At 39.9% G+C, this 60,948-nt stretch overlaps 1 protein-coding gene across 1 annotated transcript; it reads left to right on the top strand.

The window, feature by feature from the left end:
• The first annotated feature begins 22,979 nt into the window (after positions 1-22,979).
• Positions 22,980-56,640, top strand: LOC119696958. Its single transcript, XM_038126917.1, has 7 exons — positions 22,980-23,037; positions 34,442-34,522; positions 36,235-37,409; positions 42,504-42,640; positions 45,644-45,801; positions 50,462-50,574; positions 55,149-56,640. The coding sequence occupies exons 2-7, from the start codon at positions 34,465-34,467 to the stop codon at positions 55,716-55,718; spliced, it is 2,211 nt and encodes a 736-aa protein (XP_037982845.1). The 5' UTR covers positions 22,980-23,037; positions 34,442-34,464; the 3' UTR covers positions 55,719-56,640.
• The last annotated feature ends 4,308 nt before the right edge of the window (positions 56,641-60,948 follow it).

Genomic DNA, 60,948 nt, shown 5'->3' with positions numbered 1-60,948 from the left:
CCTCTGACCTTACACATTCCCTAGAGCTCGGAGTGTCTGCAAACAGGCAATTTGCTCACGGTGTGGAAGCTTATCATCAGGCAACTAATTCAGCTTTCCTCCACTGGGATAATAAATTCTATTTACTTACCTGTTATCAGCAACAATAGTTGTTTAGAAAGAATGAAACAGAACATGATTGATTAGTTCTTTCTCCAGCTCCTTGTGGATCCAAGGTTATTTTTTTCATCCATCATGCCACATTAACACAAGCACGATTTGTTTCAAGGTAGCAGTGTGGCTATCATGGTAACGGAGTGGATTACTCAGTGACGTGTTCAGCAAGAGTAGCTGTTTTTCTTCCATCTTCACTGCAACACGCATATTACATTTCTAAGGCTACCGTATGCTTACAGCTTTTTCTCCCCTGCTTTATTTAGACAGGAAAACCTGTTGGTTTCTGTATAAATTTCAGTGTCTAGAAATAAACTGCAATCCTCTGAACTAAAACAGGAGTTCAGATATATCTCCTTGCTAGAAGCAAATAATTAAAGGAGAGCTATTATATTTATTTATTTACTTCCTTATCCTTTATCTGTATGGGCAAACAGTGAATCTTCTCTTCTGCTTTTACTGAAAAGTCTCTTACCAGGACTAAGGTCCTCTCTTCTCCCCTGGGCATTCTCTTCATGGAGCTGCAGCTGGTCAAAATAGAGCCAGCAGAGCTGCAGCCATGCCCTTGCTTATTTGCTTGCAATTAAAGTCTGTCGTTCTACAATAGACAATATGATTTCCCACTTGCAACAGGTGGCGGAGCAAATGCAACCCAGACAGGCACTCACCCGGCACAGCAGCTGTGGCTCTATCTCCCCTGGGACATGCCATGAAAATGTCAATACACATACAAGGCATGTTGTTTTTTTTTTCCTAAAAGCTGTGTGCTTGGATAAGGACAACTTACACCTCCCTTGCTCTGACCTCTCCCAGTGTCATCCACCCATAATGTTCACACTCTACCATGAATCTCTAAGCCAAGGCTCCCTCTGCCACTCAGCATGGATCAGCACATCAGTGCTGAAGATGAAGGCAAACCCTCCTTCATAAAGGTGGAAAGATTGGGGTTTTTTCCTGAACAAGTCTTAAGGGATGGGACTATGCTCTGTGGGCTGTTACTTTTGGCAGTCAGATTCTGAAGGAGTAGCCCCAGTCCCATCACCCTACAAGTCTTCTGTCATTCTTTCCTGCCCTAAAAGCTTGTTGTTCATTCACCTGTCTCATGGACTAGGAAAACTGGGGAGATATGGGAGGGAGGCAGGGAGGGTAGGAAGGCATGCAGAAGATCACAGGACAGATAGCCTAAGTGGTGCAGCTATATGCTCCCTTTTTAGAAACACCAAATGTATACTGTCTCTTTCTGTCTGGCAGTCATGAAGGTCTCATCTTGCCATTCCTGATCATCAACAGGCATTGCGGAAAAACACTGACATTTAAACTTTCATAACATGTCCATATTTTGTCAGATTTCACTTGGAGAAAGAAGACCTATGGGGGTAGTTCTTGCCTTGAGTGATGGAGGATTATTGCTCTGTGTGGAGGAAAGGTGAGTGTATTATGCAAGAGCCTCATTAAAAAACACACAAAAGATAAATGACTGTGAATGAACTGTGAATGAACTAGACTAAAGCACTCTGAGAGCTCAGCTCAGTTTTCAGCTGAACTAACAGGAAAAACATTTTTAACAGATTTAATTTTAATAGAGTGAAAGGAGTGACAGGAGTCTGAGGGGAAAATTAAAGAAATGCAGCTGAAGAGGAAACCTGCTGCTGCACTGGCTTCATCACTCCTTGCACTAATCCATTCCCCCCTGCACTGGTGAGGAGGGAGAGGAAGAACCTGGCTTAGCAGCCAAAGCTGACCCATCACACAGAGACCAGGGGATCAGCACTTGTGCACACCAAGACCAGCACTACCCAAAGCCATATAATGAATGTCGGATAACAAGCATGGAACTGTCCAGGATGTCCCTTCACACAAGGTGCCAGAGCAAGCAGGCAGTCGCATGGACGTGGGCTGTCAACTTCAACCCCTTCTGGCTGAATCCAGAGCACCAAGCTGGAGTGTGGAGGAAGCTATGCACTCTCTGGCAGGAAACCAACTGCTCCTGCTTTAGCATCTGGCCCCCCTGGGGTTTTCCTTGGGGATTGCCATGGCAAGCATCAGCAAGACTGCATTGGGTTTTCAGGACTGAAACCTTTAGTCCATCCTACTTAATGAAATCAGCTCCTTGCAGCAAGAGCAGTCCCCAAACCCAGGGAGATGTCCATGTCAAAGGGATTCCAGGGTATTGCTCTGACACACTAAAATAATTGGCTAGATTATTGGCTAATGGGAATGCTGAAGGAGATGATGCCAAAGTGACTGTCACAAATGCTGAATAAATATTGTAGGAAAAAATGGCTTCACATAATCAGAATTACAGGCATTTCTGTTTGAAGGTGTAAACATACATTTTCCTAATGAAGGTTTTATCATGGTCTTGAAAAAAATCTTTTCCTTTATACCTATAAAAATATCAGAAGGTACTTGACTTGGCACAAAATACTTTTAAATGCTGTCCCAGCATCATAATTTTTGAGCAGTTTGCACTGAAGATGTAATATCTTGGTACTCTGAGAAACAGAAGACCAGAAATACTGGAATGATAGCGATCCTACTCTAAAGAAAAATTAGTCCTTAGATTTTAGCAAAAAATCTACATTTTTCCTTGTTATTTATAGTAACATTTCTATTTCCAAGGTCTCATGCTGAGAAATGTGAATGAAATCAACTCTGGTTTTGTTGCTTTTTCTGTAAAGAGATGTGACCTGGGACCTCTGTTACAAATGGTGTTTCACATGTTTCTGAATCTGTGAGATTCAGAAATGTCCAGACATATCCTGATAATTAAAAGTAGATACAAAAATAAGGCTATGTCTACAAATAACGAGTTTTCCCAAATTACCCTCACAGATTTTAAACATTCATTTTGGAAAAAAATGCCTTAGCAGTACCTTTGTTAAATCAGTTGACAGTATAAGCCAGGCTAAAGCCAGACAGAAACAGATATTAAATACAAGTATTTCTATTATTATTAAGTAGCAGAGACCCTCCACCTATATCTGCATTTGGCCCCCAGCTACTAAAGTAATTGTGCACATTAAAAGATTAAGCCTTTTGGAAGCTGCAATCATGTTCTGCCAATTTTTTCTATACTGTTATATTTTTAATGAGGTCATTTACTGGAGGGTTTTGGGACAAAATCCAGAGTATTTACAGATGGGCATGGATTGCCAAGAACAATTGTAGATAAAAATAAAGTCTGTGACTTTTTCATACAGGGAAAACTGAAATGTGTAAACTCATTTTTAATTAAAAGATCCTTGGTCTGGGAGATGTGTGATATATTCCAAATATAATTAATGATTACCTATTTTTAACTATATTTATCCATTCTTGAACAGTTTTCAAGTATTATTCTGTGCTGTTAAATACAGTGGTCTTGAATCTCATGAACAGTAAGCTTCTGTCCCCTTCTGACAGCTCAAGAATCCCTGAAAGTGAGCAAAACTGGCAAGAGAATTTTGCCATTCTTTTTCATGCTCCCATAATTTCAGAAAAAATCCATTTTAAGTTATAAAGGTAGCTTTGCTTCTTAGAAGAGAACAAGTATATTCTTTGCAGTGGAGCCTTATATGTCTTCAGCAAAGCTTTGGCTTTTTACTGGTTTAGTTGGGCAGATAAACACTGTCTGCAAAGAGGAGGACTTGATGGTTATGTTTACTATTCTAGCTTAGTTAGCATCTGTCAGCAGACAAAGTATCCCAAAACATTGCTAAGTCCTCCAAGAGATGAGCTGTATCTTTGTTCCATTATTTTATTTCTGTGCTAGTAATAATGGTCTGAAATACGAAGGTCACTAACTCTCCAAAAATTCACACTTTAGTGTGACTATTCATGTTATGCCAGTTCAAGTCTATATCCACAACCTCATAAATGAGGGTCACTCTTGAGACAAAAGTAGACCCTTTTGACTACTTCTATCTGACTCTCCAGATTTTCATTTAATTTATATAAAGTGTAATTAAGCTCGGGCTTTAAGGTTAATGGTGGAATCTTGAGTGGAATAATTTTAGTCCAGACACTCTCTGTGTCATCCCTATTATAACAACAGAATTCAAGGCTTTTTATTTTTTGAGTATCTGTCTGTACATCCCAAGATTTCTTTGAAGGGGAGCTTGAGTTCAGCTAGCACGTTAAATTGACATCTAATTTGATGCTGATAATATGTGTCTCCGCCTATGCACAAGTTTGAATGTTAATCAGATATTTCAGTACCTAAAAATTCTTCTCAAATTGATTAACATGTTTCCAAACTTATTTTATGCCTTGCCTATTAACCAGATACGCTCCATTGTGGCTTGCTAAAATCTTCAGTAAGAAAAACAAAACTGAAGGATAAAGAAAACAGTGAAGAAAAGTAATGATGAGAGCTGTGTGCTGTTCTCTGTTAGCACAGGGGGGGTTGATGAACCATCCATAGCTGTTTAAGCAGCCAGTGTCGATAGAAGGATTGGCTCTGGTGCCTGTGCAGCATTGACTGGTAGAAAGTAAATCTTTGCTACTGCTTGCAGTGCAATGCCTAAGGCACATGCTGTATCATAATGGGGAATTAGAGCCAGACTATGAAAAGCCTTGTTGCCTGCAACTAATCTGCAGGATGACAGCATTTTAAAAAATGGATAAATGCTACCTGAGCAAAGGGGTGGGGGGAGAATTGCAGTATCAGAGAAGACACAGCATATTTCCCCATCAGCCACGGAAGATATATCTCACAGTGCTCAATACATTGGCTGTTGTAATCATACTCAGTACAGCATGGGATTGTTTTATGTGGTTGATTTGCTGTTATCTTTAATTAGCCACAATTCTGTCTTTTTGAACATTAAATGAGTTTGGTTTAAGAATTCTAATTGTGAAAGTCTCTCAAATTAACAGAATGGAAAAAAAAACCCCATTCATAATGAACTGAATTTTAGATTACAATAAGCTATTACAGGGAACAGAACAAACGTGTGCAAGAAAATGATTAAACTGCACAGAGTTCTCCATGCTGTACCACATTCCCCTGCCTTCCCCATTTTGGTTACTCTTCTAGGCTCTTTCAAGCTCAGAGCTTTCCTCATCTACATCCACAGTCAGTTTGTTTCAGTGGAGACAATTCCTGAGCTTCAACCACCCAGTCAAGGGAAGGATGTAAGCAGACTCAGAATTTAGATCATATTTTTCAAAGGCTGGAGTAACCGGAAGATTTTTTGCCACTTAATATAGAAATGGGTGCAATCTTCTAGAAGAAATTACACTCTCCCACAGCCTTGTCTTGAATCTTCTGTCAAAGGAAATGGGCTTATATATTGCTGAAGTATCTTGAGCAGCTTTTGGCACTTCAAAGCATCAATGTGCTCAGCACAACGTGGACTAGCTAACACTTCCAAAGTGACTGTACACTGAGGTTCACACTGCTTTAGAGACAGACAAAATTCTTCCAAAACAGATGTCAAAACTGACACAGCAACCATTCTGCTGTGTACTCTGCCTGTCGCATTTCTTAAACCTGCCACAGGACAACTATCAGCATACTTTCTATTCAATACATGTCTTTGCAGCTCTTTCATGATGCATTAGAAAACTACCTCTGCCAAGCCAAGAGGACATGTGAATGTAATTTCTTTTTCCACAAAGCATTTGCTATGTTCTTTGAAAGGTTAACCCACCTTACTAAACTCTACAAACATTATTTCACTTTTATTGACACTCTTTTCAGACCATGAAATGACTTGAGTTTTAATCTACTTTTTTTTTAATACTGAACGCAACAGACTAATTTAATAAGCTTCACACACAGAGGTATTTCAAAAACATGTTTTCCAAAGCTTATGAAGTTGCAAGGGGGAAAGGAAAATGGTGTGTCACAAAGTGGGTGCTATTGCTGAGGTAAATACAGTTCTTTTTACTGAGCTGCTATTAGTTTGCTGGGTTTTTTTAATTCCAAGATATGCCTAGAGACCATGGCTCAGCTTTCACGCAGGAAAGGCTCCACACTACTTGCATTGCGACTAGTAAGGTTATATGGTCTGATTATCTTTTCCTGGGGCGGGGTGGGGGGGGGGGGGGAAATTGCTATTTAAATAAAACTCTGAAAGGATGCTTTCATTCTCAGAACAATATCTTTTACCCAAATATGATGCATTGCCCATTTCACTTCTCATGGTGTGTGAAAGCAGAGGGCGGAGCGCCTAACATGGCTGGCTGCTCGCTGGGGCACTAAAGAATGTAGTGTGCAGTGTGGTATCACATAAAAGGAAAGTGTAGGCAGCAATTTGGTCAGGTTATTTTGCCATATAATTTATAGAATCAACTTTCCATACTGTGCCTTGGGGGAAATAAAAGGTCCCAACACTCCTGAACATGTCTGTGGGCCTAACTGCAGAAGCTGATGAAACACCATTATCATTGTGAACAGCGTGCCCAGCTGAATGAGCTGGCTGGTGGAGCAGGGCTGGGGACCAGGTGCCTTTGCTTTCAGCAGCTACAGGTCCCATGAGATGGCTCCCCAAGGCTATGTCCTCTCAGGGGAACAGGATGTCCATCCAATACAACCCAACCTCACAGTGACCACTGTTGAGCAAAACCAGAGTTGTGGGAGAGGTCCTCCTTTCACAGGAGACCATGAAAGAGTAGTGGGGCACCCCTCTTGATCAGGATGCTCCTATTAAATGCTCCAAACTCAGGAAAAAAAATTCCTAAGTGTGGGACATAGTGATCCTGCTGAAAGAAACGTGTCTTAATTCCACTCTGCATTTTTCTGGTGAGGGGTTAACTCAGGGACAACATGCCACAATTACTCCTTCCAAATTCAGTAACATATTTGAACATGTATTTGAGTGACACAGCTTTGCTCTGAGGAAGTGGATTTGACTATCTGCAGACTCTTGGGTTTCATGGTTTATTAAATTGGTTCACCTAGCAAAATATTAAGGATCTCATACAAATTCTACAGTCTATATAGATTAGAAAAGTGGCACACAGCATTAGGTTTCAGTCAGTGACTACTGAAGTACCAGTTGTAAGAATCAAGACCTCAGACCAACATTCAGTTTGGGTATAAAAACAGGTAAATTTTTGTCTTTCAGTCATCATAACTTTAATTGACTCATATTGTACAGAAAATCTAAAAAAGAAAGAAAGAAAAAAAGCAAAAGCCAATTCTTTAACTTTTGTGTACTCTGTTGATTTGTGATGTTTCATTAACAGCCATAGCTTCATGTGTCATGACAGAAGATTAAATAAAATGTATATTTAACAATGTTATATTTGTATTTTACTTGAAAAAAATTCCTTGCCAGTGTCTAGCCAAGGCAGTACATACCATCCACAAGACCTGCCTTGATGGATAGTAGAAAACACCACATATTCTAGCAAAGAAATTGAGTTCTATGAGTAGTGCAGGCATCAAACTGAATCCTGTGTTAAATATGAAGATAATAATATTTTCTAAAAACTACTTTACTGACTTTACATTTTTAGGGTCAGACTCTCTTAAAAAGAATTGCTATAACAAAAACTATCCTATAAATTTGAGATATTTCTGGAATGGTAAACAAAGCTAAAACTTTCCCACTTTGTCATAAAAAGGAAGGGTTCTTTTGTGTTTGGGGTTTTTTTGTTTGTTTGTTTGGGGTTTTTTGGTTGTTGCTTGTTTGTTTTGGTTAAGTTTTGTTGTTTTTTAATGTAATGGCTTAAAGTTTCTTCTGCAGCCTGGAACAGGTATTTTAAATACTGCTTCTTCCTACAATGAATTAAGAATTCAATTTTAAATCTGCTGCATATATTTTCTTTTATCACATTGTCATCCTTTGTTTTCCTTGTTTGACATCTCTCATTCTCCCAGGTACAGACATAAGGCCACACAGTCATCTTTTCTTCCTTCATTGGTTTATATTTCTTTTGGATAGCTCAGGGTCCATTTTTGCCCAGGAGTATGTTCTCAGCAGCTTTTAAAAGCCAGACCTGTGTGTGAAATGTGAGAACCCCAACACGCTTGGACAGCTTGGGCTCTCTCACCAAACATAAATGTTCATAGAAGTAGGAAAAGTTCTATTTCTTAACAAGTGGGACATCACTAAAAATACACAGAAAAATGCAGACAAATATAAGAACATAATGTACTCAAACTTAAAAGCACAATGCAAATATTCGGTTACAAGCACATAACTTGGGAGATATGTATCGTATTGTTGCAGTGATTCCTGTTCTCTTCACAATTAGTTTGAGTATTTGCAGTAGTTTGACCAACCAAGAGATGGAGGAGAAGTGATGAGCTAGCAGGCCCTACCAGGTAAAGAGGAGAAAGGGGTAGAAAAGAGAAGGTATCATATAAACTGATCTACAGAATTTCTTAAAAGTTTTGGATAACTGAATATTTCAAAATGTTTTTTTTATTGAATTCTGTGATAAAAATCAAGGTAGACCTGTATGACACTAAAATGGAAACCCTTTTTATATTCTGTAATTCAGTAACAAAAAATAATGGAATTTGTCTAAGTCACCGCATATATTTAACATAGAAATTGATTTTAATAGTAGTGACTAGAACAATTTGTTAAATCTGAATTTCGAAACTATCATTTTTAAAGTTAAGGGAGAAATAAACATCTGTAATCTCTGTAAAGAGTATCTTTTGTGATACACTATCTCATTTTCTACAAAGACAAAAGTTATAGTATTGTACAAGCTCTGCACATTGTATTAGTCCAACTTTTACAAAATCTGCTGATTTTCTTCTAAGCCTTCTTTCATTAGTTCCTGGGACTCAAAGACTAAGCAAAGACTTTTTTTTAGTAGCAAATAAAACAATTTAGAGGTTTAATGGACTGTCACTTGGAAGAAAAATTATCTAAATACAGGCAGCAGGTTTCACTGTAACCATTCCACTTTCAGCTCTTCCCATTACCCTAACCTTCTGTGCTGCACTTAAAATAAATTAACAAGAATGTGAACACGGCTAAAGTGAGAATTTAACCTGGCAAGATTCGTGGCTGTGTAAAGTAGATTTTATTAAAAAGTCCTGTTAAGACAGACAGAAGTAATTTAGTTCCATCCTCCCCTTTTGTATTCATCTGGGTCTGAACAGCAGCCATTCCATTTGCATAGGAGCTTACATTACCAATAAATAGAACAAAACATGGCATTAACTGCAGTTGGAAACTTGACTTCCGTGCCTGTAAAGGGAATGGGTATTTCTTCTCCACTTAAAATACATGGGAGTAATACAGGAAATATTCCTCTTTTATTGTTGCAAGCAGTGCATGAGAACTAGTGAAGAAAATTTCTGTGTTTACCTTTTCTTTTCAGAAATCAAATCAGATGTGTGAAATTTAGCAAGAGAATGTTAAAGCTTCATTGTAAATTCAGTATATTTTTAGAGATGTGCTATCTGCTTTAAATACTTTCTAATTTGGATCTAAGCAAACAAAATCTGCTGGCTGAGATAAATACCTATGTAGGATGGAGAAGATTTTGGCTGGGATATATGCAATCAAGCATATTAAAAACCTTTAATAAGGCCTTGAAAATCTTTGCAGTGCTTTATCAACACATAAAACACAGTTTTAGAATTCAATTTTCACTTAGGTTTCACAGATCAGAATAAAAAAATATTCCTCTCTTGAAAAATGGTGAATTTGGACATGAATACTACCCACTGTAATGGTCTTCCCCCACAAAATGTAGTGGGGTGTAGAACACCCCAGCAAGGTCTGAGCAGATAGAGCCCACATGGGCATCTCTGAGCCTGCAGCAAACACTGCCCAAAAACTGAGAAAGTGGTTCAAGTGCCTTGTCCTGGATGTGGAGAGTTCACTGGATTTCCCCTAGTACATCCTCCTGAGGCCTTTACAGTTGAGTATGGGATTCCTGCATGTCAGGACCATGTCATGTCAGCCTGCCTGATACAGATTATTTGGGCACAATCAGGCACCTGAAAGGACTCTGTCCATCTGAGATTAGGCAGCTGACTCTCTTCCCAAGCTCCCTCTACATTCATAGGACTGAGTACCTAAATTTCTTCAAATATCCTTATATCTAAAATTTCCTGGCGGCAAATTCATTATCATCAAACCACAAAGTGTAAGGACATTCTGACAGCTGTTTCTAACAGCTGCAAAAAACTGACCAAATTTGCATATTTAAGACTGGTTTTGTTAAACTCCAAAGCTCTCTCCTTGGCTTTACTGCAATCATTGTAACTTATGTTAAAATCTGTATGTTAGGCTGCAGGAAAAAGAATAAATTAAAGAATGACCAGAACACATTAAACACTGTGCTCGAAGTATGTCCTTTCTCTTGGGCTAAGTGTTTTTGGGAATCTTATCAGGTCACTGCAGGAGCATGGCTTCTCTAAGGCTTAAATGATAGTGTTACAGGTAGAGGAGAGAAAGAGTGGCAGCATTATGTACTCCTATCCATTCAACCAAATCAATCTGATGTGTCAAGGGGTAATAAGTGACCCTCCTTTTTCCTTCTTCTCCCAACAGAGCCCACTCTCCTGGGCAGTACCTCGTTTTCTAAATCACAGCCCTGTTGGGTGGGGATCCCCACTTATCTGGTATCAGGGTCATTCCAACTCTTCTGTCATTGCCTAGGGCAAAACAGCCTGTTTTGCTCGGGGCAAAACTTGCCTGTTCTCAGCTACATACCACAGAGCTAAGAAAAGTGGAGTCAGCTTCCTTAAGACCTCCCTTCTGGTTCAATGAATCTTGCCCTGCTGTGAATCACCTCGAATGCTTCCCTCAGGCACCTAGCCTCGAAAGAGGTCAGAGTCCAGCCTTCACTCCTGTATTAATCCTTTCCTTGGGCTGGCTGGAAGCAGCTCTTTTCTCAGTGAGTGGCTTTAAATCATCTCCGTCGGTCCTTGGATTTCATTGTGGTCAGCATGTGTCTGGAATGAAGAATTGCAGCATCCCAGTTATAAGCACCCCAGGCTTTTATTAGCTATAGTCCTAACAGCCTAATTCCATGGTTTAATCATTAGATAGGTCTTCCTGTTAGAGATCAAACTTCAGTCTTAGGTCAAGTTAACGTTGTTTGTGTAATAACTGTTCCCCCATACCAAACCATGTACTGTCAGAACATTGGAAATCACCCACCACACACCACTTGCCTTCTGCACCTCTTGAGTAAATTGGCTTCAGAAAATATCACAGTCAAGAAATGTTTTTCCAATTAGCTAAGATAAAAACTCACATACTAGAAGTGACAAGCCATCAGCAGGATGCAACAAATACCTGAATGAAATTTGTCTCTCTTGTGAATGAAACTCATTTCATTCATGTCAGAAGCAGTGTTGTGGTAGTAACACTATGAGCCTTGTAAAAAGTTTTACATAATTATGATAGTCTTCCACTATGTTTTTGGGAGGAATACCAGAGCTCAGTGGTGGCAACATTTAATGTACTCCTCTTCTTCTATGTGAGTTTGGGGCATATGGAGATTCTTTTTGGGTACAAAAGCCACATAGAAATCAAGCATTCTTCTAATTTTCTGAAATGTCAAAATGACAAAAATAAATGTCAACATTTATCCCAATGTTAGGGGTAAAGGAATGTTACTGTAGAAAAATACAGATAGCAACACTTCAGCCACCTGATATACAAAGATCAGATTTTCAAAAGATATTTGAAGTGACCCAGGAGTGTTGGGAAAGCTCTGTCCTGACAGAGTTCAGTCTTGGACTCTTGGCCTCCAATATTCCTCACAATTGGAGGGAGAATTGCCAAGGAATTTTGGATCAGGTCTCTTCACTTATTTGAGACTTTGAAATGTGTTTTGCAACCCATGGAGGAAAAAATAGGGAGAAATTAAAACTGTGACTCAGAACCATCCCTAAAAGGTGTAAATTAAAGGGTTAGAAGACATCTCACTTTTAAATGGTGTTCACATTCAATAGAGAAAAGCACCCCTTGATGTTGCACTGACTTTTTGATTTAGAGCTCAGTAATTAAAAGCAGCTATTTTAAAAATGGCTGTTTGTTAATCCAGGATGCTGTTACTTCACATTTCATTTCAGGCAGCACTTTTATAAGTTTGCTCATAAAAAACAGCCCAAAAGGACTAGTTATAAACCAAAAATCCTGTGAATATTTATCTTCTGGATTTAAGACGTGATGAATTTAAGAAGCTTAGGAAAATGCCAGCAAAAGTCCACCAGCGCTTTCTAGCATTGCAACTGATGCAATATAAATTGGAAATTAATTTCTTTCAGAAGAGAGGGCTTGCATTAGAAACAGTACCCTCTCATTGCAGGTGCAAAGGAAGAGGGGAAAAAAGGGATTCTGCTGTGTTGGATCCCTCCTGGCTGATCATCCCAGGGGAGGGAACTGGGTACTCTGCATCACATGGAGGAAGAAAATCCCTAGGCCTTAATTTTTTTATCCAATTGGATCGATATGAATGGTCATTAAGGTTAGATTTTAGACTCAATGGTGTCTTTTTCTTACCCAAAGAATACAGTTACAGCTTGGTATTTCAGATCATCTGTGGAAAAGTGTCATGAGGAGAACTAATATGGATTAGCTGCCTTTAACTTTTATCACTAGGGTCTATTCTGTGCAGCTAAAGTTGGGTATGTGAGATTATGAGTGTCTGATTATGGGATTTTAAAAGATGACTTGATCTTTGTCTTCTGAGAATACTTTGTTTAGTCTTAATGCCATCTTTTTTTTCTTACTTTACTCCACTTAATTGTAAGTTCAATTTTCCTCTATTCTCATTCCTGTTGAATTGAGCTCTAACATTTTGAAGCCTTCCTATTCTAGAAAGAAGCTTGAAAATGAGAGTACGTCTTTATTTCTAGTAAAATCCAAGTTACCAGGCACCTAGCTAATGCATTTTGCTCAAAAGTTCATGGTTACACCTACCTCTAGATCTGGAGTCTGAAGAAAATTTCCACGTTCTCTGAACCCACCACCAAAAGAGTGTTAGAGATCTGTTTTTATGGAATGTGGAGAACAGAATAATTTCTGACCAAATATCTTCAGATAGTAAGAAGTTTCCTTTCGTGGAAAAGGTCTGGAGACACACATGACCCTAGATTTCCTTAGTCTCATAGCAGGTTTTTTTTGCTGAGCTTGGTGTAGACTGCTGAGAAGTTACAGAATGCGAGACGTCAAGGGCTGCACTGTCCTCTCTGCCTGAACCTAAAGACTGTACTAAAGATGGCACAGGACAGTGCCCCAGGGCAAGTCCCTCAGCCCTTTTTGATTTGCCAGTGAAGAATACAAACTTGCTGGTCCTGCAAATTCAAAGTTTACCAGGGAGACACCTCTGTGACCTGGGGATGTAAGGCTGGAACTTAAGTGATATTACTCCGTGAGTATGTTTGCCAAAGGCAACATGAATGTAGAGGCATCATTGCATTTGGTCTGAGAATTTCAGTAAGCAAGTATGACTTCATCCAGAAAAATTCTTATAGTTTGAATATATCCTGTCTTTTGAGTCTATATTTTGTCAATCTTTGATTTCTCATTTTTCAATAAAAATGAGAAAAATGTAAGTTCAGAAGCATGTCAACACCACCTGCTTTGTCATCAACTGTGATAAGGTTAACCTTGAATATTTTTGAATTTATTTGGTAAAGAAGAAAAATGACATCTGTTTTGTAACCTCACATCTTCCTACACTTTCTGACAACATGCAGAATTTTCACTGAACTGTGAGGTTTGCTCATGAAAGCTGAGCTAATCAGAGGTGACTATCCAAAGTTCAGTCAATAAATAGCTTGACTTTCTTGCTTGTAATAATAAAAAGGGATCAATAAGAACTATGAACATTATTTCTCCATTTCCTTCTGCTTCATGTTAAGCTAGCCACGAATGACAGACTACTTCCCTTCTACCAGTTTTTTGTCTTTAGCTGTTATGCACTACCTGTTCAGGGGATAGAAAGAAGTGTAACATAAATCCTAGCATCTGAACATTTGCATGTAAATAATACATTCCTAAACAACACCTTTTTATAGCCATTGCATATTTATTATCAAATCAGAATGTTTGATTTTAAAAAGTGTAATTGCAGTCTTTAGGATGCATGTGATTTTTTTTATCGCTCTTCTTGCAGAACTGGCTCAGTTATGAATATTTAGACCAAATCTCTGTCCTGAAAAATTAAGATCACTACTAACAGCAAGCTTTTGTTTTGAAAACAAGTACATAATTTCTACCATAACAGCATATAGCACAGCTTCAGTAATGTCAGCCCACATGAATTTTGTGAAACATCCATTATGTCAGATTACTTTGTGGAAAAGACTTTAGCAAATGACAATACTGGAACAGTGGGGAAGTGTCCAATTTGAAATGAGTATCAATGTGGAGATTAAACAGTGACCTATGTGAAGAGTATTTCTGAGGCAAAATAGAAAAAGTAAAGATCAGTAAAAAGAAATAGAGTTACACTCTTAATGTAGATTGAATGGAGAAAAAAAGGTAAGAAGAAGGATCCAGGAGAACCAAGTCAGTTGTAAATGTTTCCATAAAAAACAGTTATCTGCAAAACCAGTGGCTTTTATGTTGGGATTTTTTAAGGGTTAGTGAAAGTGAGTGTGTATTTTGGATCTGTATATCACCTGCAATTAGGGTTATTTGTGGCCAGACATTTAATGCAATTTTAAGCAGAAGACTAAGACACAGGCCATAATCTGGAATAACATATTTAATACTCATAAAGAGTTAAAAGTATTTTAATTGCCAGGATAGCTGAAATTCCAGGAAGGAGTCTAGGGAAATAAGCCAAAGTAATCTTGGAACAATTCTCTTTGAATATTCATTGAGGACAAAGAAGGTCTGAGAACAGGAAAAGTTCAGAATGCATCTCTGAAAAAGAAATTTGTGGAACAAACCAGAAAGCTTAACTTTAAGGAAGAACAAGTTAAAAGTGTCAAGAAATGCTGGGGCTTTTTGGTGTTGGTTATTTACCCTCAGTGCTGAAGAGGTCTGTTACTGCAACTGAACATGATGTTAGCTACAAATTTGGCGTGGTGGGTAATACAGTGCCACAATCCAATATTTTTGTTAATAAATTCCATCTCAGAGAAGGAAAAAAAGCCAATTTGAGGCACTATGAAAAGGGTACCTCAAACTCCATACCTTTGAAAACAAGAGATAACTGTCTGAAATTTGTAAAATTAATTTCAACGCATCAAATTGCAGGAGAGTGAGAAAGGAAATGAAAAAAACAGTGTGAACCATGCAGCCAAATACCACCCCTACAGAAGCTGACCTAACTCATACAGTTGATCCCTAACTACATACATGCTGATGTTGTGATGTTACATTAACAAAAAACAAACTAACTTTTTGTATCCTGTAACTTAAGAGTCATACCTAAGTTGTAAGAAGCTGTTGTTTTTTTTCCCTCATGCGGTGCCTAAGAGCAGTAGTTAGGGCCCAGTGTCCAGTTCTGGAAGCCACCAAATGCAGACAGAATTCCAAGGAGAGAAAAGATACCCAGAGAAAACCAGTTTAAAACACCTGGTGTTGAAAGGATGGAGGGATTAGACATAGCTGAGTAAGATAAGAGAGAAGAGACCATCATAATACGTAAAGGTTTTGCTATATAGATGTTCAGCAGCAATTTTTCTGCATGCTTTTTGGACTATGACAGGAAAGAATATGCCCTGATGTTCAGCATTTTCCAAGGATGGAGTCTGCTCAGACCTCCTGGGCAGCTTGCTCCAGAGTTTAACCACTGGGGTTTACAATGGCTGCAGCACATCCTGTTGCTCTGTCACTGCTGAATCTATCCCCATCTCCACTGTAAACACTCTCATGGGTGGTTGTAGACAGCAATTTAATCTCTTTGCCCTTTCCTTTTTAGGGTTGAAAAATCCAGTTCCTTCTCCTCCAGACATCTTTGTGACATTCTCCAGTGCATCCATGTATTTCTTTGTGCTAGGGAGACTGAAACTGGTTACAGCTCTCTAGATGTGGTCTCACAAGTACCAAGAGGAAAGGAAGAAGCACATGCTCTCCCAATGCATGTGTGTAGATGGTTCCCACTGCCATAACAGTGTATGGCTGACTCATGTTAAGCTTGTCTGTCAGGATTTCAAGGTCCCATTCAGCAGAGCTGCTCCCCAACCAGTCAGCTCCAATGCATGTGATGGATTATTCCAGATACATCCCAGATAGAAGCCTTCATACTTGTTGTTTTTATTGAGCATCATGAGCTTGCTGTCAGTCCACTGCTACAGTTTGCAGAAGGTCCTCAGCTTAAGAGTCCTGCCTTTCAGTCCTTCAGCTACTTCAGCCCAAATTTTGTATCACCCACCAATTTGCAAAAAACATACTTCATCCTCTCATACAAGATAACTATTGTCTTTTTCTCAACCTGGAAATGAAACTTGAGATAATTTTAGTATGGAGGTAATATAAATGGGGATCCTTATTTGAAGGGCTCCAGAGGCTGTTATGGAAAGATGTCCACAGAAGCCCACCCCACCAGGGTGTGTACATTTTTATAGGTTTTAGAACATTAGCAAAATTGATAAAAGCACCAGTTAGGAGGAAAAGTTGTGATGCAATTCCCCCCCCAGGTCTAGCCCCTTCTCTGGAGTCCCCCCTTCAGCACTAGTTTTACTTTGTCCATGAGAATGTATCTCCAAGAGTTGTTCTTGGCCTTGGCTCTCAGGAAGAACCAAGACAGCGCTGGGGACTTGTACATCCTGGGGCTTGGAGCTCTGGAATTTGTTTTCTCTTTCTGTTCAGGGAAAGGCCATGGAAAAGTACTGGGAAAACTAGCTACTAATGCAATAGGTGACAGAGTTACAAATACGCCTGTGAATAATACAGAGAACATATAAAAGAAAAAGAAGCAAAACCCAAACGTCATCATAACCAATGGAGATACAGTGTGATACCTGAGAAATACTACTTGTACATGGCTGCCCAGCCTTTCAATGACTCACTATTACTGTGTTAGTCAAGAAAGCCCAGCCAATTTTTTGTCTACCTTGCAGTGAATCCTCACAGGTTGCCCAGTTTGCCTTACAAGTTTACTATGGAAGAACCTATTAAAGTAAAAGCCAAAGTAAAGGTATGCAACATCCACTGCTCTCTCTTCATTGTCAGAGCCCCACAGTTTTTGCTGCAAAATGCAGTCAGGTCAATCAGTTTCCATTTGCTCATGATAAATCTGTGTTGTTTCCAAAAACTTTCAGTTTCTCACGTACTTGGACAGGGCTTCTGTGAGGACTTGCTTTGTAATGTTCCTGCTTACTGATGTGAGGCTAGCCAGGCTCTAGTTGTTTCTTCATTGCTTTTTCTTTCTTTCTTTATTTTTTTGGAAATGGAAATAAGATTCCTCTTTTCACAGTAATGAGAAACCTCTCCTGAACATCAAGAGCAATTTTGCATGGCATGGACCAGCTCCTTCAGCTCCATCCTTGAATTCAATTCTGCCCTATCACAGTGGAGACACGTACGTTCATTTCCTCTCCCTCAATTTTCTAAGTGCAGCTACTCAGAGCAGAAACTGTGAGGTCTGAGATCAAGCCTTGCTAATAAAGAGCAACGATAAGAGGACCTCAATAATCAAATCCTCGTCAATGCTCTTTGCCATTAGTTTGTCTGACCCTAGACAGCAGTAAGTACCATATTCCTTGGTATTCCTTTTGTTGTTGAGGTATTACAGAAGGCTGTCTTCTTAGCCTTATCTATGTAATGTCAAATCTAGTTGTGCTTGGCTTTTCAAACTTTCTCTCTCAAATAATTCACAGAATGACTAGGTTAGAAGAGACCTTAAAGATCATCAAGTCCAACCCATGCCCTAACACCTCAACTAAACCATGGCATTGAGTGCCACATCCAATCTTTTTTTTAAACACATCCAGGAATGGTGACTCCACCACCTCCCTGGGCAGGCTATTCCAGAACTTTATCACTCTTTCTGTGAAAAACCTTTTCCTAGTATCCAACCTATATTTCCCTTGATGCAGCTTGAGACTGTGTCCTGTTCTGTCAGTTGCTGCCTGGAGAAAGAGATCAACCCCCACCTGGCCACAACCACCTTTCAGGCAGTTGTAGAGAGTGATAAGGTCAACTCTGAGTCTCCTTTTCTCCAGGCTAAACACCCCCAGCTCCCTCAGACATTCCTCACAGGGCTTGCGCCCCAAGCCCCTCACCAGCTTTGTTGCCTCCTCTGGATGCACTCAAGTGTCTCAACTTCCTTCCCAAATTGAGGGGTCAGCACTCAAGGTGAGGCCTCACCAGTGCCCAGTACAGGGGAAGAATGACCTCCCTGCTCCTGTTGGCCACACTATTCCTGATACAGGAATACTGGGTGGTTACTCTTCATTGTCTGTGGATTGTCTATCCTTGCCTCCAACGCTTGTGGCTTGAGTTCATTGGGAGTTACACACTCAGTTGAGCTGGCATCCTGACACATGTTCATTTTCCTGAGCACAGAAGCAGAGCTTCCCTACCGTTTAAGAAGGTTGCTTAGGAAGGTCAACCAGCTCTTTTAAGTTTCTCTGCTTTTCAGGGCAGTATCCTCTGGGGCTCTGAGGCTTCTTTCAGGCACTGAGTTTTACTCAGTTGCTGTACTTGATCAAATCCAGCAGCAATGTGGAGGTCCATACTCAGTCTGGGTGACTGTAGCCAGGCTGGATGGAAACTACTGTTGACATTTGCTTGGAATTTCTTTGAAAAAAAACCCATTAAGTTACAAAGGCCTTTCTTCGGCCATGCCGAGACAGAAAAAGCAATTCAAGCTGTAGCAGGAAACATGGAAGGGGCAGTCTAGAAATCCATAACATATATCCAGTGAAGGCAGAAAACCTGTCCTAAGATTCTTGGTGTTCATCTTGATGCAAAATCCCCAAATAAATCTTTCCCAAACTAGTTTGACATCTACTTGCCATTAACGAGTGTGATGAGTTCCTGTCTGCAGCAGAAAGACTTGCAATCTGCACGTTATGGTACACAGTGTGATGAGCAATATTAAGTGCACCCTTTTGTATGGTGTAGTCAACCTGATAAAAATAGAACCAGACCAAAGCCTAAGGAAGGATCTCTTATTCTCCTACCATCAGATGAAGCTCTTCAGACCCATAATTTAAATGTTTTTCTCATTGTAGAGGTGCTAAAAAATGTGTCAAAAGACTTCAGCTAGTTAGTCTGCAATTTAGCTTGAAAAGTTTGTTTCTTCCCATTCTTCCTAGTTTTTGAATAAAGAGATGCGGGAAAATGCCTGCTTGCCATGGTAGGTACATGAGCTATAATTTGCAATGAAATATCATGGACTGCGCCATACTACAGAAGCTTTAATTAGAGTAATTAAAACACATTGTAACTTACCAGTGATTTTGCATTCAGTATATTTTAAACAGCTGAGCCCTGAAAAAAATGCAGTGATTTGCTCACTACCACACATCAATGGGTTTCTGCAGCTGTGGAATCACACTCAAATTGAGCTTGCACAGGGAGCCAAATTATTCTTTAGGAACTGGAGAAAATCAGAGAATGATATTCCTAGAGACAGACCATTAAAGAAAAGTTAACTATTAGATCTCCTATGTGATTTTTGGCTCTTTGTACCCAGATGGCAGATTTCAAGCATCTTCTATATTTCATATATATATATATATATATATGTATATGAATATATGAAGGTTTCCCTCCAGTTAGCAAAAGCAAAGAAATATGCTCCAAGAAAATATGCTGTTAAGAAGATACCAGATATTACTGGCTGGCAGTTTCAATCCAGCTGCTTCTTAAAGGATAATCTCCCAATAGTGTAATTAAGAAATGAATATGCTTTTGAGTGAAGGAATGAGGGCTAGGAAGTTTTTTCCTACCTGTTTCTTGGCAATTATATTAGCTTTGTATACATGCCCAGTGTATTTCATTGTGTAGGCCTTTACTGCTTCCAGAAGCTAGAAAATATAAAAATTCTGTCTTTCCTTGCACAGATGCTTAAATCAAGACCAGCTATAGGTAGGAGACATCTAATTTGATTACACTTTTACACATCCTGCACAAGTGTTTGGTGGGAAAATACATAGGAGATTCAGCATCAACATCCCCATCCCTGCAAGGTGCTCCATAAGGCACACTGCAATGGCTGGTTCATGCTGTGCACCTAGTGCAGCCCAAAGTCCAGGTTTGTGCCCAAAAATGCATGTTCTACACACAGAAATCCCTGAGCTTAGACCACCAAGCATGTCCTGCCCTGTGTCTGCTGGTGGAGAAGCAATCAAGCCTGTCCCCAGTACAGAGCAGTGCTGTGACTGGCGAGTCACAGCTACCTGCCCATCTGCCATTAGCTGTTTCTGCAAGCCCAGTGTCAGGACTGAGATGAGTAGCTGGGGATCACCTAAGTAAAAGTGCTGACATCATCCTAGCCAGAACCCATCAGAGGCTGGTTTGGACAGAAAAATGCCAGCTCAGGCACCAGATGAGTAAAACTCTAAAGATTTCCTTTGAGGAGAGACCAGTCTGTAAACAGAAGATTTTTACACTTCAAAATGTTGTAAGGTTAGCATCCCTGAGATTAAATGTACACCCCAGCATCTGTAAATGGTAGAGAAGGGTATCAAATCTTTAAAGGTCATGCAATCCCTACACAAAAGCAAGTGATTCCTATCAAAACAGTCTCTCTGGGCAAGGATTGTTCTCATGTTTTCAAGACAGCACAACAAAACAGCTAATCATTATAGTTTTCTGGAGGACACCCTGCATAGTTAATTTAAACTAAACCACAGAGAAATAGAAGCACTTTATTTCAACACTGTTCCCTTTTTTAAAACTACCTTTCTGAAAATGTAATTGAGTCAGCTGTTCAAGTGAAAGCATTCACAACAGGGAAAGGATGAGTCTTCTGTGAGTGATTAAAATCTGAGGCAACCCATTTAGACAATGATAAAAATATTTTATTGCAGATTTAGTCCAAAATTAAGAATATGTTTGTCATAGGACAAAAGAAGAAGAATAAAATAAAAAGAACAATTAATACAAGCCTTTGGAATTATTTTTTTCTTTCTTGGGAGCATTTGAAAATTGTTGGCTATTTCTGATACAGAAACTTGTCACAGGACATTAGTGCCTCTCACTGCCCATCAGGCTGTCCCTTCTTGCCCCTTGAAACAATGAGTGCCTTCTGCCCATGCAGCACACACCAAATTTCATTAGTGTGCTCCTACAGGAGTCAAATTTGCAGGGCTGTGACAAGAGGCAAATATGAACTTATGCTTGCTCCAAATACTCATTTGTCTACAAAGTCAATAAAATATAATAGTCAAACTTCACAAAGCAATAACACTAAAGAAAATACCTATCTTAATAACCCTGGATAGCACTCACAAGAAGTGAAGCTTCTCACTTGCACAATAAACCGTTACAGCTACAGCTCATAAATGGCCTCAGGGTGGTGAAGGTCCCCCAATCTGCCCCAAAAGGGAACCAGGGGAGGATGCTCTGGCTTAGGACAGTGGTAGGGATAAGGTGGTACCAGCCGCACTCCAAAGAGCAGGAGCTTCATCTCAGGTCCAGCAATGAGGGTACAGTGTTCCCTTGCATAAGGACTACTCCCACAAGATTTACTTCCCCATGTGGGGTTTATACCACCAGTCCCTGTGCTGAACATTACACGGGTCATCCAGTCTTTATGCCCTGTCTCTGGTAAGGAGTAGGGTGCTGTGGGATGCAGCAGACTCCTCCACAACCAGAGGGAAAGCCGGTGAAGGGATCAGAATGACAAGAAAACAACCCAGCTGTGGCCTGCATAAATCACCTGGGTCTACAAATACAGATAAATTCTGTCAGTAACTGGACTTCCTTAAGAGAAGAAAATAGCCTCATTTTCTGGATACTGTGTAAGAAGATTTCAGGATCTTCCTGTTTTACTGGTCAATCCATATTTTAGTTGACCCATAGCAAACCTCTAATGACATATTTTTCATAAAATACTTGTCAGCACCACATAAAGACATCAGTTATTATGATCCAATGACATGCAACATATTTTTTATGATTAAAACAATGCAGAGGCCCTAACATACTCAGGAGAGAGTTATCAATAGAGATTTTAGTACAGGACTCAGTAGTGTCTGCAATGTAATCTGCATTTTCCCTTTGAAGCATGATTTGAGAAAAGTACCTTTGGTAGTACCAGCAAGTTGTGCAATAGCTGCTTTAGCTGTCTTGCCTTCCCAAAGGTCAGACTATTCTTCTAAGAATTTTTTTATTTAAACACTCACTGCTCATCTAATTATATTGCTTGCTTAGGGGCACATATTGAATAGTAGTCAATTTATTAATTTAAAAAGGCTGGAAATGCCTCAGCTCAAATAAGTTGGATCCTTTCCTTTAGAAGCAACATGCTAAAGTAGCCACATTGCCTACAAAGCTTTACCACACACATCTTAACTTAACTTAATCTCTAAATGCCACCAAGAGTGTATTCTCAGCCAATTTCAAAGCACATGCAGAGCAACGATAAAGAAGGAAGAAAGCACAGTAAAGGAGAAGCTTTTTACAAGTAGGTCACAACCAGCCCTAGTCATTGATTCATTAACAATTACCTGAGAGTGTCCAAGATCCTCAGGTATTTTGTGTAAGAAAACAGGCCAAAGCAGTAAATCTATTGAGGAAATATTTGGTATTTCTGCTGTACCAATGTTTGCTCTGCTGCTTTCCCAATTCTATCTGATAAGCAGTAACTTGTAGCAAGTAGTTCAGCTTCAGCTTAAAGCACTTTATTCATCACAGGTGCAGATGAGTCACACTCATGAGAAAGCCTCAGTCATGTGAATTGGATTTGGTATAAAATCCCATCCCAGTGCTGTCTCCCTTCTATCTATAGGTAGTGAAAGTTTTAGTTAAGAGATTTATGTCTAGTGTCATAATTGTTGCTGATCAAAGTACTTTAAAGGACTTCCATGTAAGCTGTTGGTATTGTTTTGAGCAGGTAGGTAAATGAATGGATGGTTAAATTTTACTTCATAACTGTTTTCATGGTTATAGCATTGCAGTTTGAAGGGGTGCATTTGGTTAAGGAAATGTGCTGTGTGCAGAGAAATGGCAAGTTATAGCTTCTGCTGATGTGCTTGAAAATAGTTAAGGGTAACAGGACTTTGTGGGTTGGGAGAGAGGAGAGGGGATGGTGTGGTCTGAGCTAATTTGATATGAGTGAGGGTAAAAATGCAGTCATTATAGGCAGAAATATCTAATTGCTCAGCATGTTTGCTTTGTGGTTTTTTTATTATGGTTCTATACTGTACCTTATGACCCTGTTTTTACTTCTAAGGGGATCTCCCTTTGAAATGTGCTCCTTGAGGTATAAAATTATTATAGTGCTGTCCATTAGTGCTGGCTTATGTAGCAGGAGGTAGCAGTCTGCTATGAATTTGAGTTATGAATTGTTTATACAGATCCTATTTTAATCTCTGTTCTCTGATATATTTTTTTTTTGGCTATGTCTATTTGTGATGCTAAAGTGATTGGAAAACTAAAGAGGAGCAAATTCTGAGTGATTCTGCTGTTGCCCTTAATAGGCCTTCAAAGACATGTAGCTTAGATAATAACCTAAATCTAAGGTAGCTACTAAGTGTCTATAGGCCTAATCAGCTGCCACCACTGGGAATAGTTAATAACAAAAGTGTCCCACTTCTTCATAACTTGTGTGTATTATTTTTGTTTATGGTTTAGTGTTTGCTGTCATGGTGTTCTTCAGAGAAACAGGACAGTGAAGTTTTTCTCAGCTTTAAGGTTGTCCTTTGGGTCTGGCATGTGATTTTGATAACAGCTTGGATAGAAACCTGGTGTTTATTGGAACAATGCCAGGTCAGTAGCTTTGAAGTGTAAATCTTCTGTTTTGTTTGCCCAAGAAGTGCAGATGAGCCCTGGTAATGCAGGTCTATCTTGCCCTGGGAGTACGTAGTAGTGTGCCTCAGGGATGGTAGCCTGAGCTGAGAGCATTCCATCACCTCGGGAGGGATGTCCTGTGGCTCTACACAACATTGCTGAGAGGCTGGGGAGCTCGGGTTGGGTAAGATGCAATGAAAAGGGGTGATCCCTTTGCCCTTGTTCCCTGCTGACCGCTGCCTGCCTGTTCTGTCTTACTGCCCCAGTGCCTGTCTGTGCTGGTGCTCCTTACCACCTTAAATCCAATTTGCCTCTTTTCCACTTAGCTATGCAGTGAGTCTGCTGTGACTTTTTTCAGGCTTTCTAGCTGCTTAAATAGAGCATGGCCTTGGGAGATATCTTAATCTGGGAAGGCAAAAGGGCAATATTGTGAGGGGAAAATTGCTTCCTTAAGTTGCTTGCTCTGATCTGCAGAATGGATTTGTGGGTCCTCTGCAGACTGCTAACAGGGATAAATCCTTGCTGTTCTATGTTAGATAATCTGTCCTTACTTTTGGGATCCTTTTAGTGCTGAAAGGAATTTATGGGTATGCAATGTAAAGGGTATTCACGGTTAAGGAGAGAGTGATCTGATTTATACTCTTATGATGACACATATCAGCAGCCTATATAAGTAAGATGCATGTTTAGGTTACAAAAATGTATGTATATATACACACATACAGTGTGTGTATATATATGTATACAAGCTGTAACTAAAGATTCTTGTTGCCATAGTGTTTAGTTCTAAAAAAACAGCCCTCTTCCAACCCAGAGCGTTTTTTTTCAGAGATCTTTTATTAATCATTAGTTTTTGTGTTCTTTATTCCTTTTATTGATGTTGCATCTAATGGTGTCAGTCTGCCTTGAGATGTTAAGACAGACTATCAAAAGATAAATTTTCTGCAAGACTTAATTCAAAGAGCTGTATTATTCCTGCAGCTCTCTTCCATGTTTCCAAATATGATCTCATGAATTTAAATAGATCAACTACAGTTGATGTCTCTTCTTGATCTATTTGAATTGCTTCTGAAGCTACTGATCATATGCTTTTGTCTCCTTCATGCTGGTGGCACAGCTGTCTGCTCATTCAAGGCCTAACTTCTGAGGTTCTGGGCTTATTCTATGCCTCTAAACCAGCTCTCAAACTGCTAGCTCTTATAAGTAATCAATGCTAGCTCATTCTTGGCAAGGGTTTAATCCACACCAGGGTTTTGATGGAATGGTTCAATTACTCTTTCTCTTAAACTTGACAGTCAGATGTAAAAGGAATAAAGGAGATGGGACAGTTTCTATAACTCTAAAAGATATTCTGCCTTACTCTGCAATTAATAGTATTTATAGCTTTATGTACTCTCTCTTCTGCCTCCTTCTTGATATAGAAAAGTGAATTACTGCTTCCTAAAAATCCATAATAAAGACAAAATAACTCCTGCAAATACCTTCTTTATAGATCGTTTGAGCAGTTAATTAAGTAAAGCATGGTTTCTCTTTTCAGTGACTGAACAAAACTCAAAGTGGTTTCTACAGAAGGTGTGAGCCTATATATGCTGAAGGTGTATTCCACAAATATATTACAATTGCTTATTTTTTAGTATTAGGTAATATTTTCTTTTCCTGTGAATGCTTCTGAGTTATGGCCTTGTTAGAACTTCTACAGAAACAAGCTTGACATTTCAAAAATCCCCATTTATTTGTTCCCTGGAGTATCTCATCTAGCAAGTGCTCTGCATTTCCTTTTCTGCTCCTGCTATTCTCTTGTGTGTTGGCACCACATTTGAAGTGCAGATAACTGACCTGCAAAAAAGCTGCCTCTTCTCTGAGCATCTCTGACCTGCCTGAAATGGCACAAGAGCACTTCAGCCATGGAAAATGACAATAGCTAAAGGATGTTTGTGCCATGTTAATTTTGTTTGAATATGAGGGTAGCAATTGCTTACAATAGTTCTGACATGCTGCACAAGCCACAGCATGTAAGTAATGTTTGCATAATACATACCTAGAGCTGTTGTTCCTCCCCAAGAGGATCCTAGCAAATTAAGATGGAAAAGTTATCTTTCAGGATTGCCATTTCTTTGAAGACCCAACAACAATCACAAAATACATCAAAGCAGCTAATTTGTTCCTGCTGTACTTGAGTGGCTGCATGTGTCTTAATAGCTTCTTAATGGATGCTTGGGAAATTCTGTCTGTGTCCAACAGACAGAGTTCTCAACACTTCGTGGCTAACAATTACCCATGAGTTTACTTAATAGGGTTAATAGGCTGCAGTGAGAGGTTGGCTTTTTGCTGTCACATTTGGGAACTCATTGTCCAAAACTTGTTACCTGGGATGTTCCAATGTGCTGCTTAAAAAAAAAAAATCCTGAGGGATGGAAAGGAGAAAAACTCAGCATTTACTGACCTTCAGCAGCAGCAGATCACACTACATTGGATAATTAAGTACAGACTTGAGCTTTGTCCAAAATAATATTTGATCCTATAACTTGTAAGTCTGGGTAGATTGTGTAGTTTAATAAAACTTTGTGCAGTACCAGATTAAATTTGTGCAGGAAACTTTCATTTCCTCTTGGCAGCTTGTTGGGGGCAGTCAGAGGTAACATTCTGCCCTGTCCTGCTGCAAACTCTCTAACCCATCCCAAGACTACTGGTGCAGTTGCTATGGGGAATCACTTCCTGGTGTACAAGGAGGGATTATTCCAGCCCAATACATCCTTCTGAAAGAGAAACCAGGACAAAACAGGTTTGCCTTTTTTTTGGTTTGTTTTTTTGGTTTATTTAGGTTTTTGTTTTTTTTTAAGATTACCAGTCTAAGTACAGCATTCACAGTGATAACTGGGAGTATGTTGCTCTCAGCTCTTTTGTTGCCATTGAAGGAAATTACTTTTATTTGTCCTCTGGGCAAAAGGGCATAAGCACCACAAGGAGGATTGGGTAGAAGCATGTTACAGTATGTGTTTTGTGGCATGGAAGCAGTAGTTCTTGACTCTCTTTGTTGGGCATATTGCAGTAATGCAGATGAAAATGTCCTGTTACACTACCCTGCACACATCTTTCCCACCCCACCAAAAAAAAAACCCAAACAAACAAAAAAAGAGAAAATCCTCAATCCCTCTCCAAAAAAAAAAAAAAAACAACAACAAAAACCACAAAACCAATTAAACAAACCCCCAAATAACCACTCCCCCCCAACCCAAAAACAAGCCCTATACCAAGACAGACTAAAAATCAGGAAAAACTTTGAGAACTTCATTAGTATAACCTGACTAGAGTGAATACAGCAAGATGCTCCAGGGAAAAGTTTTCTTTGTACTCAACAATTATTTTTCAATTTGAGAAGAAAATTTCTGGATGACAATCAAGTATCATTAAAACTTTTTGCTTTGCTCATTTCCCAGGACACAAAGGCAATGTGTAAATATAAGTTGACAATTCATACTTGCATGATGGTGTAATAGGAATGTGTATTGTGGTTTCAGTACAGTCCAGTGTGTCACTGTCTGGCTTAAATACAAAATTCAGATGAGCAGTGTAGGATTGTGCTGCACAGGGCTATGTCTATAATAGAATATACTTCTTTGGAGAATGCTGGAAACAGCCTCTCTTCTGATGCTGGAATATTAGATACTGTCTTTGTGCCTAAATGTGGTGAGCATATGAATGTGAAATGTAAGAGGAGATTTGCCAACTGCTGATATCTTTCTGATTTTTCTGCCTCCATATGTCTTTCCACTGGCTGCCTCTTACGTCACAGTTTCCATCCCCCTGCTCAGATGCTTTTATATCATTTTTGGAAGAGGGATCTGTGTTCATCTGACAGAAGGCATGCATAATGTGAGCTACTTATTGAAATAGAAGCAGTTTCCTGGACTGTGCATATATACTGGTTTTCCTGAATTGTTCTTTGAGGGTACAGGTAGGGAGGCTGGGAAAAGAAAAACCCAAAACACATTACTTTTTCATGTCTGACTAGATTTGCAGTCCCTCAGTGCAGGGTGAACTGCAAGAGGAGCATGACTCTGCAGAAGTGTGCTTACATGGCAGAAAAAAATCATCCCAGTTGTGACTGAATGGTTCATTCTGTTTACATACACCAATAAACAAGATCATTTTTATTTAACAGGCTTAAAAATTTCCTAAGGAGGTTCTGTGTAATACAGGTTCTTATTGAAAACTATTCAGCTTTGCAGTTAGGTACATATTATGTTTCTTGAGCAGAAAAAGCAGAAAGTAGAAAGCGCAGTTTGAAACACTTCAATAAAGAAAAAGATATTTCTTTCCAAATTAACTGTGTAAGCTACCAACTTAAAACTCTTGTTTAACTACAAAAAGTGTAATTTTCACAATAATGTGAATTCTGCAAAAGTGAAATAAATAAATAGATTTCCAGCTAATATGTTTCTGTTTATACAATGGGTACAAACCCATTTATAGTATAGTATAATATATGTATTAGGTATTTTGTCAAAACCAGTGAGTTACTAGTTCCTTTGGGCAGTTTTAGGGCTAGTAACTGAGTTCAAGATTAAAATAATTCCTTATACTTTATTTAAAGGGCAGACATTTTAAAAAGGATATTTGTGTTTTTGTTTCTCTAAAATGACCCCCAGCCTCCAAGCATGTAAAAAAAAAAGTTGAGGTGTTTTGTTTTTTAATGGTCTTGAGAGATACTTTCTCTGGTCCTTTAGGTATGCTCCTCTGGAGAGGAACATGCTGAACTTTAGCAGCTCTGTGCCTGCTTCTAGCCCTGCTTGCAGCCCAGGCTGCTGTGGGTGAAGGAGGACTGGATGCTCTGTGCTGGTCAGATATTCTCTTGCAGCGCTTTCTGCACAGCTGACAGGTAGCCAGGCTGCAGTGTTTTCTGTCTGTAGCCTTTGATCCTAAAGAATGTCTGTCTTTGAGTCCTTTCACCCTTTTTGTCTGAACAGTGTTTGTGTAATTGTCTGATTAGCAAGGTTTCAGGCAGATATGAACTAAGGATCTTACAGTGAGTGGCTTGGATCCTCAGGCAGGGTTTGGAAATATGTCTATAAATTAAAACTCATGAAGGCTTAGCTGTTCAGATACAGTATTCTCTCTCTCCAAGGTTGGGTACTCAGTCACTTAAGATGGAGACTTCTTGTGTGCTTGTAGAATAAATTTTTTAAAGGAACAAATAATCCATATTTGCTTTTCTAAGTGGATATGAGATACTTAAGAAGAGCCATTAATTTACTGAGTAAATCCTTTAGACTGCAGACAGTCACTCTGGCTGGATACTGCAGGAGACCATCATAAGCAGAAGCTGAGGTGATATAATGCACTGTATTTTGGATTAAAGATGGAATTGGTAGCTGGAAAGTAGACACTTAAACTATTTGGACTTGTGAAATACAGCTGAGATAATGGAATCTGTGTAAGTGCAATGAGAAATTGTGATAGAGTAAGGGGGCAATACCTGGACTGTGCTGTCACAAAGCCACAGCTGTAGGCTTTGTGAATCTGGTAGTGTTAAACCCCACCTTTGCACACAAAAAGTGCTTTCCAGTAAAGACAGAAGCACTCATGCAAGAGATGTCCCTCCTGTGTGGTGTTCACTTAGTCCATGGGTGCCTCAGAAGTGCTGGTGCTAAAGGGTGATGGGAGTGCCAGGTCTGGCTGAACTGGGGGCAGCTCAGGGTGTCCAGGTGTGGAGGACTTGACCTGAAGATTCTGCCTGAGTGAGGGGTTACCAGAACAGGTTTTTTTCAAATCAATCTTGAGTTTAGCCCTCCCATCTCTCAGTTTAATGGGGACTCTGGTGCTGCCTTTGTGAAAGAATAATGAAGTCAGGACACCCCTGCCATGTATGCTAGAGCAGCTAATTGTTTGTAACATCATCCTTTTTAATTATAACCTCAGTCTCAGTATTTTAGTTCCTCGTGTATCAGAAGTGATGAATCTTACCTTTTTAAAGAATGTTTGCTTGCATAAATGACATGCCTACCAAAAATCAAAGTAATCTCAAGTGTGTGCTGATTATCTTATGCAAATAATTTTAAGTTTATCTTGGGTAGCACACTTGTTTCATTTTAGGGAGTATAAAGATGCACTTTGAAATGCAGACCAACTTGGCCAGATGAATTATACCTTAACTGAGTTCTGCTTTGCTTGGGGCTAAGGGGGAGAGGGGCAGCAGGGATTACAATTGAACCAGCTGACAATGTACAGAATATCTGCCTCTGTTACACCTAAAAGATTAGTACAACATCCAAGATAATTACTGTTTAATAGCTGCTCAGAGATCCTCATAAAGAAAAGCAATGACTGGGACACATTTTATGGATGTATTGGTTTTTTTGCTGCAATGTGAAAGTGGCACAATGATTGTATGGTTCTAGTCACTGTAAAGAAACTTCCACAAAACCTCTTTAACACGATGTATAATGATTATAACTCACAGGGGAGCATGTAGTATTTGAGGGAGGAAGGTTTATCTTGCATATCTAACACTTTTTCTAATTATAGCGCTTTAAACAATGGCTAATAAAGCAAGCTACACACTTTCATTGGAAAGCTAATAACTGCATTCCTCTTCATAGGAATGGTAGTGTCAGCTTTCCTTCTCCACCAGGTAGTGGTGGTCTCTGGGACACCATAGCCACTATTACATGCATACTGCATGCTAAAAGCTGAAACTCCATCCACGTACAGATAGGGTAATGGTGGATCATTAAGTATAAGTCAAGCCTTTTTAATCTTTCATCTGTACTCTGGGAACAATTCATTCAGTGTGGTCTGACAAAAATCCTGATGAGACACCAAGGAAAAGGCAGCTTTGTCAAGTATGTGTTGCTCCTATGAAGGATGCTGTTTCTGCCTCTGATGTCTTTCCACCAAACATAAATAATGTTCATTTCAGAGCTCCCATTTCTCCTATTTTCACCCTCCACCCATTTTTGTTGGCTTTTTCTCTGTAGGTGAACAAACCCTTCAAATTTAGCCTTGGTAAGGAATTAGTGGTCTACTGCTAAATAGTGGCTTGGAATAACTGCTTTTGGAATGCTCATTGGCTACTTTGGTGACTAATCAGAGAAAAACAGACTTCACCAAATACAGTATCAGTTTTGAGAGGTGCGAGTTGCTTATTTTACCACTTTGATACTGGGAAAATGGAGCTAATAAATGTATGTCAAGAAACTCTGGAACTTCTGTGCCTCTTTGATTAACGGTTAATGTTACACACAAATAAGGCAACTGAAGGATTTACTTCAGTCTAAAGGGTTTGGTCTAGGCAGAAGAAACATATAGGTACGGACCATGGAGCACTAATGTTTTTTTGCCACCCACTTGCTGTCACGGGTTAATTAACTGTGGCTCTGTATCCTCTCCCACCCTCACCCTTCCTCCTAGCCCTGTATTAAACCTCTAGCAAAAGGTGCAATGAGACAAGGCCAAATACATCTCAGTAAAAGTTCTCTAGCCGAAACCATATTTTACAGATGATCTCTAATTGTGCTTAAACTTGTTTCCTCTCTTCTTGCTACCATTTCTCATCAACTGCAACAAAATTTCAACTTATGAAGGTGCAATAAACTGGTAAGAGGGAGAAACTTGGGCCAAATAATTTCTGTGTGCTTTCTCTTGATATAACTTAATTTAGTTTTGATTGATAGGGAATAAAATCAACAGAGATTGTGGCATACTGTGATGACTTAAAGGATGCAAATTCGTATAGAAATGTTGTTTCAAGAGTATTTGTGGAAGGTTCTTCTGCCACCTGTTTCTTCCTCTCCTCTAACATTGTGATAGCTGAATGCTGAAGAGTGATCTTAGCAGGAAAAACAGGTATCTGAGATGTCCAGTCTGCAAAGCATGCAATTATTTTTGGGGGTGATAAGAGAGGGAGAAATAAGGCCTGGTGACCATATAAATATATCACAAGACTGAGGAAAGGAACTTGTGTAATTACAGCCTTCTAGAATGGCCGATTGAGGTGGATGTTTTAGGCACGGCTTGCCAGAGGGCAGTATTGCTTAGAGAAAAGACCTGGGTGCTGCAGGAAAGGTTGTTTGCTTCAAATGCCTTTTGCTTAGTGTACATCAGATTACTCCAGTAAATTGTTACCTTTATCAGAAAGAGGAGCAGGGGGAGGACAGAAAGTCCAGGAAGCCATTCAGGTCTTGGGCAAAACACAAGAAGTGAATTATTATAGTAGGTGTGTGTCTATGCTTGTCCAGGACCTGGTAAATCTTCCCTTAATCTCCAGCGTTTTAAATATTCTCTCTGGATCCGAGATTCAAGTGTTCCCCTCAGCTACTGAACTGCATCTGCATCCTGCTCCCCTGAAACTGAGTAATAAGGGAGAGACTTCTGCAGAAAGCAAGGCCTATAAACAGACTTTTTTAGGCTTCCCAGACTAGTGCCGGTAAACTTGCATGCCACAGCTGAGGAGTTTCTGACCTATCTAATGAAGGAGAACTGTGTAAAAGCTGTTCTCATGGCTTATTTTCTATGCAGAGAGGTTTTTTTTGCATGCATCAGAGTGGCTGTAAGCAGACTTCAACATCATCCTTCAGAGACACTGAGGTGATGTTAGCCAGTCAGCAGTTTTCCAGTGCTTTTGTGGAGCACAAAATCTATTTCCAGGTAGAAATGAATGTTGCTTGGCTTCCAGAGTGTCTCTATGGTATGGATGCCTAATGCTGGCATATTGCTTTGGAAATAAGACCTTCCATAGCCTTTGCTATGGAATTGCTTTGCCCTACAATTAAAATTCAGAGCAGCAGAGTTGAATTTTCTACTGTCATCCACATTGGGCATTCCATTTTTCTGAGATTGAGGAGGTGGGAGTTATCAGACTGAGGTCTGAAGCAGCAGAGACAGGTCTCCACAGGCAAATGCTGCCTGCATCTTCATGGGACAGGTCAGCTTTCCTTCTGGGTACTCCTGGACCCTTTTGATCAAGGATTAGGCACAGTTACTATCTGTTCCCTGCCTTTGGCATGGGACTGAGGATGGGGGAAGCTTGCTTTTGGAGCTTGTGTGTTTGTTGTTTCAGAGCTGCTGGCTGGGATACAAGGGTCTGCATGAGCTCTGTCTGTCAAAAGGCTGAAAATGGAACAAACTTTTAATTTGAACAAAGAGCTTTCTTCATGGTTTAAGTGTTTTGGATGCAGGTGGGTGGTCTTCCTGCCTTTTTCAGGACCTCCTAAGGGCATATTTCTGTGCTACAGAGCCAGGAACCTTTCCTATTTGTATAGACTGCAGTCTTCAGCTCTTGGCTGCCCGACTTGCACTGGACCTTGCTGTGGGTGGACAAGTATTTGGTGTTGTCACCTGGCCTAAATGGCTTGGCAGGGCTCAGAATAACAGTTAGAAGGAGTCTTGGCAGAAGCCTGGGGCTCTCTGGGATGCTTCTACCACTCAGGATCTCCAGCAACTTTTTATTTTACACAGGTGCCAAAGTGTTTGAAGGACCAAGATGTTGCCACCTCCTTTATCTCTGATGAGTTTAGGTTGTACAAAGTCAAGGCATAAAAAACCTGAGCCCTTAATTCTCAACTTGCTGACAGCCACAAAATGGTTGTAAGGACTTGCAAAAGTGCAGAGATGGCTGGCTAACAGCTGCATCTCTAGCTCTTCTTAGGTGGTGGCATTATCTAATGAAAATTTTGAGGGAGACGTGCACATATGAAACAATACAGGCTTAAAAGCAAAATAATAGTGTAGGGAAAGAACAGTGTAATATTGATGAGACTGCCTTGATGCTACATATTGAAAAACGTAAAAATAGTCCATTATCTTGTAAAGAACACTGAGGCTTCTTTCTGTGTGATTCTTCTATATTCAACCTGAGCTGTTGCATTCTTTACTAGGTTGATGACAGTCTGTGAAATCTCTACTAAAGGTTACTGTGCAGGCACAAATGTGAGAGAAAATATGGTTTTAAATGTTGCTTAAGGGGAGGAAGCCTAACAAAGCCAACAACAAATGTCCCCCACCAGGGCAGCTTGTTTCAAGTTTTTACCTGTTTTAATGATTTTTCATAGAGCAGCTTAGGCTGAGTGTAAGAGAGGGTTTTTTTAAAAAATCTTCTGTTATGCCTCAGCTGCACACTGCTAGTGAAACAAAGATTTCAGTGGGGTTTATGATGTTTCAGTGGCATGAATCCTGTGACTGTAGGTGTATTAAACTTTCTGACTCACTTGTATGTATCTAAATACTTGTTTACAGACAATTTAGATGCTGCATTCTCTGACTGAACTATTGTTATATGTACTTACCAATGCTTGCACTGGTTTGAGCCTTAATTTACATGATGGCTTCTGAAAGAGAAAAAAGGCTTGCTTTCTCAAGTACCATGACTGTGAGGAAGGCAGAGCAGTGTAATGGTGTCGCAGGAGCTGCTGTGCCATTATAAGTACTTAGAAAATGAACAAGTGTTTTACAGCAGTTACGTGGTTGAAAGGGCTTCTCTGGGAGACTTCAATATTGTTCTTTTCTTCTAGTTCCTCACTTGGACATTGAAGACATGAAAACAAGGGCAGAGCTTGTTTTTGTCAAAACTGATGTCAGTGGGATGTTTGAAAGTAAGTTTTGTGCTGTTTCAGGATGAAGTACTATGTTAGATTGCATCTTTATTAAGGATCATTGAGCTGATCAGGGATTCTCCATATCCTTGACTAAACACTCTTCCAGAGGCTAAAATCTTCTTTGGAGTCCAGGCCCAAATATCATGGGTAATAGCTGATTTTATAACTAGCTTATGACCACAGTGCTTTGCCTCCAGAGAGATAAGATTGGTCAACTTCCATAAGCACTTGGCCTCTCACATCTTAAAAATCTTTAGTAGTTTCTTTAAGTCTTTAGATTCCACATACAGTCAACATAATTCTTAAAGCATAATAGAATATAAGTAATGTAGCTATCTGATGAGTGAAATTACATGTGAAATACATGCAAGCATTCAAATATCCTTTTAAAAACCAGTCCATTCTATGTGCCAACATCTGAATTCTGGAAAGAATATTAATAGCTGTCATATGAATTCAAGAGTAGTTTTGTAATCTTTTTGTCTTTAGCCCACTATAAACCAAAAGTTTTTTGGGTTTTTTTTGTGGGGTTTTTTTTTTTTGTTTGTTTTTTGGGGTTTTTTTTGGGGTTTTTTGTTTGTTTGTTTTTGGTTTTTTTTAGTAAGGAGGTAACTGTACTCCCTCTGTCTCGGATTGCCCAACATTAAAGCATGTAGGTTGTGTGTCAATTTTTTTAAACTTTTTCTATTTAGTTTTGACTTTTTTCATGGTTGTGGGTTTTGTGGGGGTGGGAAGGGATCTAGTTTTCTGCAAAATTTGAAAAAACATTTTGGTTGTCTTGGAGAGCAGATTTATAAAAAATATCTGCCTACCTCTTATAGCTTTGGGGGGAAAAAACCCTCAGTGTTGCCATGACTTGTAAAGACTTAGTCAAAACCAGTCATAACCTCGGAAGTGAAATATTTTTCCCATACAGGTGAATCCTGTTTGGTCTGTAGAATTTATTTGCTCAGACATCTTCTTTAAAAAGGGCTGTTTCTGTTGAGTGCAATTGAGCTGCATTGACCAATTAAGAAATATTCTTGATTTTTTTTTTTTTTTTGATTTCAGTGGAGTTAACCTCCAAATTGAGGAAAATAAATCCTTTTGCTTTTTCAGTGCCTTCACTACTTGTGACTAAAGAGTATGGGTGGGAAAAACATCTCCCTCTGCAATCTCACAGAAAAGGGAATGAGGGTGAATGGGAGGCATTAAGACAAATGAGGATGCGGCAGCAGTTTGCTGTAGAAAAAAACTGTAATGTATCCACAGGAAAGAAAAGGTCGTGTGTGCAGGTCTGATTAGATGGTAACATGCTGCAGTTAGAGGAGACCAGAGCTTCACAGGCAATCTTGTATGAATTCAGCTTCTAAGTCTGGCTCAGGCTATTCTCAGTCTCTGTGAGTAACCACCTCTAGGCAACACACCTGCAGTCCTTTGATAAGGCCTCTGTCTCTGTGGTGCTGCATGCTGTGAAATGGTGTACTCATGCTTTAAAGCATAGGAGACCTAATCAGGGCAAGAGCAGAAGTCAAGACCACAGTACAGTGACTAGAAACAGTAGTTCAGTCTTCTGTCAGGCTCTCCAGAGGTTTTTAGACAGGGCTGTTTGACTGGGTTAAAGCTCCCCCATAGTGAGTCCAATTGCAGAACTGAACCCTGACTGAACTATTGCAAGAAATGCTTTTTTTTTAAAAAAATAACTGTTAGGCTTTTTTCTTTTCCCTCAGTTACTTTAAAAAAGTACTTCAAGCCCCAAAGAAAGAGGAGGAAGATCTTGGAGAACCCCCAGCCTAGAAGAAGAAAGCTTTGGCGTTATAGGATGAAGATGATAAAACAGGAGCTGTGCAGGAGTTGGCATCAAGAGGTGGTTCAGGTAGATGGAAGTCCAGAGAGAGCTCAGCCTCAAGAGGTGGTTCAGGAACACGTTCAGGTGGATGAGAGCCCAGAAGAAATTCAGCAAATCTGCTCACCAGTACAGTTGGAGCAAGGAGACCATCCCTCAGCAGTACAGCTACCACCCTCTGCTCAAGAGCTGCAGGGTGGGAATGGTATCCATGTGCATCCACAGAGGCAGCCAGTGCAAGAAGGCATTGCCCCAAACATGGGACCACAAGCAACAGAGTCAGGGTGGGAGCTCCCAAAAGTGACTGTCAAGGTGCAGCCCCAGAACATGAGCCAGGGGTGGGAAGCCCCGGAGGTGACAGTGCAGGTGCAGCCTCAGAGGCCAAGCCCAAGATGGGAAGCCCCATCAGTGATGGTGCAGGTGCAGTTACAGCAGCAGGGCCCAGGGCCATCTCTCCCACAGGTAACTGTACAACTACAGCCCCAGGAGTGGGGACAAGGCACTGCTGGCATCAAGGTCACTGTGCAGCTGCAGTTGGGCTGTGACCCAGAAGAGGTAACCTGCCTCCAGAACCAAGGTGAAGGAGTGTTAGATAATGGAGAACAGTGGACCCCCCCAAAAAATCAGGGACAGATGATGAGATCTGAAGGTGAGAGAGAGCTTGCTGTGGTGGAGCTGGTGCCACAGGGGTTTCTGAACCAAAAACAGGATCAAGGAGGAGAAGTGGAAAAAGCCCCGCAGGATCAGAGCCAAGGGGAAAGAGCAGAAGTGGTAGAGCTACATGACATGCAGGCTGGAGACAAAGCAGACCTGAATGGGGTGGTGACAGAGGAACAGCTGCAGGACCAGAGCCAAGAGCAGGAACAGATAAAAGCAAACCTGCCTCTGCAAAAGGAAGGCCAAAAAAGTACAGCAGTGAGACAGGAGCATGGTAATTTCCAAGAAGGGCCCAGGGGGATTGTAGAAGACCAGAAGGAAGACCTAGCACAAGAACAGTCTAAGAAACGTCCAAGAGAGTCTCCAAATTATTTTGTTGCTATTCCAATAACAGATGATCAGGTACTTGAAGTAGCTGTTTTACTAAAAAACTTAACTTTAAACTCAGGGTGAATTTCCTGTCTTAATTACAAGGGTGCTTAACAAGCCAAGAGTGATCAAATTCTGCCTGCTTACCCCAAGTGGTTTATTGGGTCTGGGATGGAGTTAACTTCCCATAGCAACCCTTAGGTGCTGTGCTTTGTTTTTGTAGGTAGAGCTGTGTTTATGCACATCCATGTTTCAGCTACTGCTAGGAAAGAAAAATCACATCCATGACTGCCACTGCCCTTTCTATAGGGTCTGAGGTGGTGTCTCTCATCTAGCATTTTCTATTCTGTAATCTTTTTTCAAATAAAAGACCTGGCTTTCATCATCTTGTTGTCCCATCCTACATTTTCTTAGGGCTGTATTTAGTGCAAGGACATTGATTTGTTTGTTCATCGTCTTTTCCACCGAAGTTCACAATGGAGAATGAGAATTTCCTTCTCCTCTGCAGAAGATTATAGAGAATTGATCTGTTTTTTCTTCTCCATCTTTTATCCAATAAACTTGCTCTGAGATCCTAGACAGATGGTTAATTTCAAGAATCCATGAGTGCAGTCTCTATGCTCATACTTCAAGGTGTGCTATATTCCATGACTCTCATGTTTAAGCAGTGTTGGAAAAAGCCACAGATCATTTCACCTCCATAATGTTAAACTGAAGTGCAGCAAACAGTGGAAATACAAATAGAAATATTCTCTTCCAGAGGCTTTGTGGGGGACCTAAAGTGTTCCAGTTACCACAGTAAATACTGCTTCTGAAATAAATCATAGTCTTTCTGAGCTTGCCTGCTACAGGCCTGGTCCTATGATCCATGGAAGTAAATCCCAAAAATGATACAATAGCTACAGAGAAAGATTTCACAATTTATTTACTAGTTAGAGACTTCAAATGAGTCTTACATAACTTCTGCACAACTCTTTGTACTTATAAAGAAAGTAGGAAGATACTGGCTCACCTTGAACTACTTATTCCCATTCTGCTACTATGAATTTGAAGCTCCTTCTAAGCTTTCTGAAAGTAGACTATAGAATGTCTCATTTCCAAAGCAGCACTGCAATGCCTTTATGGACAGATTTTTTTTTTTAACCTTTAGCCATTCACAACTGTTACCTGCTGATGGCAATGTGCTGGTTTTTTTGTGTTGTTGTTGTTTGGGGTTTTTTTGCAGCTACTCAAGGTAAGCAAAAGCAGATAGAGCTCTCACTTTGTCCCAGTATCTGTTGTTTTCCCAAGGGAGCTTGGATGGGATTCTGTTTCCAGCATTGTGAGGTGGGACATGCCCCATGGCCTCTATGTAGGGGCAGCAGATGACTGTGCACTCAGATATATTATGAAGAGAAAAAAAAGCCTTGAAATGCCAAGACAATGAGCAGACTATTCCACTTGAGGGAGACATGCAGGGGAAAAATCTTAATTTGAATCAGAAAATTCTGTGCCCAGCTAGCATAGGGAGAATGGAAAAACAGTATATAAATTGTCTAAGTTAGTAATATTTATATATATGTATCTTGGTATTTTTTTCTATAAAAAATTAAAAGACAAAACCTAAATATTAACTTGTATGAACAGAGTGAAAATACAGCATTCCAATGTTTGTTGTAATATAGAACTTGCTTCCTTTTTTTTCCCTAGTTGAAGCTTTCATGCAGTATCTGGCATGACTTTATATGACAGATTTATGCTGCTGAAAGGCAATAATTAAGTAAGAATGATATATCTGTTGTACAGAATTTTTCTTTTTTTTTTTTCCTCCAGTGTGACGAGCAGTTGCAGTACAGTAGCTTGCTTTGGCAGGCTTCTGAGTTTTTGTTTTTACCTAAGTTAAGTGTAAAAACACTTATGCATGTGTTAGAGGGAGGTGTCAAAGGTGCCTTCCTCTTGGTAGGCAGTTATTTGCGCTGGCTTTGTCTTGGTCAGAGAATGGTCTTTGAAGGTTATCTGGAGGATGGCCTCATATAACTTTTGTGATTCCTACATATGACTGGCTTTTGAGAGGTGAACAAAAGTGCAGAGCACATCAGGAAGATAAATGCCAGGAAGGGAAAATAACTGTGTAAGCTGAAGACAATGCTGGCAGATGAACAAATGGGTATGAAGTGGGCAAAGAATAAATCTAAGCTAGAAACTGGAAAGTTTCCTGCCATCTGAGGAATGAGATCATGGAACAGCTTGAAGGGTCATGAATGCTTAACTTATTCTGCTATTTTAATGAGATTTGAGTGTCTTAATATATGGCCTGGGACCACATCCTGTACAGCCCAATGAATGTCTTTCACCTCTTTTTCCTTTTCTCTCTCAATTCTGCTCTTACAGTTTTCCCTGCATTCACACCAGCTCTGGTAATCTGGCAGCTCTGACATGCCTGGTTGGAGGCCTTGCCCAAGATATTCCTAGTTTGTGTTCCTCTTAAGGGTGTCAGTGACCTGGTACTGTCCTGTGTGAGGCCTTGAAAGAAGCACTGAAGAGTGCAGTACTGTAATGTTGGCATATATTTGTAAAGAGTGGGAGTATAGAAATCATAGAATGATTTGAGTCATAAGGGATCTTAAAGGTCATCTAGTTTCAACTGCTCTGCCATAGGCAAAGACACCTTTCACTCAACCAAGTTGTTCAGAGCTCCATTCGACTTGGCTGTGAATACTTCCAGGAATGGGGCATCCACAACCTCTGGGCAACCAGTACCTTACCACCCTCACAATTAGTAATTATTTCCTAATATCTCATCTAAACCTATTCTCTTCCAGTTTGAATTTACTTTTTCCTTGTCCTGTCACTCCATGCTCTTGTAAGAAGTCTCTCTCTATCTTTCTTGTAGTTTCACTTCAGCTCCTGAAAGTCAATTATGTTACTCCGAAGCACTTCCTTTTCCAGGCTGAACAAACAGAATTGTCTCAGCCTTTCCTCACAGGAGAGGTGCTCCATCCCTCTAGTAATCTTGGTGTATCTCCTCTGGGCTCATTCCAACAAGTCCATGTCTTCCCTATGCTGGGGGCCCCAGAGCTCAATGCAGCGCTGCAGGCGGGGTCTCACCAGATGGAGTGGAGGGGTGGAGTCACCTCCCTGGACCTGCTGGCCAAATGTGTGTGCGTATGCACATGTGTACATGCACATACAATAGTGTTTTGACAATTTTAGATGCTTCTACCTCTAAAGCAGAGGTTCCTGACCTCACTGACCATACAATTTGGTTGTCTGCTGCTCTGTAGACCTTTCCTATTACAGAAGGGTTTTAAAGATGCTGTTAGTGTTTGGGTATAATTATTTTGCCTTAAATAATTAAGAGAGCTCTCCAGGTGGCAGGGCCTAGGGCTGTTAACATTTTTCTCCCTTTCAAGAGGAGAAAGGAAAAGCCCTGCTCTAGTCCTGGTGGGTACGCAGCTCTTTTTTCCTTTGTGTCTAAGCAGGGCTCCAGGAGCCTGGACACCAGGCTTGTACTGGATTTAATCTAAGGATGTCATGGCCTCAGGCTTTCAGTACTCCATTTTATTCCTGCTCCACACTTCCCAAAAACCCTCCAGCTATCCAATCAATTACACAGCATTTATAGCAAAGTGCTAAAGACTGATGCACCAAAAAAAACCCCCAAAAACTGTAGTGATAGGGTAGACTGTTCCCATGGGAGTAGGAGCAGGAAGTTGTGAAGAATCATATGTGAAGATAAGAATAAGAGATAAGAAAAGACATTAACACTGCTCTGTAATAGTTAAATATCTATGTGAGAGAATTTCACTCAAACTCAGCTTCCCAGATGTCTAAGCCTCAAACTGAAATGCAAAAAAGCATCCTCTTTCTTATTTGAAGGATATTCTTGGAAAGACTGGGTGAGGGAGAACAGCAGGAGGCTCTTCTGTAGAATTACTGTTAATACTCAGCCTAGTCTGTTGAAGCAAAGGTTATAGTTTGTGTGGTTGGACAGCTTGATGGCTTGATTCCTGCTCAATGTTTTCACAATCTAAACATATGCTGTAAATAGCAGGCTGCAATAAATTGTGCTTCAGTTGCAGTAGGAATTAACTTAATGTAGAGTCAGTGATGTGTTTTTCACAGTGAAAAATGTAAGGGTTGGTGAATTTAGGGAGTTTGTATCTTCAAATGGTTATTTTAATTGCGTGTGGCTTTTATCCTCATGTTTATTGGGAACTTTTTATGCTAATCTCTTCTGATGTGCAGGTTGTGAGACTATTTACTGGGCTGCACAATGACTGCTAGGCTTTATGGAGAAAGATTGCAAAACAAAAGCATATTGACCCAGCTGTTTTGATCTGTGTAAGAATAAAGGGGAGCTCTAACGTGTGGGCACCTAGGCATGTAAGGCAGAATTTTCTCACTGAAATAACCTGAAAATCTAGAAATGATTTCTTTGTAACTTGGGATTCCACCAGACACTTAGTACCTGTGTGAATTAATTCTTCTCTCTCCTGCCTGTTCCTATGACTGGCTTATAAACCTTAACAGCACATATTGAAAAAAGAAAAATCTTTGGAGTCTATTGTGTAAAGGCACAGATAGATCCACAAGAGCCACAAATTGGCCACACATTTCTGAGAAACACTAGCTCAGAAAACAGTATGTTTACCCAGTCAATCTACTTTGTTTGCTGCTACGTTTTCCTTTTAGGAAGAGATATCAGTTTAATCTGTGATCAAACTTGTAATCAGAAAATGGCATAAGATTAATTATGGAAATGCCATTTAATTTCCACAGTCTATTAACAACTGACAACTGCATGAAGATCCCATTAATATTTACACAGTGCTGTGAGCTTTAATGTTCTTAGGGTCAGATTCACACCTACTTTAAGATCTAGGGCTTCTGACTCACAGGAGAGCTATGAATTTAGCCTGTAGGCTTTAAAAAAGGAAAACGGATAAATCAATTCCTGAAAAATCAAGTATGAAACTGAAAGTTGCTACATGATAAATCTGGGGTGGGGGAGGAGAGGAAGGTGGCTTTGTGGGTCCTGGCTTAAACACATTTTTGGGTGTGTAAAACTTTGGCATTCTGAATTTTTCTAGTAATGTGTAGGCATTTCAAAATGAAAATTTCTTTCTCCTGTTTACTCCACTGCAGATTTTGGACAGAATTGAAGATATTCAAGAACTCATATTCTCTAAAGAACCTGACCTGTTAAGAGCTCTTCTTCCTATTCAAACTATGCACCTTACTATAATAGTAGCTCATCTGGGAACAGAAGAAGAAGTGAAAAAGTAAGAATCCTGCCAAATTCAAAAGCAGCTAATTTTTCTGTAAATGTGGTAGCCTTACTGCTGCAATTGTGAATCATTATGTTTTATTAGAGCCTACACACAATTCCTTCTAAACTTTTTTTTATCGGTTTCTGGCTTGCTTTCAGTACCTGTGGGGAAAGATCTTTACAAAAGCTAGCTGTGATGCATCAGCCATTGAAATTTTCTTATCTGCCACGGGGTGAAGAGAAAAAGCAGTGTGTCTGTAAATAGTATTACTGCTTTCTTACTGTGCTACTACCACAAATTAGCTCAACAGATGTGAGCTTCCTTGAGCTGCTGTCTTTTGAGAAACCGTAGCTTTTCAGATCAGCCATACTTTTATCAGCTGGAAAATGTTCGCTGTTAAGATAGATACATTGCATTAAGAAGAAAACAACAAAAAAAGTCTGCCTAGTTCCTTCTCAAACTTCTCTCCGGTTGAATTCAAGCTGTGGGCTGTCACTGGGACCCTGGAATGAAGATGGAGTGATTGACAGATGACTAAGGAAACTTACCCTGTGGTCAGGAAGGCTTAGAATTGATAGAAAGGTCCAGAAAATAATGCCAGTCTGCTGCAGTTTTTTTCTCTAAGCCTTATCTTGCTGTACCACACTGGGTAACCTGGAACTCCTTGACATAAGGAGGCAGAAAGGAAAGGCCCTTATGTGCCTGGGAAGGCATCATGTGGTAGAGGTGGGAGCCTGGTGAGAACAGCCCTTTCTCCAGGGGCCCTGGCACGTATCAGCACGGGAATGAAAAACAGGCCTCAACACCATATGAGTGTCACACAGGATCTGCTTGGGTGTAAAGCAGAATACCTAGCTGGAAAGGTGTCAAAAAGTCCAATATGACTAGAAAAAAACCTCTTCTGCCCATAGAGGCAGCACCAGTTAAGCATGATTAAGATGCATGTGACAGGCTTGAATGTGCCTTATTTTAAAATTACCTACTTTAATTTTTCATTCCAGAGACTTTTTTTTAGGGTCTGAAGGGAAAAGAATAGGAGAGTTATATGGGCTAAGGAGACATGCAGAAGACAATGTACAGTAATTCAGTAATAAAACCCTGTGCCACTGCTGCTGACTGGGCAGGCTGATGTCCAAGAGGATAGGAAGCTAGTTGAGGGCAGCAATCAAAATGGGAATCAGTTGGTTAGGGAGGTGAGTGGAGCTAAGTAGTATTAATGAACTTAAGAGTGGATGTGTGTCTGTAATGTAAAAATAATGGACACACCTAACGAAAAGCAGATCTGCCTTGCCAAATGTTTTTCATCCTGTATCTTTTACCTGCCTCCACAGCTCCTCTAAATGAGGCTGTGGCTCAGTGGCCACTGCTCTGTGGTGTCATATGAAAGTCTGCCTTGAGTTTAACTGCTTCTCACTTTTTTAAAACCAGCAGCCCTGCTGATACAGCTGGCCCAGCCCCTCACATGGGAGGGAGGCATCTTCAAATCTAAGGGCAGGAGCTGTGCAGAACTTTTTACAGTGACATAGGACAATGGGGAATGGCTTCAAGATGGAAAAAGGCAGGTTTAGATTAGATACTGATAAGAAATTCTTTGCTACAGTGAGACCCTGAACAGAGAGAAGTTGTGGAATATTCAAGCCATCTGGATGGGGCTTTGAGTAACCTGGTCTACTGGAAGGTGTCCCTACCCATGGCAGGAAGGTTGGAACTAGATGATATTTAAGGTCCCTTGCAACAGAAACCATTTGATGGGAGAAGTTGTTTTAGTACTATTTAATTTTTGCTTAGACATTATGAACTTAAATGCAGGGCTAGATTAGCCATGCTTGTTAAGGTGGAAAATGCAAAACCCTCTGCAAAGAATTTACCCTTTCCATCCTCAGTCCTGTCCTTGCTGTATCTTTATTGCTGAGTCCCCATGAGTCTTGGAAAGAAGCTGCTCTTACACCATTATAGCTGAAATAACTCCAATGTTGTGGTGAGGATTGTTCATAATGTTGGCTGGAGTGGTCTCTGTATGCATTAAAGAGGCTTTCCAAATGGCATTAGTTTGTGCTCTGTGGGTTTTACTGCCTGGTTTCTATTTGTATGTTACACAGGTCCAAGATTTTTAAAGAGTGGAATGAATGCAGTCAAAACATGTCTTAGGTGTAATGAAAAAGTAAATGTGGCTGCAGGAGGCCCAGAAACCTATGGGATGGTATCCTGCAATCCTTAGTCATGCTGCAGTTTTTTAGAAGTATGAAGACTTAGCAGAAGGATTCTGGTCAAACTCAGTTTGAAAACTGACAGGATGCCCCTTCCTGAGACACCAGGGCAAAGAAGGGCACTTGCAAAACTTCAACAGGTGTTAAGTTGTTGGAATTCTTGTTGTCTCCATTTAGAAATTTAATAGTTATACTTTTTCTGTGTCTGTAAGAAAAATGTTTTAATTTGCAGTATTTACGTCTTTAGATAATTTGCTTTTTTGAGATTTCTGTGTGCAGCCAAGTGCCTAACTAAACTAAACATGGGATGCAGAGCTGAGAACATAACCATCAATTTGATATTTTTTACCTAGCCTTGAATAAAAGATATAAGGGAGAAAAATACTAATTGTGCTTCAGGTGGGATAATGAATTTGTTTTAGTTTAAGAATAAAATTAGACAACCAGTTGAAAATGACAGTGATAAAGTTTAAAACTATATGAAACAAACATAAGTTCCGTTTTATCCCTTTTTTATCTCAGTAGTGATATTCATAGTTTTTCTGGAATGTTAATATTTTGAATGTTCACTTCACTAACAAAACTCACTTCTAATGCATAAGCTAAGGTTGAAGTGAAAAATGTAGTTTGAAATCTTCTAACTGTTACAAAAGAATTAGCAATGAAATACAGTGTGCCTGTGATACCTTGCATAGTGCTGCAGAGTGGTCAAAAATCAGGTCTATTGACTGGCAATAAAAATAAAACAATATTTCCGTATGTAAAAAACCTAGTAACTTTCAGCATTTATGTATTGATTACTTTTAAGGGCTGTTCTGGCACTGAAGCAAAGCAAGACTAAAGTGGAAGACATCTTGCAGGGTAAAGACCTTAATTTGACATTCCATGGGATTGGAGAGTTTAATAACCAAGTGCTATATGTGAAAATGTTGGAGGAAGACCAGAAAATGCTTAACAGAATTGCAGGTAAGTACAAAACCTCATTCTCTAGCACTTGTGGTAAACTAGTTCATAGAGTCCATCAGCTCCTGTAAGCACTGGCCCAAGCTGCTGTGCACAGCTGTGATATGCTGCTTTTCCTCTCATTTCCTCTCTTTCTTACTTGTTAAACATGAAGCCAACAACTGGGTTCCTGCAGAGCATTAGGCCTAAAATAGGTTGTCTGTTCTAATATGGAACAGGTGAGATGCACAGACTTTCATGTGAAGATCACACAGCAAGGCTAACTTCACCTGCTCTGCCGCTGGAATCTCACAGGCTTGAGGTGTGCACAGCATTGAAAGTGACACCTCTAGCTGAGGATCTGCTCATTCTAATAATCTGAAAGCCTATTACGTGCTGGCCCCAGCTGAGTATACAAGAACTTCCTTTAAACTGGAATATGCATGAAATCATAAATACCTCTGGCGTGGGAGGTGACAATAGTCAGTATTTGTCTGCATATGTGTGTATAGCACCAGCAAATCAGTCTTTTGCTTCCACTGTAGAAGATGAAACAGAAGTGTAAGAGCAGAGGACAAGCTACTCTAATTTCCCAAAGCACTGGAGGGTTTATGAGATGTTCCAGATTTTTGATCTGCTTACCTGCATCTGAGTAAAGTTTCAGAAGGGCTTGATACTCCTCTTCTTTCTCCCTGCCCAGTTCTGCTTTTAGGACTTACTTTAGCCTGCAATGCAGAACCCAACCTGTGTCCTGGGCTTCTGTTCCAAGAGAACAGAAATGATCAATATACATTATTTTTCCTTGCTATTTTCATACTAAGCAAAAAGGAAGCATAGTTCAACTAATGTTTCTCAAAGAGTCATGCAATACAAAGACACTGGGTAAACTTCAAAGAATATGATTCTCAGAGCAGTCTCTTTTTCTTTTTGTTGATGCTGTTTTCTATCTCCTCCAGCTCTCAGCTTTGGTATAGTAGTTCTGCTCTCTTATCCTCCTGTTTACTTTACCTCTTAAGTAGTCAGTGTTATAATTAGACAATGCCTTTTATGAACAGCTTCTTTGCCTCAGCTGTATAAAATTAGCCACTTGACTATCCATTACCTCTTGCTTGACTCCGGCCTTTACTTCTCTTCATGCTCCATCCATCCCAAAGCTAATTTTGACTCAAAGCAGCTGTGCTTTTCTGAGTTGTCCCTAATTATTAGGATTACAACCTCAAGAAACTTGCCCATGCACAAACTGCTTCTTCTTAAGGGTTTAACTGGAAATAGTCTTGACTGGAAGTTAACAAAGTAGAAGGCAGATAATGCAATTTTCTGTAAGATCATATTTAGTACATGCCTCTCTACAATATATACAATTAAGTGCTATTGAAATAAGGGGCTGATTGATTTATTTGATGCCTGATTTGACTGTTTTGGTAGCACTACCTTGGTTCTTTCCTCACTCCTGAAAAATACAGAAATGAGTACCTCACTCCTCATCTGAAAGTGACTGGTTTTCCCTGGACTCATTGTCTTGCTTAACTGAGAATTTTGTTCCCAATGAGTCATACCATACAAGGTCAATCTTTATCATGCTATTTTATCACCATCAGAAGTGTTTAATTTTAGTTCTGCAGAATGTGTGTTATGATGCTCTTAAAATATCATAAATATCATCTTGGACCTGCATTAGCTCTAAAAGCCATTGCAATAGTGGGTGGCAGATACTTCACCTTCTCTGCCTGGATAATCTGCATCTTCAGGCTTTAGGAAACCTAATATCTAGCTTCTGATCTGAACCCCTTAATTAGATAGAGGAGACAAATTTTGATTGCAAGCCCTGGGAATATTCTGCCAGTACTTGTGTTTTTAATGCTATATGATTGTTCACTGATTGCCTGAAATAATTCCTTGACTGGGAGACAAGCTGCCAGTTTTCAAGCTGTTAACTCTGTTAACAATGATTTTGCTATTCAGAGAGTTGTAGCTTCCAGTGTTGCTCTATTCTGCATAACTTCTGACCATTTCTAGAACTTAATGAGTCTGGGAATTATGCAAATATGTATCAAAGTCTATCCTTTCAATGACATCGCCAAAGAGATGGGTTTTTGTCTCCCCTTCTCTCACCAAAGCAATCAAATTAATTGTTATACAATGACTGGGGATTTTTTGCCTTATTTTTTAGTCAATGTTTTTTGTTGTCATGAGCTAGGTGTGAATTTTAAACGCTGTTTTTGAACAGCATGATGGGCCAGTGATTTGGCTGGCAGAAGTCAAGACACTCCTGTCAGCTTTCTCTGCCTCATCATGCCCTTATTGATGGTTTGTCAGCAAGCTTAAGAGTTCTGCCTGCTCTAATGAAGTCTTTCCGCCTCTGAAATATTCCTGATATTGCCCAGGTGACTGGCCCTCCATCTGTTTTTGGTACTACATCATGGACTTCAGTTTCAAAGTGGAGAATTAACCTATCTATAGATCAATTAACTGCAATTATTTGGTAAATTCTGAGTGCTACTGAGTTTATCTTGCTGCTAGTGACCTCATCCACTTTGGTGAAAAGATACTGCTTAAGATGTCTTGGAACTTTTGTAGGATATTTTTGATATGAGCTAGAGAAGACAGTGTCTGGAAAATTGAGTGCCAGCCTGGCATGCACAGGGCACACTATCCAGGAGCCTTGTCACCATACCTACTTCTTGAAGATGATTGCTGGCCTTGACCTTTCTTCCATCATCTGCTTTTCTGATGAAAATCCGCTCATGGCAGTAAGACCTTCACCTTCTAGTAAGAACCCCTTCCTGCTGTTCTGGAGGCTGGGTGGTAACCAAGAGGAGATGCTATTTTCAGATTTTCTTTCTTAGGTTAATATCTACCTGGCTTCTTTTTTTGCAGCTAGGGGAGGTTGTCTGGTGGATGATGCATGAGGAAGGGCTTCTTTTTCTAGAAGGAGCTTAGACACGCTCCTGCTCTGTTTTTTCTCTGGGGATTGCTGTGCTTTGACCAACTGACATGGGAACAAAAAGACTTAATATGCAGAAATTCTTCATGCTAATGTGTTCTATTCGACAAAGTACTAGGAGCACTTTAGGGGTTGTTTGATACCTAACCATAAACACCTAGGACTATTTTCAGATGTCCTCAAGTACATGCAGCACTCGTACCAGACCTACAGCCAGGCTGTACCTTCTGCAGCTGCAGCTGGAGGCCAGGTGGACATCCTGTAGGACACCTAAAAGGACATTAGATGCTTGTTTGGACAACTGGATCCTATTCTTTGTGTTTTCCAGATGGAAAATATAAAGAGCAGTTGCCTTGGCAAAGTGATCAGACAGCCCCAGCTGCTGTTCCTTCATAAATACTCTGAGAAGAAACATTTTAAACTATTAATTAGCTAAACTCCAAGCCAAAGACCTGGCCTTGATACAAATGCATATGACAAACTAGTGAACGCACATGTAGTTAAACTTCCTGATCAGTGGAAAAACAAAATGGAAGCAGGGGGATTTCAAAAAAGGCACTCATCTGGTATGTAATATGCTGGTTTTTATGCAGTTTCAACATTGAACTTCCTTTCAGTGCCTAAGCAATTAAGCAGTAACAAAAATGGATGTCAAGATTGGGGGGATCTGATTGGAGCTACAAATGCTGCAGGTTTCCACTTCAAAATGCTGATTTTGTTTTTTTCCCTCTTCCCTCCCCCTCCCCCCCCCCCCATTTTATCTGCTTTATACAATCAAAGTATAAATATAACGATCTCTGTCAATAAGAAAAATTCTGGGGAGTACTTCAGCCTTAGCCAAGGCTTTAAGCATAATTTTGGAATTATTTTTCCCTATTTAAGCACAACTGTTGAACAAAATGTCTTCTGTTTTTGCCAGGCTTGTAGGGATCTGCCTCATGCAAACCTTACCTTGCTATACTTGAGACTCTGGATCCCCAAAGTCCATGGAAACCAAGAACAGTTCAGCATGGTTTGACTTGGCATTAAAATCCTTAGCTGAAAGGCCTCGAAGAATGCAAATCCTGGTGTTACAGACACTTTTTTCTATGAAGGAGAAAACCTTATGGATTTATAAATACGTGACTGAAGTTTTAAAGCCAATAACGTCATAAACACTTTGTATCACATTTGTATCTGGGGAAGGAATATTATGTTTGTGTGAAGTTCCCTCCTGAATTGCTTTAAGTGCTGTGGAGTTGTAGTCGTTTGGGGAACCTAGCCACGTTTTTGTTTGGTTTTTTTTTTGGTTTTTTTTTTTTTTTTTTTGGAAGCACTTTGCTTCTTGCATTGCTGTTTGCAGTAATTGGGGAAAATCAGTTCTGCCACTGGCCCTAGCTGTAGCCACTGCTGGTGGCTGCATCTTGCTCCTGGTAGGGCTGCCATGGACAGGTGAGCTTCCTTGAGCTCACCATTTGATAGGGGATTTGTCAATTCAGAAGGAATTGTGTTGCAAACACAGAAGTTTGGATCCAGTCTCAGGTTTACAGCTTATGTCCATATGTCATGCAGAACTTTGGTTTTGAGTACTTTTCTCAAATTTTTCTGTTGCCTGTGATAGTGTAACAACTGGTTATCTAGCGTGTGTTTTAACCATCTTGCTCAAGACAGGGACAGTGGCTTTTTGTCTAACCTCCCTGTAAATATTTTTCCCTACCTCCCCACTGTTACTTATTTCTTTCTTATATTATCTTTTTCCAGAAGCTGTGGAAGAATGCTTTATTGAAATGAATCTCGACATTTCAGGAAGTAAGGACTTCAAGCCACATCTGACTTTCCTGAAGCTCTCTAAAGCATCAAGGCTGAGAAGAAGAGTAAGTAACTGGGTGTAAGAATATTTTCCCTGGGATCAGTTCTAGTAATTACTTTTCCTTCAATGAGATCCTTGGAAACAAAGTAATAATCATCACAACCAGAGAACAACATAACTTCTCTTATTTAACAAAGCTTGCATGTAGGCTGGTCAACAGAGTTGTGTTTGTTCATATCTGAGTGGAAGAAATGAGGTCTGTTGTTAATACTCTGTATGGCTCTCTTGTAGAGTACAGATTGCTTCCTTTCCCTTATGACTGGTCAAATCTGCACAGAAACAATGTCAAGCTGTTTCCATAGGGCAGGATGGCTTCTGAGCAATATTTGTCTTCTGACTAATATTTACCTCAGAACAAGATTAATGTCATGTTGGAAGTCAGGCTGGTGTCTTGATTTACACTAGAAATGTGTGATGTGCTTTTCTAACCTTTCCTGCAGCATTGTATGGGATTTATCACAAACAATTAAAGTAAAAAAAACAACTCTGATTAGATTGCTCATTTCCCAGTGGAATACTGTCCTGCTTGTTTCCAGGAATAATACTTGTATTTATGAGGTCAATATATTGCAAACCTGAAACACTAGAGGAGCATGCAGAAAGGAAAACAGAAAAAGCTGTAATAGCTGAAGAAAATGACCTTGTTCAAGTACTTTGTATTGACTTGATATTAGTCTTTTGTATACATGATAAAATCAAAGTTGGCTAGGAGTGATAGTTCTATGCTGGAGGCTCTTTCTTTTATACTGCCTATAGGGATTTTCATGAGCAGAGGCATCTGCAGTGTCTAATGCAAAAGAAACTGTACAGTAGGCACGTAGGAATTACTGTTGACTCTTGTCTGGAGTATTTTCACACTTCCTCTTACTATGAAATTTAAAATTAAAAAATAGAATTGTAATTTCCTGCTTGCTCTCCTTTTTTGATCTCTAGCACTAAATATAGCTTAATCTCTCATAACATGATTTATGTATGCCATCTCATTGCATATATATATATAAATATGCAAGTGTATAGGTCTTTGAATGTTAGAATATAAAGTGCTATGCCCAGAAGTGGATGCAGTATTCCTGGTGTGGCCTCACCAATGCTGAGCAGAGGGGAATTATCTCTGTCAATATGCTGGCAACATTCCTCCTAATGCAGCCCAGGATACCACTGGCTGCCTTTGTTGCAAGGGTACACTACTGCCTCATGGTAAACCTGGTGCCCACCAGGACCTCTAGGTTCTTTTTCTACAAAACTTCTTCACAGTCAGCTGTCAGCCTGTACTTGTGCCTGGTTCATTCCTCCCCTGTGGCTGACCTTTGTGCTTCTTCAGCCTCATGAAATTCCTATCAGTCCATTTCTCCATTGAGATACCTCTGGTTGGCAGGACCCTCTAGTGAATCAGGCACTTCCCCCAGTTTGTTATTAGTGATGTTGCTGAGGGTGCACTGTGCCCCAATATCTAGATGATTAATGAAGATGCTAAACAGTTCTGGACCCAGTATTGGCCCCTTGTGTACATCTCTAGTTACCAGCCTCCAAGTTGACTTTGTGCCACCAGTCACTGCCATAGGGAACTGGCTGTTCAGCCAATTTTCAATCCACCTCACTGTTCAGCCAGCTAATAATTCATCAGCCTTCTCTATAGAGATCTCACAGGAAACAGTGTAAAAAAATTTCCTGGACATCAGCTAGACAATATTCAGGGCTCTTCCCTCGTTTATGAAGCATTACTTGTTTCTGTGCAAATTTGTTTTCACGATGAAACTATTGCTCCTAAAATATTTTTACATACCAGGGCTGTGAAACTGGAGTAGGGCCATATATTGAGTTGATTATTAGGGGCATGTGAACTCTGTAAGTCTATGTACAAATCTCCCTGAGGTTAGTAAGGCTCAACCCTAGACTTAAGACATAATCTTGAAGACCACTTACTGCATTTCTTTCAAAATATAGTACAAATAAAAAGGAGGAAACTGATTACTTTTGTAGTACCCCATTCCTAAATAGTGCAGAAGAGAAATCAGCCTTCCTAAATACTAGAAGATGCCAAAGTATAAGACAAAATATCACTTAAGTTATTATGATGCCATCTACTGGCTGTAATTACTTTCTTCCTACCATAAATAACTGTTTCCTCATAGAAAGGGTGCTGTTTAAGTATTTCATGCAGTTCAAGTGCTTCTTATATGAAGCTTAAGAGGTAATTGCTAAGGCAATTTATATATCTCAAGCTTACTTTGTTAATGAGAGGTATATGATGATACTGGTGGTGTAGCTGCAGACCTTGTTCTCATTTTTGGGGAAAGAGGAGCTGGTTCTCTTTAAAACTGATACGACTGTGAACTTTCACCTTGAGAAGTTGTGCATCTTTGGCTTTGGTTGTGTGTCTAAATATCTCAAGAGGCTGGAGAGATCTTGTATTGTGTGCTTTTTACTCTGAATAGCTACCAAAGGAGCAGTATGTGCTGTTTGAAGAACAGGTTCAAAATGGGCAGTGTGACCCTGGCATAAATAAAAAATATGGGTTCTTCAGGTGTTTTGATCTCTAGCTTTCCAATAAGCCAAAAGGAAACAGTTCGCCTCTTAAGAGAATCCACTTCATTACTTGTAAGAAGAGCCTTCTCCAGCACACAGTGTGGGCTGTTAGCCTTTAGTGCTGGGCACTGCCTGATCTCACCTCTGCCAGAGCGAAGCGGTGGATCAAGTGCCTCTGTGCTAAAGTGGAAAATGTTTGTTTCCTTTAATGTTGTTTTAAGTAGATTCACTTGGTGCAGGTGTGGAAATAGCTGTGGTCTACCCTGGGTTGTGAGAGAGCATATGTGTTATTTAACAAGTATTAACAAGTCACATACTTGCATTAAAATATTTGGTGCTTTTTAATGGAAGGGCAATCTTAATCCTGCCCTCTTCTGGCTGCTTGATAAGTTATCTTCAATGATGTGACCTTACTCAAGTTTCCATTATCCTCCTGGATTACCCAGAAAACAGCCCATGCGCAGTATGTCTCTGCATTTCAGCAGAACTTGAATCTCATGGCATTTGGGTGACATGTAGCTCCTGGCTTCTGAACAGCCTGCCTCTGACTGACACGTGGGTATCTCTGGGGTACAGAAAAAGTGTGCTCTTGGTTTATTTAAACTTTCAAGTGTTTTAGTCACCTTAGGCAGCAGTGCCTGATGGTTTGATGTATTTGGTTGTGAAGCTATTTATATCTGCTTCTACCCAGGTGACACTGGCTGTTCTGGCTGTCCTCCCACAGTCTCCATGCTGTGAACCGTACATATCCACCTGCTAATAAGTCTGTCATTATGAGGAAGAAGTCTTGTAAAAATGCTTTTATTTTTTTTTTCTTCCCCTGGTGTTTGGGAGCAGGTCTGAACAAACTGAGAATTCTTTGAGGCAATGTGCTGTGAGGAGCTCCTTGGAGCCTTGTTAGCTCACATACTCATTAGGTTAGGAGAGGTGGAGACTGTTCTCTGTTGTTTAATGATTCATCTGTCCTTCATTACATCTCCATATGTGCCCCTAGCATATGTAGTTTGCTATAGGCTAAATGCTTTGTGGGACTCCCTTGTATAAATTGGCAGCCTGTTGTTGTCTGAATTAAAGGCCTGGGAGCCGTGGAATTGTTGGATTTCTCACCTATCTGCGGTGACACCTGTGTAGGACAGCTAGTGCTGCTGTGCCCAAGCTTGTTGAGAGGAAGAAAAGCAAAGAAATCACTCTAAGGAGCTGCTGATTTTTGGTCTTGGCAGTCATATATTGCAATGATTTCTAAGTATGTGCTTTGGTTATGGCAATAGAAGTAACTTTTCTTGGTCTGAAAAGAATGTGTCATTGTTTAAAAACACATCTCTAGGAGTGTACCCTTCCAGTTGTGTGTCATGACTGTTGTAGCATTTGGCCATTGAGATACTGACAGTGCTTGGTAGCTAGCTAAGAGCTGCTGAGGTTTTCTTTTTCTTTTCTGGCTTGCTGGAATGAGCTTGTTTTCCCAGTTAGTCACTGAGTTAAATTTCTTTTGAGTACTACTTTGCTCACAGGGATGAAGGTGCATGAACTCTATTTCTAACCTGTCTTTACCACACAATTTAATTACTGTTGTGGAGAGTGAGCACCAAGGAGAAGGGTTCACTTTTCAGTCTGTTAAGACAGCTTTAAGATGAAACTGAGTAAGGTAAACTCTAGCTGAAATCAAGCAATCCCTCCTAAAGGCAATTCAGAATAATTATATATAGTGGCTGTGAACTTGCCTGAAGTATCTAAAATTATATAGATGCATTTAAATAACAGTAGGTTAAATTGATCTGTTTTTGTATATTTGGCATGGTTTTTACTCGTGAGGAGGGTGGGGTAGATGGAGGATTGGGAAAAAGCCAAGCTTCCCATAACTTTAATTTGTAATAGCTGGCTTTTCTCAGTGTCAACTTAAATACCACCACATGAAGTTGATGAGGTTATACTAATCAGGGGTGTTTTCTTTGCTGGGTTTTGTTAAGATGATACTTGACACACGTCCTTAAAGTGCATGTGTATTTGTACACATATATTATACATATGATGTCATATTGCTCTTTCAATAAATAGGGCTTCAGGAAAATTTGTATGGATCTGTATAAGGAATATGAAGACAGCCACTTCGGCACAGAGGTATTCAGTCGAATTGATCTCTGTGCCATGCGTAAGAAGAAGCAGGAATCTGGTTACTATTACTGTGAGTGTTCAATCAATGTGGGCTCCAGCAGTAAGGAAGAGAGTAAAGAGCAAGAAATGCAGACAGAAGATGTGGGAGAAGCAAGCAGTGAAGACCTCTCAAGCAATACAGCAAAGGCTGAAATAGGAGCAACTGCTGCAAGCTGTAAGCTTGCCTCAACAGCAGTAGCTGATGATAAACCATCTGAAAATGCTGCTGAGGCCTCAATTGCAAGTAAAGAAAAAGAAATCAATGAGGCAAAGGGACAGGCTGAAGCTGCAGATGGGACTTTTCCTACAGCTGGAGATATGTGCTCAAAGTCAGCACTTGGTCTGCTGCCAGTAAGTTCAGATGTGTTGAAATGCTTGAAAATGGAACAAGAAAAAGCAAAGACAACAGATGGTGGTTTGCAAAAAATCGAAGCAACAGAATATGCTGAACCTGGACAGACAAGTTTGGGATAAAGTTGTTGCAGTCCTTGGTGAACTTGGTGAGGGTGGAGAAGACAAACAGGTACAGTAGGGCAAAGGTCAGAGGGGCGGGTTTGGTGAATTCATTTTTTTCAGGAAACAATCTTATTCAAAGTCTGATGAAAACAAGTAGAGCAAAATCTGAGGGGAACATCATTGAATATTGTAATGGTTAAATGCCTAGCTCAAAACCTATACCATCAGTGTGTTTGAGCATGTGTACTGCAAAGACAAGTGAGCCGTGGTTGGTTTAGAGAATCAGACACTTCAGCAGCCACAAGTGCTGTTGCCAGACACATTTGGTGCCCAAATGCACACTGCTACCTTGGTTGAGCTTCCTTCTGCCCTGCTTCACCCCCTGCCCTGGGCCTGCACCCTCAACTTTTCTCCTTTGCCTACCTGCCTTCTCCTCTCTGATTACTGCCTAAAGACACCTCTTCTTGCTTAATGCCTACAGCTGCTCTCATTTGGGACTCCAAGCCATGATTGCAACACGGTCTTTCATTGCATGTCTGGAACAGGGAGATGGTGTTAGTTGCTAACACACTATTGTGAAGTACATGCTTTCCTTTGACACCTAGTAAATAGTTAATGAGAATTATTTTGCCTGACTTATTGAAATTGTTTTTTTGGAAGAAAATGGGCTATAGCACTAAATACTTACATTTGTTTTCCTCTTCCTCTCCTTTTCTTTATCTAACGAAATGTCTTTATAAAATGCCCTGAGGAGGATACAAGGGCCAAGAGCGCTTTTCTAAAGCGAAGTTTTGGCTGGGGCTGACGTTTCCTGGCTTTGCCCTTTGCTGGCCGAGGCCCGAGCAGAGCTGTGCCCGCTGCCCTTCCGGCCCAGGGGTGGCGTTCCCGGCGGAGCCTGGCGGCACCAGCAGATGGCACCGCTGGAGAGCCAGATGCTCGGGAAGGGATCGGGACCGGCCGCCTGCCAGCCCCGCGCATCCACAGAGCCGCGGGACCGGGAGCCGGTCGGGCGCGTGGAAAACGTCTTTCTTTCTTTATCTTCTCCAATTGAAAAGGGATGCTGTATATTTTAACAGCTCTTGGAGTTTTGGTTTTTTTTTGGTTTTTTTTTTTGTTTTTGTTTTTTTTTTTTTTTGGGGGGGGGGGTTTGTGTGGTTTTTCTTGTTGTTGTTGTTGGTTTGGTTTTTTTTTTCTTCCGCAGAGGTAAAAAAAAAAAAGTGTGCAGTTCAAAAACAAGTGTGTGATCAAGAAGTAGCTCCTCCTCCACACACACACACACAAAAAGTGTAGTAGCATCAAGCCTATTTTGCTTCCCTACAAGGTGTGTGGGAATACGCGTTTAGGCAGAACGGCCGGGATGCACTCTCTTAAAATAACATCAGGCTGGTTTAAAACTTGTTACCAAACTTTTGAAAAAAAACCACAAAGAGCTGTATTTGTACAATTTTCACAGGGAGTGGAGGGAAACAACCCTCCCCAGCCAGCCACTGTGCAGGAGGAAAGGGAAGGCTCTGCATTTAATGAACCTGCTTTGTACTCACACTGGGGTCTGTCAGATCCCTTGTGTTGCAGTGCTTGGCAGAGCATTTATTTTTATGTCCCTCCACTGAAGGTTGTGGACTTTGAAAAGGCTGTCCCTAAATGGTCTTCTAAATGCAAATTCCAGAGTAGCTATTCCCAGCTTCTCTGGGGTCTTCAAAAGGCAGCTAAATTGTTAGAGGAAGCCTAGGAGGTTATTTTGGGGGAGTACTTAAGAGTTGACACATCAGGGAGCATCTCTATATCAAGGATAAAGGCCTTCTGGATGATTTCCTTTTTTTCAGGAAATCTTGCTTCAAATATACACTGAGGACACAGTGTTTCTTAGTTTTGGTGTTTTTTTTTTTTCTAATTCAAAAAAGGATTAGCAGCATCATTCATTATAAGAATTGAAGTGGATTCAATGGCCTAGGACCAAATACACTTTACAACATGCTGTACTTCTTATTGAAAATGTTAATTATCTTTTTATAGACAGATGGCACTGGAGTGTAGCAAATGCATGGTGAACCTGCACTCGTAAACATTTGGGGGTTTAGTGTGTACATGTTCCAATTAAGTTTAATTCTGTTTTAGGGTTATTATAATGATAGTAGGCTAATTAATTTCACTTATCTTGGGAGTAGAGTAACTTGTTTTGGGACATTAAGTTAAAAAATATACTTAAGTTGTATCATTGTGATTAATCTTGACAATTCAGAATAGTGCTTGAAACCAAATATCTACCAAATTCATCTATTTAGTCTCTAATGACAAACAAGCCAAAATAAGCTTCTGTAATTCTGTTCAAATAATATCTTTTCAGCTTTGTGGTGGAGACTATAAAAGAAATAATAAATAAGTCTTGAATTTTGTTGGTGTTCTGCTTTAGCCAAGAGCTTTTGTTCCCTGTTTTTTTATTCAAATTAATTGAAATATATTTGATTATTAGACACTTATGATGTAAAACAAGAGGGAGAGACTTTCTGAGAAGAAAATCTTTATAGGGCTGAAGAAGAATAATTGTCCTTTTTTTATGACTACTGTAGGGAAATTACACTGTGAAATTCAGATTCAGAAGGCAGTTTGATTCACTCTTTATGATCCCTGCATTTGCTGTTCTTTTCCTACAATTTTTTTTTTCTCTTCATGGTCTCTAACTTGCCTGGGGTTTTTTCCCTTTAAATAATTTTCTTTTTAAGCACTAGTAGTTAATGTAGAAATGTAATCTACTACTTTATTGTAATTTAATTTAGTTGAATGTTACTTGAGTTATTGAAATAATGGTACAGCATTGGGGTTGGAGAGAACTTGCAATAAATATTACCCACTGTGACTTTTTGTGTAAGTATTCAATGATGAATCGCACTGCAATGATAAGTACTTTCCAAGCAAGTTGGGAGGAGGCTCCCTGTATCTTGGCTGGTTTTAACTGAATGTTAAACCAGCTATTCTAATAAACAGGATGCCAAAGCCAATGGAAATAATGTTCTGTAAATACCTCATCATGAATACCATGGTCACTGTTAGGCACGAAACATCAGATGGGCCAGATTTTCCATGTTACGTATTTTGCAGGTCAGATGCAACTAAACAAGAGCAGTATGTCTCTGTGCTAAAACAAATGAAAATTATATTGGTTAGTTCAGCTGGCTTTCCCCTTCCATAGTCTTGTACTTTGTACTTATACAGAAGAAAGCAGAGACGCCTCCTTGTTTACCTACATTTCATGTCAGGGAGATGCCAACCTCTTCAGCTGGCACTGCAGAGCCTATGGAAAGGTGAGAGCTTCAGGCAGGATCCCTACACTCATCCTGCCTGATCCTTTAACTAGGAGCAGGAAGTTGTAGGGGGTGAGTAGTAAAGTGACCTTCTTAAAGCATTTTATTTTCATTTGCTTTTCTCTACTGTTGTTACCCACAGTTTCTATGGTGTAGTATACTACCAAGGCAGAAGTCCTACACTTTCCTTGCATGCAGGTAGAAGCAATAATCCCTCCATTTAAAACATTTAGCAACATTTCCTGTTGTTCCTCATAAATGCTCTTGCAAAAAACAAACACAAACAACAACAATAAGACCAAAAAAAAACCTTTCCCAAATCCTCTACATGGCAAAAAAACTTGAAGTTTTTTGCACAAGTCCACACTCCTTGCTATGTCAGCATGACCCCCAGCTGCAAAGCTGCAGGCTTAGCCAGGAGAGAAGCTTTCTTATGGCACTCTGGAGATCAGAGAAAACTATGGATTTCTCTCTGTTAGGAAATCTTCCCTTCTTTCCTCATCATATTGTCTTGGAACTAAAAGTAGTTGTTGGAATGAAAGATAAGCTTAATAAGTATTCCTGTTGAAAAAGCCATGTGCTGGGGAATATTTAAATGTTGGTAAATACTTTCTGTGTGGAAATGGCTATTCAGAGTTAGAACCAGAAGGACTCATCTGGAGCCCCATAAATCCTAAGCAAGTTAGTGTAGTTGTATTCTACAGTTTTATTCTGAAAAGCACTTCCAGATGGGCTTAAATCCAAGCACTGTGTAGGCTTAACACCTCTGAAGCTGGCTTTCAACCATGAGTTTTGGTCACTGACCTGTGCAGCAGAAACCTGAAGAAAGTCTTGTAAAAAGAGTTTAAAAGACTATTAAATGAGAGCATACTTTTCTGACTCACAAAAAAAAAAAATTATAAAAATTAAATTTTTTTAAAAAGTATTGTACGCCCACCCAGACCTTAATTTTTTCCAGTGACTTTTGATTTTCTAAAAAGAAAAGTGCTTTTTAAGATCAGCTGAAAAAATTAACTTCTTTTATAAATTTTATTTAAAGTTATTTTTTTATGTGGGATGTCAGTGCTTAGATCAGAAGTGGAAGAACAGATCCTGTTTTTAAACTGGACATAGCAATTAGATAATTCTGTCTTTGAAATGAAAAAAAAAAAAAAACCAAACAGGTAAACTGCTGCCTGGCTGCTTGTTACCCTCTGAATCTTCAGTTTCTTAATGTAAGAAAGAGAGATAAGCATCTGTATGAGATAGTAGTTTATATCCCTCTTTGCCAGAAATCCAGCATTTATAATCTGCTGATGTGTGCCTAGTCCAGCTTTCATGCTGTTGGGTAAAAAAAAAATGATACTGAGCATTAAAGTGTGACGAGTAAATATATTGGAGAGAGGTGATCACACTGAGCTTCTAATGCACTTGTGAAGTTTGTGGGATGTTTCACTTGTCTTTTTCTGAGGCGAAGAATCTGCTCTACTGCTTGTCAATAGTGAACTGGAATCAAAGACCTGTTAAAGGTTTTTCTTTTGATAAATCCCCTTTAGGTAGAGGGCTAAGTTTAGGATGCTCTGTGGTTCATAGGTGTTTTTCAGAATTAAATTGACTTGAGGTTAAATCCTGCTCAGACTGAAGTGGAGGCAGTGCCATCAGTGACACGGGGGTCTTATCTAATGCTGCTGAGACCAAATCAAATCCCCAGTTTTCTGCATGATAAAGGCTGTTATTGAGAGTTGCTGGGAATTCTGTTTACTGAAATAAATTTAATAGAGAAATGCAGAGATTCTTCTGCCTGATCAGATCTTTTTTAAGGCTTTGCCTCCAAATACAGTGTCCTGATGTAAGCGTGCTGCTTCACAGAATAACTAATTCTCTTATCTGTATGGAATCCATGGACCTGATTCTTGAATCTTATCCCAGTAGGGTGCTACCTCATTGTGTTAGGTGACCTGTGGGAAATC

Source organism: Motacilla alba, chromosome 2, assembly GCF_015832195.1.
Source record: "Motacilla alba alba isolate MOTALB_02 chromosome 2, Motacilla_alba_V1.0_pri, whole genome shotgun sequence".
Taxonomy (NCBI): Eukaryota; Metazoa; Chordata; class Aves; order Passeriformes; family Motacillidae; genus Motacilla; species Motacilla alba.
The sequence above is the reverse complement of the archived record's forward strand: the minus strand, read 5'-3'. Positions and strand labels throughout refer to the sequence as shown.

Coding starts and splice junctions, on each gene's coding strand:
- LOC119696958 (XM_038126917.1), top strand. CDS start 34,465: ATGAAAACAAGGGCAGAGCTTGTTTTTGTCAAAACTGATGTCAGTGGG. Junction 42,641..45,643: donor ACAGAAGAAGAAGTGAAAAA/GTAAGAATCCTG, acceptor ATTACTTTTAAG/GGCTGTTCTGGCACTGAAGC. Junction 45,802..50,461: donor AATGCTTAACAGAATTGCAG/GTAAGTACAAAA, acceptor ATCTTTTTCCAG/AAGCTGTGGAAGAATGCTTT.